A 69,681-nucleotide genomic window follows, 5' to 3' on the forward strand; every position below is an offset into this window, starting at 1 on the left:
AGAAGAAAAACACAGACTGTAGGGTCGACATCTGGCAGGGTAGTGTGCTAGATTGGACGTGTTGTTAGTAGGTCAAGTCTCGACAGTTGTCTGGAAAACGTCTCTTTTTTTGGGCACCTTTGTGGCCTGCTTTAATATTTTTTTTCCTCTAACATGATTTGTAAGCTATAGCAGCAAGAATAATGATCTAAGTCTAAGCCGTCACAACGACAGGAAACTGTTGCATTCATGTTTTTTACTGACGTCACCTACTGTACGTTCTGTTTTTGTCCAATGATCTCGTATGCGGATAACACTGTGTCTTCTTTTGTACAGTACAGTGATCTTTGCCATGGGAGCATGTTTCTTAAAAATCCTGCCCATGAACCCACATGAATTGCCTTTTAAGGGAAAGTTAAGCACAAAGACGTCCCAAGCTGAATAAGATGCCTTTCCAATGAGGGATTCACCACAAGCAAGCAATACTGCTAAAATAAAGACAAAGCTTTTTTGTGCACATCCTGTATTTTCATAACTTGGAATTTCAAAGCAAACCCATTCTGTAACACACAAAGTCTGGTTTGATTGTGTATAAAGTTAACCACAGAGCCTTTAGGCATTTTATTATGTCTATCTCGATTAAACAGGATGGAACAAACCTGGCTCAAAATTAATAATCAAGTGCGCAAGCATGTAAAGCCCAAGTGAATAATTATGTGGAACTGATTATATTTACTTTACACAATGTTTCGAAAATATAGTCAGATTGTGTGTGAAAGTTGTATCCATCCAATCTTTCAACTTATGCCATGACCACGTAAAGCCAGTAAACCCGCTAACTTTCATATAATACAAAACCGAAAAGGGACATGATGTAACTATCTGCAAAAAAAGTGCTATTTACATGGAATCATGTTGTTGTTGGTTCAGTACAGTACGATTGATTTAAACATCATCGCCTTTCACACACTTAAAGGATTAGTTCACTTTCAAATAAAATGATCCTGATAATTTACTCAACACCATGTCATCCAAGTCAAGATGTTCATGTCTTTCTTTCTTCAGTCGAAAAGAAATTAAGGTTTTTGATCAAAACATTCCAGGATTATTCTCCTTATAGTGGACTTCAATGGCCTTCAAACAGTTGAAGGTCAAAATTACAGTTTCAGTGCTGCTTCAAAGGGCTTTAAACGATACCAGATAAGGAATAAGAGAAACAATCTGTCATTTTCGGAAAAAAAATACAACTGAATATGCTTTATAAACACAAATGATCGCCGTGTTTCCGCTTTCCGTATTCTTCAAAAAGCTTACGCTGTATGTCCTACGCCTTCCTTATTCTACTTATGGAAAAAAACGGAACTGACGCCACGTTCGTTCCGTAAGTTGACACATCCATAAGACTTTCGTTTATCTTCATATCTAACGCAACTACCATTCCAAAATCCAAAAAGGTAGGAAAGACATCACTAAAGTACTCCATGTGACTCCAGTGTCTTAAACTCAGTTTTATGAAGCGACATGAATGCTTTGTTTGTGCAAAAAACATAACTTACCACTTTATTTACAAAATAATATTATCCAAAGTGTGTTCACACAACAATGCCAGCTCTCACGTAAACACAAAACGCATGCGTCGTGATGCTCTCGTGAATGTGCATTGCAGATGAATATTTTTGTAAGTGAAGTGGTGTTTTTTTGCACAAACAAAACACTCACGTTGCTTCATAAAATTGAGTTTAAGCCACTGGAGTCACATGGATTACTTTAATTATGTATTTTTCCTACCTTTCTTGACCTTGGAGTGGTAGTTGCATTGGATCTCTATGGAGAGACAGAAACCTCTCAGACTTCATCAAAAAGATTTTAATTTATGTTCTGAAGATGAGCGAAGGCCTTACAGATGTGGAATGACACGAGGGTGAGTAATAAATGACTACATATAAAAAAGAAAGAAAAAGAAAAAGCCAACAAATGTTTAAAAATAGACACGTTTTGGGGAGATATTGGGGTGGTTTGTTTTATAAAAATTATATTTTTACTTTATAAAAAAATAACAACTACTAAAAAAAAAAAACATTATTTTCTGGGACCATATTTAAAGGTGCCCAAGAATGCTTTTTCACAAGATGTAATATAAGTCTAAGGTGTCTCCTGAATGTGTCTGTGAAGTTTCAGCTCAAAATACCCCATAGATTTTTTTTTATTAATTTTTAATTAATTTTGGGGCATCATTAACTATACACTGATTTTTTCAGCGCGCCACCCCTTTAATTCGCCTGCTCCCTGCCACACGAGCTCATGACTATATTACAATGCATTTACAAAGTTCACACAGCTAATATAACCCTCAAATGGATCTTTACAAGATGTTCGTCATGCATGCTGTATGCATGCTTCGAATTATGTTAGTAAAGTATTTATTTTGATGTTTATGTTTGAGGCTGTATGAGTTTGAGGCTGTGCTCTGTGGCTAACGGCTAATGCTACTCGGTTGGAGAAATTTATAAAGAATTAAGTTGTGTTTATGAATTATACAGACTGCAAGTGTTTAAAAATGAAAATAGCGACGGCTCTTGTCTCCGTGAATACAGTAAGAAACGATGGTAACTTTAACTAATGAATTAAGTGAAACATTTAGAAAGACAATTTACAAATATCACTAAAAATATCATGCTATCATGGATCATGTCAGTTATTATGGCTCCATCTGCCATTTTTCGCTGTTGTTCTTGCTTGCTTACCTTGTCTGTGCACAGATCCAGAAGTTAATACTGCCTTTCCTTGTCTAATGCCTTGAACATGGGCTGACATATATGTAAATATTGGGGTCAAACGTATTAATGATCCCGACTGTTACGTAACAGTCGATGTTATGTTGAGATCCGCGTGTTTTCCGGAAGTCTTTTAAACAAATGAGATTTATATAAGAAGGAGGAAGCAATGGGGTTTGAAACTCAATGTATGTCTTTTCCATGTACTGAACTCTTGTTATTTAACTATGCCGAGGTAAATTCAAATTTTGATTCTAGGGCACCTTTAAATAAAAAATGTGACCAACATCAGGCACAAGCTTTGCTTTGGGACTTTTTTTTACATTTGAGTGTGGCTTAACATGTATGTTTAAATGAAAATGTTAAACATATTAGCATTTAGCATGTGTGGATAGACATTAACTTGTGCTGAACCCAGAACATTCCTTTACACAAACTAATGAATGATGCAGTTGAGCCATGAATCATCAGAAAAAGACAGGGCCCGGGTGTTGACCGGCAGGGCGTAACGCATTCAAGCGGTCATGTTTGTGAGGATTAGTAAGCGAGGGCACAGTAGCGGACAGTAAGCTAGCAGTGATAGATTCCTCACCGAATGAGCAGACACTTTCACTCTTTCCTAACCTCACCTCTGCACTGCTCTGACTCATAACATGTCTGTTATTCAAACTTTCTACTGGATAATGAGTAGGAAAATACTGGAAAACACTCCTCATCCTCATCCATGTTACCGTTACCTGTATAACTGTGCTGTTTTGCTAATCTCCTTTTTGGGCAAAGAGACTTTAAAAGACAACAAATGTGTGTGTTTGTATATGCTGTGTTCAACAGGGTGTGATACTGTATGTTGCTAACTTAGCTGTTTTGCATGTTCTTTTTGGATGAGGTGGTGTTATTCCATGGTGTTGACCTTCATTGTTTGTTGTTTTAAATGTCAGGTACGGATGCATCAGACCTGAGATTGTGGTGGAGAGCTGTGTGTTTTTGTGTGTGTTGTGTGTCACCAGTCTGCTATTTTCGCCCTGTTTTTGGGTAACATTCCTGTACTGCTTGTGTTGGCACTAGCTCTGTCCTGTACTGGTCACATGAATCAGAGCTTTTCATGGCCGCTGCCGCAGACATCCACCCTTCGCTCTCTGAACGCACTCTACAAGGCCAACGTTACACATCTAAGTGAAGATCCACAAAGAGCAATTATATAACAGCTAAGAGAGAGAAATGGAAGCCATATACTGTATATACTGTACTTTAATCAAATTTAAATGACTTACCAGTATCACTGCACAAAATACAAAACATCAAAATAGCATTAAGCATTTTTTTAAAAGAAATGAATCCTTTCATTAATTTATTCAGCATTATATTTCAATTCAAATAAATGCTGTTCTTCTGAACTTTCTATCCATCAAAGAATCCTGAAAAAATGTGTCATGCTTTACTAAAGAATTTTAAACTGTTTTCAACATTAATAATAATAAGAAATATTTCTGAGTACTGCTTTCTGAAGGATCAGAAAGTAAGTCTGAAGTAATGTCTGCTGGAAATTCTTTGCCATCACAGGAATAAATTACATTTTAAAATATATTCAAATAGCTGAAATTTAAAATTGTAATACAATTTCTACATTTAAAGGGACAGTTCACCCAAAAATGAAAATTATCCCATGATTTACTCACCCTCAAGCCTTAGGTGTATATGACTATCTTCTTTTAGACAAACACAATCAGAGATATTTTAAAGGTGCCATCGAATTGAAAATTGAATTTTCCTAGGCATAGTTGAATAACAAGAGTTCAGTACATGGAAATGACATACAGTGAGTCTCAAACACCATTGTTTCCTCCTTCTTATATAAATCTCATTTGTTTAAAAGACCTCAGAAGAACAGGCGAATCTCAACATAACACTGACTGTTACGTACCAGTCGGGATCATTAATATATATGCCCCCAATGTTTGCATATGCCAGCCCATGTTCCCAACATTATGAAAGGAATTACACAAAGGCAGCCAGTATTAACGTCTGGATGTGCACAGCTGAATCATCAGACTAGGTAAGCAAGCAAGGACAACAGCGAAAAATGGCAGATGGAGCGATAATAACTGACATGATCCATGATATCATGATATTTTTAGTGATATTTGTAAATTGTCTTTCTAAATGTTTCATTAGCATGTTGCTAATGTACTGTTAAATGTGGTTAAAGTTACCATCGTTTATTACTGTATTCACGGAGACAAGACTGACGTTATTTTCATTTTTAAACACTTGCAGTCTGTATAATGCATAAACACAGCTTCATTCTTTATAAATCTCTCCAACAGTGAAGCATTAGCCGTTAGCCATGGAGCACAGCCTCAAACTCATTCAGAATCAAATGTAAACATCAAAATAAACACTGTACTTACGCGATTAGACATGCTGCATGACGAACACTTTGTAAAGATCCATTTTGAGGGTTATATTAGCTGTTTGAACTTTGTTTATGCACTGTTTAAGGCAAGCGCGAGCTCCGTGGGTGGAGAGCACGAGATTTAAAGGGGCAGCAGCCCTGAATTGGCGCATTTCTAATTATGCCCCAAAATAGGCAGTTAAAAAAATTATTTAAAAAAAATCTATGGGGTATTTTGAGCTGAAACTTCACAGACACATTCAGGGGACACCTTAGACTTATATTACATCTTGTAAAAAAAAAATTTTCAATGGCACCTTTAAAAATGTCCTTAGTCCTCTGAGGTTTATAATGGTTGTGAATGGGGGGGGGCTGCATTTTGAAGTCAAAAGTAATGCATCCATCCATAAAAAAAGTAAGGGGGGTTAATAAAGGCCTTCTGAAGCGAAGCGATGCGTTTTTGTAAGAAAAATATCCATATTTAAAACTTTTTAAAAATTCACATAACTAGCTTCGGTGGACGACTGTACACAGAATGCGTAAGTCGATTTGAAGTAGAAGGGTATTCTTTGACCTGATGCACAACGTAATGACGAAGGCGGAGGTGCAGAGGATAAAGCAAAACAAAACCCCGGTCACAGATTAGTCTAAAAGTCTAAGTCTAAAGCGATAAATTTTAAAGATAAATTTCAGAGGATTTCAATATGAGGAGCTTAAATTTGTTGCACAGCCCTATTTGTTTGAACCACAGGAGGCATCTAAGCTTACAATACTCCTAAATCCTGCGTCATACATCGCGTCAGAGTATTTACTCATTTTATGCATTCTGCATATGGTTGCCCGCTGGAAGCTAATTATTTGAATTTATAAAGTTTTAAATATGCATATTTTTATTACAAAAACATATGTCATATGGATTACTTATTTTTATGGATGGATGCATTATTTTTGACTTCAAAATGCGGCCCCCCATTCACAACAATTATAAACCTTGGAGGAAGGATATTTTTAAATATATCTCTGATTGTGTTCATCTGAAAGAAGATAGTGAGTGAACTATCCCTTCAAGTGTGGGTACACATTTTTGGGGCCACTATATTTAAATCAAGAACACTAAAGTCTGAAGTTTTACATACAAATGAATTATTTTACGTTTATTTTGCCTGTTTATACAGTGAGTCTTTAAAGGGGACCTATTCTTGCAAAATTCCCTTTTGCATGGTGTTTGGACATAAATGTGTATTGGCAGTGTGTGTACACAACCACATTATAGTGATAAAAATCCAACCACTCCTTTTTTAATCCCCATAAATCATAAGCAGTGTCTCAGAACAAGCCATTTCCAGATCCCTGGCAGTGTGACGTCACATTAGCCACAGGCCCCGCCCACGAATGTTGACAGACACTGCCGTTTTAACATTAACACCCTAAGCGAGTTCACAGCGAGTTTACATAGTCCGCCATTGCTGCATTGACGAGAATGTCTCCCGAGCGTTTTAGGTGTTCTGTGGCAACTCTACCGAAATTCGTTTATGTCTGCGTGAATCATTTCACACCGGACTTTGTGAATGAATGTCAATACAAAGGGACAATATAAAACAGAGGTTGTGCTAAAAATGTGTTACTCAAGGATAGATCAGTAAACTGTTCGTGATCCAGCTTACAGCCTCCAGAGTGATACTGGATATGGCAGTAATGAAGGTGAGAGCACTTTATCACAGTTCATCGGAGTTGATTTAAGGATATAAAGTTGACCAATTTATTAAGCACCACCCGAAAATGCATAAAGTTCTTTATATATTTGTTCTTTATATATTCTTTATAATATATTTTATATATAAGTTCTTTATATATTACAACCAACTACTGTTTCTTTGTACTTCGCTGTGTATGTTGATGATAATGCAAGGGAGAGAGAGAGTTTATGGATAATATTTTAATGCACACTTGCACTGTTTTATTAAGCTTTTACAAAGATTTTCTAGAGTGAAAACAGATGCTTCATATTTTGTGTGAAGTACAATAAATGTTATAAAACTCATCTGTAAATTGGCTTGTATTTATATAGTGCATGAAAACAAGAAGACAATATAAGTTATAACTGTAATTGAACTGAACTACTGTTCCATCTCCATGCAGCATGTATTTGCAGTTTCTTACATTATATTGCATCCTGACTGACTCCTGACACCGGAGAATGAGCTCTTGGCGCTCCGCCCTCTTAGGCCAAGCGCAGCAGCTCATTTGCATTTAAAGGGCATACACTGAAACTGCACGTTTTGCTCAACCCCAAAAAGTGGCAATTTTAACATAGTATAAAATATTATCTATAGGTTATTTTGAGCTAATACTTCACATACACACTCTGGGGACATCAGAGACTTATTTCACATCTTGTAAAAGGGGCCATAATAGGTCCCCTTTAAGTCTTACTTTCCATAAACAGTCCATCTTTGCTCTCAGGTCCAATTTAGAAGACCGAAGACCGGGAAATAGCCTATAAATGTACAGAGTTTACTGGTACAAATTCCTCTTGTTGTCAGAGCATCTGTCACTCACAGATCTCAGTCTGTTATGACCTTTTTAGTCTCATTACGGGTGTCTAAATACACACGGCTTCAGACGCCACAAAGCTATCTTATTTGTGTGAGGTTTGGCGAGGCTTCTGCAAACAGCCGATCTCTCGGAGAGATTGAAAATATGGAGCCACATCTATAGAAGGTTCTAGTAACTGCTCTGTGGGGGCAGGAGGAGATGCATACCTTGGCGTTGTCTGGTAAAACAGTAATGTTGGTGTATGTCTAGGGGAATGGGCTGTTCAGGGGCCTATATTTGGATCTTTGTTCTTTGTCGTGACAGCGTTCAAACCACAATCTGAATTCCAGGAGAAGAGAGGACTCAATAAATTGAGTAAAGTCAGTCAGGCGGCCATATGGAATATCACTCAGTGTGATTGGTGAACAGAACAAAATTGCACTGGTTTAGTATTGTTACTGTTGAGACGTTCTCTCTGTTGTAAATCGTACAACGAGACACATAAGACCACAGCGCTTTCCTTGATTTTCTGTTCTAGTCTGAAGAATACCTTAAATATTTACTGACCATCGTGCTATTTCTTCCAAGAACTCACATTTTATCACCATACAAAAAGTTAAAGTGTTTTGACATCAGTGTTTGCCAAGATACATTTTAAGCTACAGTCAAGAGACCCTTTGAAAATAGAAGTTGGCTACATGATACTAACAGTTATTAATGAAAACTAACTACACAGAAGCTATATAAGCAGTTACTGTCTTATTAAGCATAAATATCAAATCATTTAATCAGCCTATTTTTGGCACAAAAACAATTACATAAACAAAATAATTAACAAAAACACTTAACATTCTACTATAAAAACATAAAATGATGCACAGGTCTGTTTTTTAATCTGTTTGTTTAAAACAAATCATCCAAACAAACTGAATCACTAGAATGAATTTGACTTTCCAACAAGAGAGAACCATTTAGGATGAACCGATTGACTAAAATGAATCGGACTGTCCAGCACTTCATGAAGTATTCCAAAGGGGACCGTTTGGATGAATAAATTCACTTTCCAATGCTAGATATATATTCAATGTAGCATTGACTTACTGCAAAAAATGGCTTGTTACTGGAAAAGTTACAACATTTTGAAAACAGCTGAACCACTCATGATGCTGACAAATGTAGTTAAGTTCACAGTGATCTAGTGTCCCTACTTTTAGTGAGTTATTCTCTACACTGCTCAGCAACAGTTTCTAAATACAAACAGATGGTTACTATAGTCCATTAGAAACAAGAGCTTATTGGCCAGTGTTAAGTGTATTGGTTACTGTCAACAAGGCTAGAAAACAAAACAAAACAAACAAACAAAACAAATCTCAGAGAATCCAAGTTTTTCTCAGAGAATCTCAGAATTTTTGTCTTCATTTAGTTGCTGGTAACATTAGACACCTTCAATAGTGAGCTTGTGGCACAGATGAAACTTAACTGGTCTGCACATACCCCAGCTTCCTCTCAGATCAAACCTTTCAACAAATCAACCACTGTTTCCCACCACATTCCATCCTTTACATTTCAAACAAAACAACACTCAATCCTTGATAGCCTTTTCCACAAACTCGCTCAACCCACCCACCCCATCATGCCCCTTTTCTTGTCTCATAAATCAACCAAACCTTTCTGAGGGACCCAATTTCCACATTTTTTGCTCTCAGACTACCCTAAATGATCTAATGAGTGGTGTGGTTTTTTGTTTCGAGACATGTGATGTTGTACGGTGGGCTTGGGCCAGTCTGCACTTTGAATCAGTACAGTCTGACCTAGCCGCACCATTTCAAAGGGCCAAAACTACAGCCCGTAACCACCATTAACTCCATTTGCCGTGTCTGCCACATGTGGTATTTAAACTGAGGCTGAGGGAGGGTCAGTTTGAAGTTTCAAAGTGCGGAACATTCTTTTAACGGCCAGCCAGAAGCCAATTATAGAGGCAGCAGCTTTAGATGAGGTGGCGGATTGAAGGGTAAATAATCTTTCTTAGAGTTTATTTTATGGTTCAGCACTTATTGCTGCTTGAGCTTTTTGATGATGAGGCTTTATACACTGAAATATATGATGCAGCCACTCTAATTTATGTCATTACATTAAACTCTCAGCAGTATAGCTTGATCAAGCAGAAGTGAAGACGAAAACCATGTAATAATCATTAATCCTAATTTATGATGCTTGATTATGTCTTCTGCTGATATTTGCAATATTCAAATCATACAGTCACCCCTCTCTGTTGACAAAAATATGCTTGTCCTCTGAATTATGATTAATACGCTGGAAAATGTTTGTGCAGCAGAGGTGTTAAGTGTGGATTTTATGCCTTCCATATGGCCAATTCCACACAAGCATTTGTGAATCGAGGTGGTTCACATACCGTAAGGCAGGGTGGAAAAATATGGATAATTTTTGGCGTTTCTATCAACACAATGTTAGCATACGTCACTGAGGCCTGAATCTTCAACACATGTGAACCTGTTGAACCTGTAATAGTCACACATAAAATGGGTATATTTTATAAAGTCCCATTAAATATAATTTAAAAAATACTCAACTTACCATCGTATTTGCTGACTGACCACAAGGCATCAACTATGGCATCATCACAAATAGGATGGGAACTCATGATGTAACTAGAGGAGAAGTGAGAGATGCATGGGCGTAAGGAACGTCAGGCAAATCCCATGAGGAATGCTCCACTGAATCCCACAGGAATGTGGCCGCAAAAACCTCTGCTGAACAACAACCAAGCAAATGAGGGCATCCCTCTACCACAACCACCACCTCACCAGCCAGACAGAGGAAACCCTGTGCAGGAAGTGACTTAAAAAACCATAACACAGGATTTCCAACTGCTTCATTTCAAGTGTTTACAAACCCATACAAACAGCATTACGTCTTTTTTCACTGATCCTTGCTTAAAATTCCAAAGCCACAAACCGAGGACATCTACGACCAAATTGGGATTGAAGCACTTGAGTATAGAAGCTGTTTATTTGGTAGTCTTCTTATCCATGGCAAAAGCAGATTTACCAGACAGACAAAATTGAGAAATGAATTGAGAATGTCTTTGAAGTTACAATTCAATTTCTGCATTTGAGGTAGAAAACAGGATGCGGAATTGTAATTAGAATGCAAGTCAATTAAAATGAATTGAAATTCAAAGAAATTCATATAATTGTAAAGGTGTGGTCACAATAGTGATATTTCAGCTAAATTTCTTGGACTAAAAAGGTCCATTGTCAATTGCATAGGTCGAGACTGGCAAACTTACAGTACATGACCAACTTGAACATGAGTGAAATCTGCGTGGGAAATATTTTCACCCTCATGTGAAACTTTGAAAAGCCAAGATTCCTATGACTATAATGACTGGATTTTTTCCACCAAATTTCACAGAGCAATGGTAAATGTTGCTGCACCTTAATTTTTTTCACCTAGAAATACAATATTTGTCAAAATAGATGATAGATAGATAGATAGATAGATAGATAGATAGATAGATAGATAGATAGATAGATAGATAGATAGATAGATAGATAGATAGATAGATAGATAGATAGATAGATAGATAGATAGATAGATAGATAGATAGATAGATAGATAGATCAAAACTTATTAATTTGTGAAGTACTACAGACAGCAGTCATAGCAGGCCTGTTTTCCATCATGTCAGCCTCCTGCTCAATTATCTGATAAATGATCTCTATTCATGTATATTCAAGCATCCTTGTTTGTTCTTTGGGCAAGTCCAATCACTTTTCACCAATCATATTAAACTAGACAAAGAGCCAGTCCAAAAAAAAAAACTTGGTTTGGGTAAAAAAAAAAATACCAATACGATACAGACAGCATATTTTGGTTGAACATTGGTAACCTGAGCGCTCAAATTAACTGGTCTGGGAGCTGTCCAGACAGAATGAAAATGGGATGCTGGAATTGTGCAGCTATGGAAAATTGCTTCTGGCAGCCAGAACATGGCTCCAAAGTATTCAAGCTTTGTTCACGTTTGTCTAGAGAACAATAAACAGCCTCCAAATTATGCGCAGAACACCCACCTGCCTAACCATGACCCTACCCCTCTTGGGAAAGAAAGTAAAATGCAGTCATGTGACCACATACCCCAATGACTTCTGTCAACAGGTTTTCATTTCCCTAATGCCTGGAGTCTTTTCCATTACATCATTAGACAGTGACCTTTGACCTCTCTCAGCAACTGATACATGAATACTGTCTTAGCTCACCAAATTTAGTCCTGTTTGCAGTCCACGTCACTCCCACCAGTTTTAGAATCGGGTCATCATTTACAACCACCTTTTTAAAGTCAGTTATTAAACATTTGCCTTTTTGCCTTTTACGACATCGTCAGCTTTTCCATCATCCTCTTTTAGAGCAGTGTGCCAGCTTGAATAAACTCTATGATGGGGGTTACAGAAATGCTTCTGTTCAAAGACCTGGCAGAAAGTTGTTTCTGAAATATTCTGTTGGTGGTAAAGTTTCAGACCTTCTTCATCCTCCTAGGGAGGTAGTATGCATGACATTAAAGTTTAGCAGAGCTGAAAGTATTTATCTTTGCTTCATTGAGGCAGGAATGTAGCTGCAGGCACTAAAAGAGCTTAGCACAGAGTACAAAGGTAAGAACACGATTTTTACACACACCTGAATTGCGCCACACACAGTTATGTTTATTTAGCCGCCAGACTGTGGGCACGGTCCATCCTGCTTGGCCACAGAAAAACTTGCACGGACTAACACACGCACAACACATTGTTAATGACTGACAGGTAAATTATTTAAAAAAAACTTTTTCGAGTTATCAGCATTTTGTTGTACTCAGCATCATGATGAGCCTAATCTTGTAAAAGCGGGGTGGGTGGGGGGGCAGATTTCAGCTCAGCTGGAATGAGAGGTTGTTGACAGACAGGCACATTACAATCCTCGACACCAGCAACACTGTTTTCAGACCAGAGTAAAAGAGTGTGGACAAGAGAATGAGGTGGGGGGTGGCAACAAGAGAGCCTAGACTAGAGTGAAGATTCCCATATAAGGCAAGTCTTCCTCTGAGACTGTGTGCATGTAGTAACAGTACGTCTGCTGGCAGGGGGATAACATTCCTTCACCTCCCGTTTCTTCTCTGGGAGTTTTTCATTTCCGATTCGCCGGCTGGTAAGAGGCAGTGCTCCCTTTCATAAGAGTGAGGAGGGGAGTCTGGGGATCCTTCTTTTTTTGTTTTAAAAAAAATATAGAAACGCTAAAGTCTAGCCACTTTCCTGCTGCCCTTCTGTCTGCTGTCTGAAGGAGTAAAATAGAATCGTACTGCACCTGCACTGTAAAACACACAGCTGACTAATGTTATTAGCCAGGTGAAAGTATACAATTACAGAAAAACATCAAGATTAAAGCAATCAGTCAGAATCCAGTTGCAGTGTCACAAGAAAACTTATGTAAGACGTGCAAAAAGTACATAATGCAAGTCTAAAAATAGGAATACACCACGCATTATGAATAAATATTTTCAAGATGCCTGTATAGTTGTTTTAAAAGGCTATGACAAGCTATGTCCACTCAGAAATTGAAATATATTAAAAGCTATGTCCACTTAGAAATTAAAATTCTGTCATTATTTACTTTCCTTTAGATATTCTGAAGAATGTTTTAACTATTGTTGCCCATATAATGAATGTCAGTGAGGTTTAAATAAAACAATGTATTCTACTGACTTTCAATGTATGCACAACATTTCCAAATGTCTTCATTTTATAAATAATGACAGAATTTTAATTTATAGATGAACTGTCCTTTAACTGATGCTTATTGGCCACTGAAAATCTAACACCATCATCCTGAACTGTCAATAAATCAGAAAAACATGCACCCATCTATCTCTGAGACAAATTGCTTAAACTACAACCAAGCACTGCAAGGTAATACCAAGACTGCACTTTTATTTTGCTATGTGACAGCCCAGGAATGTAGGATGGCAGCGGGTGCAGGTCCAGTGGAGGGGGAGAGGGGAGTGGAGAGCGGAGGGGGGCAGGAAACTTGGAAAGAATGCCAGGAATGCCCATGTTTATCCAGCGTTCCATTGAGGTGGAGGCAGTCCACCGCAGCGCAGCGTGTATAAAGGTAGCTCAGCTGCTGCTGGAGAATCAGAACACTCCAAGTCCTCCAGAGAGAAGCAACAGTAGCTCATCTCGGCTCTGCCTAAACTTCGTACCGAAGCTAAACTCTAGCTTTCACTCGACAAGATCAGGAGGAACTGGATTCAAAGACTGCGCAACGAGATCGGCTTGATCAAATCTGAAGAGTAGACTGCAGTACACCGGCAAGATATTGAAGGATCACAAAAGAAGATTTTCTTGATACAGATTGTAAAGAAGAGGTCATCATGTTTTCTGGAATGAATCTGATTGCTCTGCTTTGCCTGACTTTCTTAAGATGGGTAAGTCCTTTTAATGCACCATTATGAGAACAAGACATGCATGTGGAGTCTAGAAAATTATGAATTAGGGTGATCAGACTATATCTTTACATTTTTGCCAGTATGAAATTCCTCAAAATGTATATTTCTTGAACAACCCATCAGAGATTTCCTTTAAGGTCAATGTTGAGCAAATGTTCAAACTCTCACTAGAACACTGTGTCTTATTCCTCAGGCAGTGGCTCAGGAGTGCAGTGGACAATGCCTATGCCCTGAAGTTCCACCCCAGTGTTCGCCCGGCGTAAGCCTGGTGCCGGACACCTGTGGGTGTTGCCGAGTGTGTGCCAAGCAACTGGGCGAGCTGTGCACAGAGCGAGATGTTTGCGACCCCCACAAAGGCCTTTACTGTGACTACGGCTCCCCAAGCAACCGTCGTATCGGAGTCTGCACAGGTGAGGATCTTGGCTTTTGACATACAGATGCTGAGTCAATTCTTGTTGAGTTGAGTCCGAGTTGTAAACCACCTTTCATCTGCGTCCCATAGCCAGAGATGGTGCCACTTGCGTGTTTGGTGGGATGGTATACCGCAGCGGAGAGTCCTTCCAGAGCAGTTGTAAATACCAGTGCACGTGTCTGGACGGCGCCGTAGGTTGCGTGCCCCTCTGTGGAATGGACATCAGGCTTCCCAGCCCCGACTGCCCAATGCCCCGCAGGGTGAAAGTGCCAGGGAAATGCTGCGAGGAGTGGGTGTGTGACTCCCCTCACCAGACCACCTTTGTGGGATCAGCTTTGGCAGGTGAGCATTCCTTGATCTTGACTGTCCACTGAGTCAAAACTGACACAGTAATAGTCTCCATTAAGTAGGTTGGAATGAATACCGACGCAATGATGTAATGGCATGAACAGTAGGATGACATCATGCTGAATGATGGAATGTGTTGAGTAACATCTTGTCTTGTTTTGTAGCTTACAGAGAGGAGGAGACATACGGGCCAGATCCCTCCATGATGAGAGAAAACTGCCTAGTTCAAACCACAGAATGGAGCGCATGCTCAAAGACCTGCGGATTGGGAATCTCTACCCGTGTCACCAATGACAACCTTGAGTGCCGTCTGGAGAAGCAGTCCCGCCTCTGCATGGTCCGTCCTTGTGAGTCACACCTGGAGGAGAAAATCAGGGTAAGCAGCAACCAATCACACAGCTTACTCTTGGGCACTGACACATAATGATGATGACGGCATCACAAAACTTGATGGCTAATTTTTCATTCTGTCTTTACAGAAAGGGAAGAAGTGCATCCGCACACCACGTGTCTCCAAACCCATGAAGTTTGAGATTTCTGGCTGCACCACTACCAAGTCTTACCGGCCCAAGTTCTGCGGCGTGTGCACGGACGGTCGCTGCTGCACCCCTCACAGAACCGCTACCTTGCCCATGGAGTTCAAGTGCCCCGACGGCCAAGTCATGAAGAAGCAGATGATGTTTATCAAGACCTGCGCATGCCACTACAACTGCCCCGGTGAGAACGACATCTTTGAGTCCATGTACTACAAGAAAATGGTCGGTGACATGGCGTGAGGAGACGACTGCAACAAGGAGTTCCATGCAGCGACTGTCCACTTGAACTGAACAGATATCCATCTCATATCTCAGCACAAAGTACTTGTTTGTTTTTTATGGTTCGTTGCTTTCATTTTACGTCTTTTTGCGTGTATGTGTTTGTATCTTGTACATGGGCTCTGGATTTATATGCTGTATGTGTATATTCATTTGTCATGGTGGATGTCTGAAGCTAGGGGGTGGGGATTGTAAAATGACCGGGCTCAGTTCGGACGCCCCCTAAAAAACAATACTGCACTATAGTCCGACTCTGTGACGCCCAATGTCACTGATTGGCAGATGACGCCAAGCCCCTCCCCTAAACTGTGGTGGGCAGATTCAGATTCTGAGAGCAAAAATAGTAAGAAACAGATGGCAGCTTTTAACCCCAGAAGCTAATCGCCTCATCAAGCTGAGAGAAGGTGGAAGAAAGAGACAGAAAAAAATGTGCTCTTACGTTTAGTTGAATTTGTTGGCTCAGAGTTTGATTGAGCTGAACTAAGACATGAAGTTAGGCTAAGAACTATGAAGGGTAATATAGCACTGAGTGTTTGACTTCGACTATCTGGCTCCTCCTGCTGGGAGAGAGTCAGTACCCCTGTCAAAAAGACTGGATGAATTGTAGCTTCATTCTTTTTTAATTACAGTATCTATTTTTTGAAAGCTGTAAATAATGTACATATTTTGTACAGCTTAAGTTAATTTAAATTCAAAGCATTTGTCTTTTTTTTTTTCTCTTGCTTCACCATGTTTAATGATGGTTTCATGTGCTGACTTGACTGTTCTTGGTACAGCTTGTCCAATATTTTATTGAGAAGTGTGACCAAAAAGTTACATGTTTTCACTTTGGTAGTTTTAAATAAAATGTTATATTTTTTATATAAATTGCCAACTTTTGAGTCATTTTTACCCTCATATAACTATAGTATACAGATCAACTTCATACAGTACACCTAATGTTAACCACACGAGCAACACAGTGTTTTCACAAAAGTCTCTCATGTTCACACTTACTTCACTGCCATACTGCGGACCACGCAGCTGCATTGTGTGCGGTCCATCAAGCTCAAGACCACACATGTACACATGTACATACACATACATAGATAATGTATAAAGACACTAGTTAATAGACACTCTCATTTGCACTCTCAAAACATAAACATTTACAACTGATATACACTACCGCTCAAAGTTTGGGGTAAGATTTTTTTTAAAGTCTCTTATGCTCACTAATGCAGCAGTTACTTGATCAAAAATATAACAGCAATATGAACACTGTCAAACAATGTTGTCTCTGTTGGCCACGAGTGCTGGATATGCCCCATTGAATATACACATATTTTGTCATTTTCAGAATAATAAATAAATAAACAAACTTAAAAGAAGATATTTTGAAGAATGTCAGTAACTAAGGGCCCTACTGCTTGGTTACCCATTCATCAAAATATCTTTAACCTCTATGTATCTATGTGTTCAGAAGAAGAAATTCATAACTTGAGGGTCAGTAAACGATGACAGAATTGTCATTTTTGGATGAACTATCCCTTTAAGTTAGATCAGATACTGGATTTGATGAAGTTATGTCAAATGAGCGCCATCTGTCGACTGTCTGTGGTAGTGATTTTTTTTTCACATCCATGAAATTAAATATACTCAGTACTTAAAGTTAAGAGCAATTAACATGTATGAGTACTCAAAACTGGATAGTTCTGCTTACTTAAAATTGGGAACATCTTTACTCAAAAAAAATTATGTAACTACCTCAGATCTTTTGAGTTAGCCCCACTTATTCAGGTTTACAAAGTTCTTATACATTTTTAAAAATTTTATTTTTCGTTGTAAAATGTGGATGTGGATTATAATGCCATATGGAACAACTTTTTTTTTTTTTAAATAAGCACTGTTTAACGAGGCTGAGTTGAAAAATATTCTCTAGGCTTGTAATCAAGAATAGGACATCTTTACATTTTTTGTTGCACATTTACAGACAATGCAATTGAGATGTTTAAATTTGCTTTTTGGGATAATATTGACTGAAAACAAAGTTTTAGCTAAATAGTTTTACAGTTCATAAAATCTTTTAAAAAATAATAAAAAATTACATTAATTATACACTGATTTCCCTTATTAAAAAGTAAATAGATTAAGACAAGTCAGCATCATAAATGTATGTGTGTAGATTAGTTTAATAGTGTAATTTATTATAGTACATTCTGGTATATTATACCTTTAGAGCCAAAATAATTTGTAAATTATTGTCCTCCATCTACCTCTGTATTGTCTGGTTCAATGACGTTACTTTTTGTCCAAAGGTCTTAATAATAATAATAAAAACAAAGATATGACATCCAAAGTATGCAAGGAACTAGATCTACTTTATTGAATCCAAAAGGTTTTAATTATATTTTGCTACAAATATTTATATCAAGGTATTTTAAAGATTTTGAAGTGTCAAAAGTTCATTCAGTTTGACTGTCCAAAGTCCAATACAGCCATTTCATTTGTGATTAAAATATCTTAAAATGTAATAAATGTATTTATTGTTTTATTCTGGCATTATAACATCACTGCATCCATCCTCATTCATGGATAAGTTAAATATCTGGTTTACAGATCGTGGATATTATTAATTATATTGTTAACGCTATAAATGCACATACCTGTGATTTCATAAAATAAAATAAATCTACAAATCACCCTGTGTGTACAAAATTTGGTTTGCATACTTCATTTGGCTGTTGAAATGTTGATTACAAGAAGACAATAAACAACATTTTGAAAAAATGTAATTATACATGCTTTATTGTTCATGCAAGACTGAATAAAGCATCAGCACAAAATTACATTATAAAATTATATATAGTATTCTACTGTAGGTGCAATACATCAGCACATATCTACACTACAATTCTACAAAAGATTCAAGCATGCTGTCAGATTGTATGTTTCTCTGTCAATAATCTCTGCTGCTTGGTATTAAACAAAGGAGACATATTTCTGTACAAATCATCTCTGTCTGCCCATACAGCTAGATATGACACTGTTTCATTGAATGTTCTGTATACTGTCTTTGGGGAAACATGAGAGATAAGTGTTGTGCAGCAGATCAAATCACATCAGCTCTGAGATTGAGATTTTTGCGAGAGATTGAGACAGTCCTGATCAGTGCCCTAACTACCGAACTAGTGAGCTGACAGAGACACACCCAGTGTTTAATGCTGATGTGATTGATCACAACTCAGTCGATGTGTTTCTTTTGAAAGCCAAAGGAATGATTAAAAGGAACAGCTCCATAGCATCCTTCTTCAGCTACTCCGAATTGCACTGGTAAAACGATAAAGTCAAACGTTAAGACAGTCATTCTGTTTATTCCATAATTTAAAGAAATATTTTAAAAATATTCAATGAAAAATTTTAATAATAAAATGTGAAAATATGGGCTTGAGGAAAGTATGGAAACTTAACTATTGCACACATAGAGTGAAATGGTAAATAAACATACCATTCTGTGTTCTAACATAGCCAGCAAAATGGATAATGAAGTCTCCATTAAAGTCCAGGTTAAAATCCTCATAGGATGGCTCCTCATTATCATAGAAAACCCATCGATCAAAGAGGTTTAAACCAACAATCATGTGAGTTGAGAAGGATGTCCTTGACATCAGTAAAAACTGGAGTTCATAGGTCCTTAAAAAAAAAAAAAAAAAAATCAATTAAAAAGTTTCAATGGAGGTACAACACAACTTTGGAAATGTACAGTAAAAAATATGAAGCCAGTACATTTGTGATGCAACCTTAAAGGGTTTGTTCACCCATAAATAATGTAATTTATTACTCACCCTCTTGTCGTTCTACACCCGTAAGACCTTTGTTCATCTTCAGAACACAAATTAAGATATTTTTGATGAAATCCAATGGCTCAGAGAGGCCTCTATTGCCAGCAATGCAAATGAACCTCTCAAGATCCAGAAAAGTACTAAAGACATATTTAAAACAGTTCATGTGAGTAGTGGTTCTACCTTAATATAAAGTGACAAGAATACTTTTTGTGCGCAGAAAAAAAAAAAATAATAATAATAATAATAATATTAATAATATTAAAAAAATATATTATATTATATATATATATATACGGGGTTGGGAAGGTTACTTTTAGAATGTATTTCACTACAGATTACAAAATACATGCTTTAAAAAGTAATCTGTAATGTATTTCGTTACATTACTCAAGTTTAGTAACTTAATCTAAATACTTTGGAATACTTTGAAATACTTCACACAAAGGACCGTATTAACTTGATGTTCTGTTTTAAGTTTAAAACCTGTAAATAAAAATGACCTCTACCCACCAGGATTTGGTTTTCCACTAAATTGTATTTTTAACATCAGTTACAAAATATATATCTGCAATTTATTAGACATAACCAATATCTTGATAAACAAATTATGAAAATATTTGTTTCTTTTAACATCACATCCATATATAATTACTAGTGATCTATCATTCCTAAATTCTATTTTTATATTTGTAAAGATGTGCATCAGAGGGATAACAAAACATTAAATAACAACAATAAAATATTGTTAATAATATAGGTTGTTTTATAGGTGTATAGAGTCGAATTGACACAGTGGTTTATACTGTTTTATTAACAAAGTTTGTTTGTAACATTTAGAATGTATATAAAGAAAATGAAATGAAATGATCTACCCAATAATCTCGAGAGAAGGCCTATATTCAAAGCTGACTCCTACAGTTTTTTTGCATCTCTCCACCACCACATTTTACAGGTTTGGAAAAAACATATGATCACTTGTGTGAACTATCCCTAGTATAAATATGTTTATACTAATATTTAACCTTAGTGCACTGATAGCTGCATTAATATTAACTATATAAACAACAAACAGCAAAGGGAAAAAAAAATTAGATTTTTTAAATAATCCTTTATTTATTTATTTATTTTGTTATTATTAGTGATGCACCCATTTTGATTTTTCATGGCCAATAGAAGCAAATTGGCTGCTGTGTTCACACCAAACGCGAATAGAGCGTCTGGCGCGAATGATTTCAATGTTAAGTCAATAGGCTTGTTTGAGATGCGCCTAGCCTCGCCTTAAGTTCAGCCGAGAGTAGGCGGCTGCAGTGAGGGGAGGAGTGAAAAAAAGTGCAGGCAAGATGGACAATTCTCCGTTCTCGGAGTGCATCAGACACCTGCGAGATCAAAGGCGGATATCGCGGGATTCACACTCGTGCGCTGTGTTGCTGATAAACTGGATGTAATTAACGTTCTGTTGCTTTTAAATTAAAATAAACATAATGAACAATACACACAAAGTACTTGATATTTATTTCCATTCGAAGGATGTGTGTATCAATCATTTTTATTTTAATTACAGACATGTTTTTATATATTTTTATAAATATGATAACAATCACATAACCCACAGAGAGATCGCACTCTCAGAGACTTTTGGAATATTCACACATAATTTATACGCATAAAATCATGGTATTAGTGTTTCAAAATCAAACATTTTAAAAGAGATCAATACATCACGGTTGTTTAAACCAATAAGCTTTAAGCTGTGTCGTCATCAAGTCGTTTCCCATCGTGCTTTTGGTCAGCGCAGTCGGTGGAGAGCAACTGCGCTCGACTGCAGAATCCGATGAGGCCGCCTCGCCCTCGCGAGAGGTTTTTAACATACGTCAGCATGACATCAGAGCAAGGCGGACCACCCTCGGACACATTTCTAACCGGCATGCATCTCGCGGTTATCACCGGTGATCGGTTCTGCGCAGAATTTGCTCATCTCAAACAAGCCTAATGTAAAGACGCGTTTACGTGCATCTGGAGGTCTCGCGGTGCAAATAGGCGTTTAGCGCGGCGCGGAAGACGCAAATTGAGCGTTTCGCGCGAATGGTGCTTTTTGTGCATTTACGCGTTTGGCGCGAATTCGCGTCTGATGCCCGAGTTGAAAAATTTTAACTTTAGCGTAAATTCGCGCCGCGTTAACCAATCAGGAGCCTGCTGCTGTGGCGGCAGGCCCGCCCGGAGCATAGACAGTAAAAGAAATGGACACAGCGACCCCGGAACTCAATTGAGACAAGTGAAGCCCATTTTTAGCGATTTTTAGCACTTCCGTTTGCACAGACTCAAACTAAGCTTGATGACGTCAGCAACCTGTCTGACAGATGTAAATCTTCTAGTAGTTGTGCGTGCAAACTGCCATCGTTAATCTTGCAGAGATGGCGAGCTTGAGCGGGGAGTTCTTTGGCGTGAGTGAGCAGGAGTAAGTATTCTGATTAATTATTTTATTTATATATATATATATATATATATATATATATTGTATATTTCTCATATCTGAACTGTCTGCGCGCGCGTTTTTTTAAAACAGACAGAGTCGGAAAATCATCAACAATTGGCTCGTTGGTTAAAAATCCTCAAACAGCAATTAAGTTAATAGTCTATTAAATGAAATAAATGACATAAAAATAAGTTCGGAACATGTAAACAAAGACTTTGGCGCTCCGAACCACTGATTCGAAACAAAAGATTTGTAAAGCTTCAAAGCGGTGTTTTGAAATTGCAATAGAGGCCTCACTGAGGGTGAGTAATTAATGACATAATTTTCATTTTTGGCTGAACTAACCCTTTAAATACAAGCCAATTTATATTTTTCAGAGCAAGCAAGGCCACAATAAAAAGTGCAGTTCCCGCTTTCACACCTGCCCAAACGAACCACACCAAAGGGGGAAACGAACTCTAGTACGATTCAACCGAACTAAATGAGGCAGGTGTGAAAGCACCCTAAAATTGCTAGCCTGCTCATTAGCAGCTAAAGCAGTTGGGCCCAAAGAAAATAGCAAAACAGCTTGACCTTGAAACTTGACCAAATCACTGATAATTGCAATACTTGAGGTGGCAATGGTACTATGTCCAAAAAAATTTTTTACCTGTAATAATCATCTTCAATATGTAGGAGTGGTGCTGTATTCATTCCCCAATGTATGTCCACTAGAATGAGCAAAGGATGCAGATCCTCAAGTCCCAGGGCATGCACATAGCCAAGATGTTGAAATTTGCTGGGGTAGAGAAAATAATAATGTTAAACAATGTGAGTTTGGACATGTCTGGGCCTGTCAACACGGGTATGATGCAATTGACAGGCAACTCCTCACACGTCCCGGAGCCTTGGTTAAAATTGCAATTTTCTCACGATTTACAAAAAGTTGGAAACATTTGGGATATTGTAAGTACTCAAGTGAACAAATTATATAACACTGGACTTGTGGTTTTTGGATATTTTACTGTTAATTTTGGTTTGGAAGACGAACGAAGGTCTTGCAGGTGCGGAGCGACATGAGGGTGAGTAATTAATGACAAGTCCCCCATCCCCAATAATTAAGAAATGGTCAAAACGTACGATAATTTAAATTCTTGCACACTGTTGCTGAGGTTCTTGAAGAATCTCGGAACTTAACAATATTGTATTATGGAACTATCACATTAAGCACCTCTAATGTACTATTGAAATTGATTGAAATTATTTTTTTTTCCCCACTGATATCATTGTATTAGCAACAATTCCCTTCACAGCTTTATCTTAAAAAAAAAAAAAAAATGGTCCCACCAGTGTTCAAGACATGGTTACGGCCTTGCTTAAAAATATATAGATATTCCTCAACTAATTCTAATATTTTTTCTTTCTTTCAAACAATGAAAAGCCACCGAAATACAAATCATATGTACATCCAGACGCTGATTTCATTTCTAGTTTAGAAAGGACAAAGTAGGAAATGCATTTACCTCAGCTTGTCGCTGCTCACTAGAAGGTCATTAAACATGTGTAAATGGTCTTCTGGCTCACTCCAAGCATCTGTTACATACTTGTCTTTTTCAGATGCACCTTTGGTGATGTTGAATTGAGACCAAAATAACCAAGACGCTTTGGCCTCATTATACATTTCAGCTCGTAAAAAGACCATAGGTGCCCTCAGCTTTTCAAAAAAGTTGAAAAGAGATGCAATATAGTCATATTTAATATAGCAATTATATAAGGCAACCAAATATGAGTCAGGGACACACGTGTTAATAAACTTGATTGGGCCAAATTGACCACCAGCTTTTAAACTGAGGGTGTAGATAGAGTCCATGTGCCAATCATTAGGCCTAGAAGAAAAAAAAGAAGGTATTTTAGCATAATGAGGTAAGAATCTTTACTAACAGAAGGATAACTCTTTATAACTCTAACCTTGACAGAATGTTCCTTGTCAATTCTTCAGCTGTGTTAGAAATAAAGCATAAGTTAATATTTAATGTAGTGTTTATTGACTAGTTCAAATACTTGTTTGATGTGACTGGTGTCATTTCATACCTCTTCTCAAGAGTTTGTTGTATTCTTTTGGTAGCCACAAATACAAATCAAAGCTTTAAAAAAGGAGGGACAATGTTTAGAGGCACATTTTGAAAGAATCAAATAAAAGTCTTCAAGATGAATCACTGAGCTAACTTATTTAGGTAGAAATTACATTTGTTTTACACACAAACTTTCCCGTTTAATCAGGAATCGATGCTCTCTGAACGATAAGCATGCTGAACACACATTGTTTAGTAGGCTCTAAGCAAATGTGTAAACTTTCTAAGAATACAGTTCTAGCATAATGATATAGGATATATTATAAGGATCTATTATTACTTTGACTTTTCAGAAATGTAATGTTCATTTACCTCAGTAGCTGGGTTTCCATCGCTTTGCAGAGGTTTGTAAAATGGCAAACCACAGACAAGGAAGTTGCTCTTGAGGATTCCCTTTAATGACGTGGCAGATATGACGCTTGGTATGACGCATACCAGTAACATCACAATAGCCAACAGTTTAGAGTAAAGTTTTACTCTAATAATCTATTTTTTATATTTTCATATTGTGTGTGCTCAGCTGTTCATTGTCCTGTTAGGTCGCTCGGTTGTTAGGTTTTTGTTTCCGTATTGAAGCTATGCAGATTGCAGGAAGCTACAGATATAGACATTTCCTTTGCGCATTACAAGTTCATAGGGGGCCTCAGCTAACCACTCTTAGAGGGCTTGACATAATTCACCAATAAAGTCACAGATTTATTTGTTTTTCATTATGTTTTGCATTTTACAATATATTATAAGCACCTGAAATAATATAATTCATTTTACATTTTGAATTGAGGAACCTCTTTTATCTGTTTTTTAACATCCACCATAATGAGGCATGCCTCACCCACTATCTGGATTGTGTAAATATATACACTCATTAGGCATAACATTATGACCGCCTTCCTAATACTGTGTTGGTCTCCCTTTTGCTGTTAAAACAGCCCTGACCCATCAAGGCATGGACTCCACTAGACCTCTGAAGGTGTGCTGTGGTTTCTGGCACCAAGATGTTAGCAGCAGATCTTTTATGTCCTTTAAGTTGCAGATGGGGCCTCCACGGATCAGACTTGTTTGTTCAGCACATCCCACAGATGTTCGATTGGACTGAGATCTGGGAAATTTGGAGGCCAAGTCAACACCTTAAACCATCCCTGAAACATTTTTGCTTTTTGGCAGGGAGCATTATCCTGCTGAAAAAGGCCACAGCCACCTTGGAATACCGTTTCCATGAAAGGGTGTACATGGTCTGCAACAATGCTTAGGTAGGTAGTATGTGTCAAAGTAACATCCACATAGATGGCAGGACCCAAGATTTCCCAGCAGAACATTGCCCAAATCATCACACTGCCTCTGCCGGCTTGCCTTCTTCCCATAGTGCATCCTGGTGCCATGTGTTCCCCAGGTAAGCGACGCACACACACCCGGCCATCCACGTGATGTAAAATAAATGTTGGTGCTTTTGGTGGTGGATGGGGGTCAGCATAGGCACCCTGACTGGTCTGTGGCTATGCAGCTCCATACGCAACAAACTGCAATGCACTGTGTATTCTGACACCTTTAGAACCAGCCTTCACTCCCCATGTGCATCAATGAGACTTAACCGCCCATAACCCTGTCGCCAGTTCAGCACTGTTCCTTCCTTGGACCACTTTTGATAGATACTGACCACTGCAGACCGGGAACACCCCATAATCAGTGTTATTCACTTCACCTGTCAGTGGTCATAATGTTATGCCTGATCAGTGTACATACTTTTATAGTTTGCCTAAGTTTAAATATACAGTGGTCAAATATAGGCCTAGATGTATAAATACCACTTCTATACATATATATATATTTCACTGTGCCTCAGCTTTCTGTGCCATGATGGATAACCCCTTTAAATCATTTTTGCCTGTATGAAGTAGAGTTCTGCAGTTATCAATACAACAATGTTAAACAAATTGATTCTTATTCTTAGAAACCGAAAGCAGAATTATCAAATAAATTGTGCAAATTAATATGAAAACTATGGGTGTGTAGTAGACTATGAGACAAAATATATAAAATATAAAATATGCAACTACAAAAAAGGTCATTTACATATATTGTAGGCTAATCCATCAACAATCAAATGAAGAGTAACCTATGAATTCTTATTATTTGGATTTTTTCTTTATTTTTATTGTAATGAAATGAATAACAAAGGCTCGGGGCACAATTTTGATTCGAAAACTGACTGAGGATAAACCTTAAATGGTTTGAAAGACACGCTTTAAACAATAAACATCAGGGCTCTCAAGTTTTGAACTGAGTTCAGAGTGAGATTTCAGCGGCGATGGGGGTTTGGGTGGGGACGGGGGTCTGATATGAAAAATGACACATTCTTACAAATAAAAAAATATTTATTTAATTCAGCATTTTTGTGTGTATGTGAGTGAGTGAGTGAGTGTGAGAGATAGATAATGGTAATATAATCATACACATTATATTGTTGTTTTTCCTCAACAATGTGAAACAATATAAACATGGTAACCATATTCCGACTCTAGTTTACCTTATATGTACGTTACGTTCGGCACGATAACTGGCGCGCTCTGCTTTACTAGTGTTTTTCCCGCTCGCTTGAGCCTATAATGCTTTGTTCTTTAGGCCTATATTTTTGTTTACACATATTGTTTAATGTTTCCAAATAAATGAAAACCTTAAGATAAAACACAAACTTGTTGTGTATATTACCTAATCATAAGTTTGTTCAGAAATGGTGACGACAACTTGAATAAAAAATAAAAATAAAAAACGTCTCTCATTTTCTCAAAATAATCGTAATTTAAAGCTGCTGTCCGCGATTTTGGGCCCTCTAGCGGTTAATAAACAGAACTGCACGCGTCTTGCGGATGAACATTCTAGCCGGAGCTACTTTTCTCCGTGTATGTCCATGTCTATGGCGAGTCACGAAGTTACATACTCTGCGGCGAGTCCTACCAGTCCGGTCTGAAATAGTCAGAATATAAACACTTATTATAATGATTCAGGATAAGACAAAAACACGGTTTGGAAAATGGATTCATGTTGTATATTCTCATTATATATTTTTTGTACATTTTTAACACAAAAAAAGTTGCGGACTGCAGCTTTAAATACACGAATATTCGTTTTTTACTAGCCCAAATATTCGAATACAATATTTTGGAAAAATGCCCATCACTACTAGCCAGGCAAGTTCACGTAAAAGTACTCTGGACAAACTGTTAACTAACCTACAGCTGCCTGGACACAAATATTCCCCAGCAATTTGATGAGATGACTTACTGTACTCATAGGATATGGTCCCACATCGATCACGATCAGTCTGTAGCCAGATGTGAATCAATGTGACTGACAGATGTCCTCCTCTGTAGCTAACTACTTCAGCGAGCATCTGAATCAGTGCGCGAGCCCGTGAATCACAGAATGTGTAGTTGGAATCAGAACATAAATATTTTTGTGGCGGGAATATCTAAATCTTACCCGGATACAGTAATTTTATTTTCTGATTGGCTGTTCGGTAGCTATATTTTTTTATTAGATTAACTGGTGCGTGGCAGGGCCTTCTACTCTATGGAGAACTCGCTTGATTCCTATAATAGCGGCGCAACTTGTTGTGCATTATCCTGGAGATTTCTCTGCGTGAGAAATACAAGGTGTGGCGTGTGAACGGGTTGAAATGCGTGTGTCTCACGCCCAATGCGTGAGACTTGAGAGCCCTGAAACATGTCTGTCTGCACATGTCTGAAGGAGCGCGCTCACGATTATTTTGGGTATGAGAGACGTCACCATAGCAACACAAGGGGGCGCGCACGCCGCGCAGAATAGCAAACAGAGTCGCTGCTTGTCTGACTGCTGCCGTTTCCCGCATAATTTCGACAACGCCGTGAGTGTAAACTTTACATATGTTCCGATTCATGTTTCAGTTCAATTACTTGATGGACTAATAGGGTGAGTTTCACAAATTACCTTGCTTGCATAGTTTTCATATTTCTGTCAATTTTATTATATTTACTGCATATACTGTATATTTTGAGAGAAAACAGATGTAAGTTACATAAAAACGTTTCAATACAGTTGGAACTTGGAAGCCATATTAAACCTTCTTGAAGCTACTTGTTTTCACATTGATCACAATTTTTAACTCTTTTTGAATCACATTTTTATCTCAACTGATTGATCTAACGTTAAGTCAGTATCTACCAGCATTGGTGTATTTAATTCTTACTGAATGCACTCCAGAGCTTTGAAGTCATGAAACTGCTTCAGTTCTTACTAATTATTTATCATTCTTCAGCTCAACTTCTGCCAAAGTTATTACAAGTTTCTTTTTATGGTGTTGAACATTCCTTACTTTGCCCAGTCTTAGGAATATGTACAGGCATTTTTGCATGAAATTACACTGGAATGTTGTTTGTTTTTCAGCTGCCATCCAGCTGCCAGGTGAAGTCTTTCAGCACTGTACAGTTCAGGACTTCATGCATGGATACCTTTTCTTTCTTCCCTGCATGTACAGAGTGGTGTCAGAGTCTTCTGTGTTGAAAAACCTGGGGAATTAGATGCTGCGCTTCAGGTTACAGACTGGACTGCAGTAAGACTCGTCCTGTGATGTCACAGCCATATTATATTTCAGAGTATAAAAAGACAATGCTGACAATACAGTTCATCGAACCTTTAGACAATGTATTTAAAGACATACTCCACAGTTTTTTCATATTAAACTATGTTATTCCATTAACTAAGACGAGTTGATACATACCTCTCTCGTCTCAGTGCGTGCACTAAATCACTCTGTCTTGCGGCGAAACTTTATTAGCACTTAGCTTAGCCCAGTTCATTCAATAAGGGCCAAGCAGAGAAGCTACCAAACACCTCCACGTTTTCCCTATTTAAATACAGTTACTCGAGTAGTGTAACTCGACCTAGGACGGTGACACAAAACAAAACGTTGCGCTTTTATAAGCGTGTAAAATGGATAACTAGATTGTATGGCGGAATACCATAGCAAGTGCTCGGGAGCACTTTGACTTGGCGCAGTAATCTTCCACCCATCCTGCCGCTCCCTCTCCTCCTCTCTCTCATTTCCGTCAATAGAACCAACGAGACTTTTACAGGAGAGGGAGCGGGGGCCGGTGAGAGGACTTTTCACGAGTGAAGATATTACTGCGCCAAGTCAAAGTGCTCCCGAGCACTTGCTATGGTATTCCGCCATACAATATAGTTATCCATTTTACACGCTTAGAAAAGCGCAACGTTTTGTTTTGTGTCACCGTCCTAGGTCGAGTTATACTACTCGAGTAACTGTATTTAAATAGGGAAAACGTGGAGGTGTTTGGTAGCTTCTCTGCTTGGCCCCTATTGAATGAACTGGGCTAAGCTAAGTGCTAACCAAGTTTCGCCGCAAGACAGAGCGATTTAGTGCACGCACTGAGACGAGAGAGGTATGTATCAACTCATCTTAGTTAAGGGAATAACATAGTTTAATATGAAAAAACGGTGGAGTATCCCTTTAAAATTGAAAAAAAAAAAAAAAAACATTTGAGTATTTCATACATCAGGCTTTTATGGCTCATATGATACAGTGAAAACGTCTCAGGTTACGTATGTAACCATGGTTCCCTGAGAACAGGGAATGAGACTCAGCGCTGATTGCGCTTTGGGGAACGTCACGTGACCCCGGTGTTTGAAAGCAACTATCCAACAACTCCAATCCCTATTGGCCGGCGACAGCCTATGACGTCATACGTCTGGAGAGACAGAAGACATCTATCGTCTTGAGGGACTGTTCTGCAGGCAGGCAGCCCGAAGCATGGCTGGAAAGCACAGAGTCTCGTTCCCTGTTCTCAGGGAACCATGGTTACATACGTAAACTGAGACGTTCCCTTTCGAAAGGGAACTTCAACTCTGCGCTGATTGCGCTTTTGGGAACGATATACCCACGCCGCCATGCTTGAGGAGAGTGCATGCCAAATAATATGGCTGACAAACGTCAAGCAGTTTCGAAGGAAACGCTTAGCAACTCACCCTCGGGTCACACCAGGCTGTCAGTGACAGCATTCCCTATGGCCAACAGCCCAAGCTGAGCCAACAGAGGCCTTCCAGAGATAGAAGGCCTACTAAGGCAGCTAGAGGCATCTGAAACCAACTTTTGGCCAACCCTGTCTCAATACAGAATCTCCATAACGCATTCTTCATAGAAGAGAGCAGGTAAGAGTGACTGCAGAAAGGCAGAAGCAACTCAGACCCACGAGTAGAGATGGGCATCCTGGAGAGCAGAACTCAGCTGAGTGCTATGAACCCTCTTATTGAGGGGAGATAATCCACTCATCCTAGGATCTACTCAGTGCTTAATTAACGCACTGAGGAGGCTGTGCGCTAGAGAACCCTGATACAGTGTGCAGCAGACAGGCAACTTCAACGGCAGCATGGGAGACTGCAAAGCGCCCATATGATAATCTACCCAACACAATCCAATGAGCAGTGTACTCAGTAAAAGCACCTTTTTACTCTTTCAAGCAAGAGTACAACATACGCCGACAAATAGTCGAGGAAGGCCCGTGCGGGCGTATCACCTCAACAGACACATGGGCATCAGCTCGTGGCAGTGTTCTTAGGCACAGAAGAACGATAAAAAACCGACACCAAGGAGGTTATATATCATCTGGGCACCTGACCAACCTGAAGTGTATATAAAGGTTCTCAGAGAGAAATACACATCAACATATACCACTATGTTGAAAAAGGGCGGCCCATAGGGCCTAGCAACCTTTAGACATATGGCATAAGTCCAGTGGCCATCTCTAGGAGCATGAATAGATCCACCTTAGACCTCTAGATTGCTATTAGCTCAACTAGCGTAAGATCAGGGAGACGGATGCAGTTCAAACCAAACCTCAGTAAAAAAGTGGTTCTATACTACCCTGAGTATGCAATCCAACAGGTGATGCACTCACTAACACCAACAAACCTACTAATGGGGAATATAGGTCACCAGTGTCTCCCATAGCGGCTACATAAAAAAGCCTGCTATTATGGAAACAGGTGCTAACCTGTGGCAGCATAAGTAAGCTCACATACGATGTAGGGCAAAAGTCTAGAACTTCAAAGCAAATGCTGCGCTTTGATGTATATGCTGTTTTCAAAGAGGAAAATAATTCTCTCCATACAGATTCTCAAATCTGTACTGAGCCATAGAGGACGAATGCTAAACCCTAGCAACGTCAACTCAAACTTGACTAGAGAAACAAGTGGCTCAGAGGAAAAAACCCATTTTCCCTAGCATAAAAGTTCTAGAAAGTGGGGCCTTGCACACACAGCATGACTTATCTATGCAAAGATAAGGGCCTACCACCTGAGATAACAGCATCAGGGAGTCTAAAAAACAGTCTACAACCTAGCTGTTTAAACTCAACAATTGCACCTACATAGTAAGGGGATAATGGGCATACGGCCTGACAACTCCCTCGGGAGGAGACCAGAACTAGGAACTATACAACCTGACAAGGGATAGTATACATAGGGTTATACGCAAATAACACACATAACCTAGCTCTAGCCTGGCCGCTAAGCTACAGGCCTTCTTACAGGGCCACAAGCCTAGTGAAGCCTGGGCTTCACCTTCAAATCTCATGGAGAGAGAAAGAAAGTGAAGCTCACAAGCAAACAATGTCAGGCGGCCAATTAAGGCTGACCTAACATGCATAATAACTGAAGTGACGAGTGCCAACTCAAACTACCCTAGAACACAGCAGATGAGAAGCTACTTCTAAACAACAGGCGGCTAGGAGGCGGCCATTTTGTGGCCTGCACACTAGCCAGCCTATCAACTTCAGTTTGCCCAAAAAAACCCTACTTTTTCCTGACTGCATGCTCAGAAAACTATACAGGAAAATAAGGTCTTATTTTAAACACATAAAATATAGACCCCCCCCCCCCCCCCCCCTGCGGCTCAAAGACCAAAGACTCCTAATGCTCCTTTTTTACATAAAAAGGATGGAATCCAAGGCTCTTTTAAGCCTAAAAGATCCTCTTACTATCAAACAGAAACAGCGGGCTGACACTAATAATCACTATGGGCCCAGCCATCAGTCTGACCATTAAGAAGCATCTGAGCATGAATATGTCCATATACACATACATATGCATATGCAATAAACATATATATATATATATATATATATATATATACACACACATATATATACATACAGGAGGTGGAAGAGGAGAGGGTAGATATAAATCGCCCTATGTAGCTGGGAAATCGATACAAACACAACAGTGTTTACAATCGATCACCAACCTCACTCTTGCCTCTTCCTCCTCCCGCCTGTCTGGGTTCAGATACAAATCTGGAAGGCTAGGGGTTTTTCCATGCCCTCCCGATCTCAAACGAGGAGATCAGAAGAGAATGGAAAGTCATGGAAGCCGCTGCATTAATGGACAGAAAGGCCGCGCGCGGCCCCTTTCTTAACGCGCTCTCACGGCAGCTGCAGCCCACCGAGAAGCGCATCCCAAACACAGCAGCTCCACACACACACAACAGCCAGAGGAGCGCTCGCGCCGGACACGATGACATCAAACAGAAACAAACTCATCTGCGAGCCCTATGATCGCATCCACCGTATTGCCTCAGCAAACGGGGCCAGTACCATAAGGCACAGATGCAGACACTTCTTCCCTCGGGAAGAGTGTCAAATGAGAACGGAGCGTCCCGAAAAGGGAGACGCTCACAGTAAACAACAGACAAACACAGACAGCGCCGTCAAGCTCTGTGTATGCTCGCTCCTCTCCAGACAGAAAAACGCCCAGAAAATGTGAATATAAGTGTCAAACCCGGGGACACGAATAAACACATCCTCTTGAACGTTAGTAAGGCATATAAAAAACCCTACCGGAGTTGGAATAGTCATAATCAGACAGAACAGGACCGAAAGACGAAAAGATGTCTTCTGTCTCTCCAGACACTCCCTTTATACTTCCGGGTCGCGCCGTATGACGTCATAGGCTGTCGCCGGCCAATAGGGATCGGAGTTGTTGGATAGTTGCTTTCAGACACCTGGGTCACGTGACGTTCCCCAAAGCGCAATCAGCGCAGAGTTGAAGTTCCCTTTCGAAAGGGAAATGCCATAGACCTGTGCATATATCTGTCTGTGATGTTGTTCTTGTGCCCGTAGTGTCTTCACACATCTTTCATCAGTGATCTTGTCAGACAAGAAATTAATTTACAAAGCAAATGAAGCTCTGACCAACCAGCACAATGACACATACAAAGACTGCAGATGACATGCAACACACCCTCTCTCTCAGCTCCAGAAAACAACTACTGGTACACCCACATTTGCATACAAACACACTCCATACTGTTTTATAAAATGGTGCACAGTCATCCACCTACACTGTCTGTTCACCAGCAGGAACAATTCAACTCTGAACAGCAAGAAGTTAATGCCATTACGCAGCCACTGCTGGAGACTGAGGCTGTATTCATAAAGGTAATATTTTAAGTGACCTTTCAACCTTGATTCTTTCCATTTACTTCAGAATCATTTGTGTTTGTGTGTGTCGGTACAGAATCTGGATCACTACCTCACTCACAGAGACACACTGGAATTGAGGAAAAGTAAATTGCTCTATAAGCGCTGGACACAGAATGTGTGGCTGCCGATACAGAGGAGTATGGAGCAACACTTTACACACCATGGCTACAGTGAGACACAGAAGATGAGGAGCATGCATGCACACTACATCAACTACTGTAATGCTAAGGTATACTTGTTTCCACGATACAGTTCGGTATGCAGTTAATTCTGTTTTCATTGTCAGAAGTTGTGAATGGTACCAAAATACCATATAGTACCACTTTTTTGGGACCCTTTTGTTGGGATACCTTGCACAATCATACTAATAGTTCCGGTACCAAAAGGGTGGAGCTACACTTACTGCAGCATGTTGATTGGTTGACAGACAATTGTCACTTGCACATGCTTAGGGCAACGGCGTTGCCAAATCTGCGGTTTTCATGTAGAATCGGGCTACTTGTAAACTGTTGCCGTGTGTTGTTTTTCATGTTCGCAGCCCCAAATAACATGATATATAGCCCCTGGAATACAAATTTTATCATTGGAGCCCCACCAAAAACATGGATTTTACCCCCGGAACGTGATTTTAATGTGGGACTGCTGTATATCTTCAATTGTTGTTTACTGTCACTTTCTTCTTTATGTGAGAATGACATTGATTGCTACTTTCTGCCATACACCACGCCTATCAAGTAAGGGTACTGTTGGCAGTGGAAACCATCCCGAATCATACTGTACTGTACTGAACTGAACTGTACCGCTCAGTGGAAACGAGCCATTAAACAGTTACAGAATAAAAGTATATGCTTTTACATAAATTAGCATAACAATGCACTTTAAGATGCACTCTGTAAGTTATAATAGCCATTTCAGCAGTCATTACAGCACCCTTTCATAGTAAACCCAAATCAATGGAATTTAAAATTTTACCTTTTTAAAGGTTAAACAGAAATGCAGTTAACAAAATGAATCAATGATGTCAATGATGCTACTGTTTTTTCTGTCTATTTTATCGTTGCAGGCCAGATATGTTATGCTAATTCAAAAAAACTTATAAAAAAAAGTATTTTAATACTTAATAAAAGATTTAAAACCTAAATTATGACACTTTCTCTTTGTTGTCTTTTAAAATTACAGTTTTTAAAATTACAACAAAAAAAAAACATGAAAATTATGAGAGAAAAAACGCAATAATGATTTCCAAAAACACCCTAAAAACTAAAATGTGTACTGTGTTTTAGGGTTTTGTGTTTCTAGAGAGTTACGATCCGCTAGAGTACAACCCTTTCCTGCACCATTTCAACACACGTTATCGCAAAGTGAGTTGTATCATCTTCTTTTTTGTTAACAGTTACACAACTAAACAAAATGCATTAATGATGAAATTAAATGATTTGGTGAAGAATTAAATTAATGTTTTGTCAACTTAGCAGATTTTCACCCCAACATTGGAGGATCCTCTGTCTCTTCAGTCACGAGCCAGGATTAAGGAAAAGACGGCAATACTTCGCTGCCAAACAGGTGCTGTTAATTAATAATTGGTTTTACAAATATATATACACTGTTAATCATGACTAGATTATTGGACTAATTCATTAAAGGGATCTACAGAGCATTAAAACACAGAGGTAAACATAAAGTAAACAAAATGGCTTCTGTATGACCTTTGAACCCTGCATGCTAGGTCACGTCTATCGCCGTCAGCAGGTGGAGGAAATTCTCCGGAGTCCACCTACTTCCCAACAGAGCCTTAAACAGTCACAGGCCAAACTCTCCAGAGATACTACCTCACAGAGATTTTGGGAGGATCACAGTCTGTTTAGATCAAGATATTAGCTCCAAGCTCATTAAGATACTTTTATGCCAGTAATACTGAGGTCATTTGTTGCTGTTCAGAAGTAGAAGATCTATAAATACAGCTGTGGCAGAGGGATGCTGCTTCCACACTAAGTGCTGGTCCTCCAGTGGTTGATGACAACATTCGATTTCAATATGGCCTTTTTGACATCAGGTTGTATGGACACACGTGTTCCCTTACTGTGGATGGTGCCGTTTGTTATACCATTTAAGTGCAACACATAATGAGTTGACAGTATGTAATGTGTGTAGTGCTTATTATGTTCTGCAATATCCAGAAACAGTTAAGTGAGCAGATTTTCTCAATTGAATGTAGTTTGAGCCATATTAAAAGGCACATGTAACTTTTTTGTTCAAAATGTGACTTTTTTTGTTCATTCTTTCATCCAAATGTTTAATTACTCATCAGCTGAGTATTTTATTGAACAGATGAAATGCCATTTTGTATCACCCTAACATTTTAGGGTACACCAACAGGTACAGTATGCAGTTGATTACAACGTTACAACTCGTAAAACTTCCCTGGAGAATTAGAACAAATCTAGCTCTCTGCTGCTTGCACGCTGTTAGCTTTTGTAATGTATGCCCTCATACTAATCGCCTCATGTGTATATGACTTGTTCTCCATAAATGAATATACTGTATGCAGAATGAAGGTTCCGGTTTGACAGAAAAACACAGTGGTGTGTGTGTTATGATTCTGTCATACTGTCATATAAACAGTTTAAAAACAATAAAATAACAGCATCATTTACTTGTCACGAACAACTCAGTAAGTATTATTAAAGCGATTGTTTTTGTTGTTACATTTAAATTATTGCCACGGTTTAGTATGTGAATTATATTATCAGAAAACTAAACACATTTAGCACTGTCAGGCTTTTATTTGTGAATGAAACAGCAGAGCTGCGCACTCAGGTTTATGGCTGCTTTAAATTTTACCTGCCACAAGATGGCACTAGTGACAGCAATTTAATTACTGATTTCGACACACTTGATGCTTTGAAACTTTTAGAGAACATTTAGAGAAAAGCTTCAAAGATTTAAGAGGCTTCATTTCTTCATCCCTGCTCAATAGTTTTAGACGGTTTTGCAAATGTTTCAATCGAATTTAGTTGTTTTAGAGACCATCTACTCATTTTAAACCTGTTTTTAAACATTAACTGTTTGTAATGTCATTTTGCATGTGTGGAAAAAAAAGAGACGAAACTAAACCAGCCAATCAGATTTCTGTTCACCCATATCCCCTACGATCACCCTTGCACGCACACATACATACATTTGACTTTACAACACACAAATGCACACCTTTATTTATTCTCATTTTCTCTTGCTTTCTCCTGCCATGCCATGAGTGTATGCAGCTAAAATTTTAATAATCAATTTTAAAAATTATGTAAAAAATAAAAACGTTATTAATTAGCGCCCTCTCATGCGTACGGCTGCAGGCGCCAATCTCTGTGTGTGTGTGTGTGTTTTCTGTCCATAAAATGTAATAAAAGTTAAAGTTACCGCAGAGCCATAGAGATGGCTATGCGTTGCCGGTTATCATTCATGCAAATGGATTCGCCAACAACCAATAACATCGCGAGCTAGATCATCTTTGTGTCCCGAACGTTCTAAATTCCACGTCATGGCGTCATAAGCAGAAGTTCTGTATAAAAGTGTCAGAGATTCGCTCTCCTGCTCAGAGGTCTCTGTGTTCTACTTTCTCACCGGATAGCTGTTTTGGACGGTGTTGGGTGTTGGTGGGATCTGTCCTTCCACACCATATCTATGAGAATGACCAACAGCGTCAGGTGGTGCGGCACTTTCACTCCCTCAGCAACTTTGACCAGGTGAAGCACTCTTGCAAACCCTGCTTTATATCTCTCACAGCAGTGAAGAAGATCAGCTTCGCGAGGGTGTCAGATGGGGTCCACTTCTGCTTCTCGTGACTTGTAGACGCGAGTCCAGGCCAAGATCCTCCCTGGCTGTGGTGAGTTGGGTTAGGCAGGAGTGAATCAATAAAATATGGTAAAGTGTGGGGGGGTAGGGGGGTTGGTAGGCAGGAGTGAATCAATAAAATTTGGTGAGGGGTGGGGGGCATAGGCAGGAGTGAATCAATAAAGTTTGGTGCTGTGTGGGGGGTGGGGGGTTTGGTAGGCAGGAGTGAATCAATAAAGTTTGGTGCTGTGGGGGGTTTGGTAGGCAGGAGTGAATCAATAAAGTTTGGTGCTGTGGGGGGGTAGGCAGGAATGAATCAATAAAGTTTGGTGCTGTGGGGGGAAGGCAGGAGTGAACCAATAAAGTTTGGTGCTGTGGGGGGATGGGGTGGTAGGCAGAAGTGAATCAAAGTTAGGTGCTGTGGGGGGGTGGGGGGTAGGCAGGAGTGAATCGATAAAGTTTGGTGCAGTGTGGGGATGGGGTGGTAGGCAGAAGTGAATCAAAGTTTGGTGCTGTGGGGGGTAGGCAGGAGTGAATTGATAAAGTTTGGTGCTGTGGGGGTGGGGAGGTAAGCAGGAGTGAATCAATAAAGTTTGGTGCAGTGTGGGGGGTAGGCAGGAGTGAATCAATAAAGTTTGGTGCAGTGTGGGGGGTGGGGGGGTAGGCAGGAGTGAATCAATAAAGTTTGGTGCTGTGGGGGGGTAGGCAGAAGTGAATCAATAATGTTTGGTGCTGTGGGGGTGGGGGGGGGTAGGCAGGAGTGAATCAAAGTTTGGTGCTGTGGGGGTGGGGGGGTAGGCAGGAGTGAATCAATAAAGTTTGGTGCTGTGGGGGGGGGGGGGTAGGCAGGAGTGAATCAATAAAGTTTGGTGCAGTGGGGGTGGGGGGGAGTAGGCAGGAATGAATCAATAAAGTTTGGTGCTGTGGGGGGGGGGGGTAGGCAGGAGTGAATCAATAATGTTTGGTGCTGTGGTGGTGGGGGGGGTAGGCAGGAGTGAAACAATAAATTTTTGTGCTGTGGGGGGTAGGCAGGAGTGAATCAATAATGTTTGGTGCTGTGGGGGTGGGGGGTAGGCAGGAGTGAATCAATAAAGTTTGGTGCTGTGGGGGGGGGGTAGGCAGGAGTGAATCAATAAAGTTAGGTGCAGTGTGGGGGGTAGGCAGGAGTGAATCAATAAAGTTTGGTGCATTGTGGGGGGTGGGGGCGTAGGCAGGAGTGAATCAATAAAGTTTGGTGCTGTGGGGGGTGGGGGGGTAGGCAGGAGTGAATCAATAAAGTTTGGTGCATTGTGGGGGGTGGGGGGGTAGGCAGGAGTGAATCAATAAAGTTTGGTACTGGGGGGGGTAGGCAGGAATGAATCAATAAAGTTTGGTGCTGTGTGGGGGTGGGGGGGGGTAGGCAGGAGTGAATCAATAAAGTTTGGTGCAGAGGGGGGGGTAGGCAGGAGTGAATCAATAAAGTTTGGTGCTGTGTGGGGGTGGGGGGGTAGGCAGGAGTGAATCAATAAAGTTTGGTGCTGTGGGGGGTAGGCAGGAGTGAATCAATAAAGTTTGGTGCTGTGGGGGGGTAGGCAGGAGTGAATCAATAAAGTTTGGTGCAGTGGGGGGGTAGGCAGGAGTGAATCAATAAAGTTTGGTGCAGTGGGGGTGGGGGGGTAGGCAGGAGTGAATCAATAAAGTTTGGTGCTGTGGGGGTGGGGGGGTAGGTAGGAGTGAATCAATAAAGTTTGGTGCATTGTGGGGGATGGGGGGGTAGGCAGGAGTGAATCAATAAAGTTAGGTGCAGTGTGGGGGGGTGGGGGGTAGGCAGGAGTGAATCAATAAAGTTTGGTGCTGTGGGGGGGATAGGCCGGAGTGAATCAATAAAGTTTGGTGCTGTGGGGGGGTGGGGGGGTAGGCAGGAGTGAATCAATAAAGTTTGGTGCTGTGGGGGGGGGGTAGGCAGGAGTGAATCAATAAAGTTTGGTGGTGTGGGGGGTGGGGGTTTAGCCAGGAGTGAATCAATAAAGTTTGGTGCTGTGGGGGGTGGGGGGGTAGGCAGGAGTGAATCAATAAAGTTTGGTGCTGTGTGGGGGTGGGGGGGGTAGGCAGGAATGAATCAATAAAGTTTGGTGCTGTGTGGGGGTGGGGGGGGTAGGCAGGAGTGAATCAATAAAGTTTGGTGCAGTGGGGGGGTAGGCAGGAGTGAATCAATAATGTTTGGTGCTGTGGGGGTGGGGGGGTAGGCAGGAGTGAATCAATAAAGTTTGGTGCTGTGTGGGGGTGGGGGGGGGTAGGCAGGAGTGAATCAATAAAGTTTGGTGCTGTGGGGGGGGGGTAGGCAGGAGTGAATCAATAAAGTTTGGTGCTGTGGGGGGGTAGGCAGGAGTGAATCAATAAAGTTTGGTGCAGTGGGGGGGTAGGCAGGAGTGAATCAATAAAGTTTCGTGCAGTGGGGGTGGGGGGGTAGGCAGGAGTGAATCAATAAAGTTTGGTGCTGTGGGGGGGTGGGGGGGTAGGCAGGAGTGAATCAATAAAGTTTGGTGCAGTGGGGGGGTGGGGGGGATCGGCAGGAGTGAATCAATAAAGTTTGGTGCTGTGGGGGGGTGGGGGGGGTAGGCAGGAGTGAATCAATAATGTTTGGTGCAGTGGGGGTGGGGGGGGTAGGCAGGAGTGAATCAATAATGTTTGGTGCTGTGGGGGGGGTAGGCAGGAGTGAATCAATAAAGTTTGGTGCTGTGGGGGTGGGGGGTAGGCAGGAGTGAATCAATAAAGTTTGGTGCTGTGGGGGGGGTAGGCAGGAGTGAATCAATAAAGTTTGGTGCTGTGGGGGTGGGGGGTAGGCAGGATTGAATCAATAAAGTTTGGTGCAGTGGGGGTGGGGGGGTAGGCAGGAGTGAATCAATAAAGTTTGGTGCAGTGGGGGGGGTAGGCAGGAGTGAATCAAAAAAGTATGGTGCTGTGGGGGTAGGCAGGAGTGAATCAATAAAGTTTGGTGCTGTGGGGGTGGGGGGGTAGGCAGGAGTGAATCAATAAAGTTTGGTGCAGTGGGGGTGGGGGGGTAGGCAGGAGTGAATCAATAAAGTTTGGTGCAGTGGGGGGGGGTAGGCAGGAGTGAATCAATAAAGTTTGGTGCAGTGTGGGGGTAGGCAGGAGTGAATCAATAATGTTTGGTGCTGTGGGGGTGGGGGGTAGGCAGGAGTGAATCAATAAAGTTTGGTGCAGTGGGGGTGGGGGGTAGGCAGGAGTGAATCAATAAAGTTTGGTGCTGTGGGGGTGGGGGGGGGGTAGGCAGGAGTGAATCAATAAAGTTTGGTGCAGTGGGGGTGGGGGGTAGGCAGGAGTGAATCAATAAAGTTTGGTGCTGTGGGGGTGGGGGGGGTAGGCAGGAGTGAATCAATAAATTTTGGTGCATTGTGGGGGATGGGGGGGTAGGCAGGAGTGAATCAATAAAGTTTGGTGCTGTGGGGGGGGGGTAGGCAGGAGTGAATCAATAAAGTTTGGTGCATTGTGGGGGGTGGGGGTAGGCAGGAGTGAATCAATAAAGTTTGGTGCTGTGGGGGGTAGGCAGGAATGAATCAATAAAGTTTGGTGCTGTGGGGGGGGGGGGGGTAGGCAGGAGTGAATCAATAAAGTTTGGTGCAGTGGGGGGGTAGGCAGGAGTGAATCAATAAAGTTTGGTGCTGTGGGGGGGTAGGCAGGAGTGAATCAATAAAGTTTGGTGCTGTGGGGGTGGGGGGGTAGGCAGGATTGAATCAATAAAGTTTGGTGCAGTGGGGGTGGGGGGATCGGCAGGAGTGAATCAATAAAGTTTGGTGCTGTGGGGGGGGTAGGCAGGAGTGAATCAATAAAGTTTGGTGCTGTGGGGGGTAGGCAGGAGTGAATCAATAAAGTTAGGTGCAGTGTGGGGGGTGGGGGGTAGGCAGGAGTGAATCAATAAAGTTTGGTGCTGTGGGGGGTGGGGGGATAGGCAGGAGTGAATCAATAAAGTTTGGTGCTGTGGGGGTGGGGGGTAGGCAGGAGTGAATCAAAGTTTGGTGCTGTGGGGGGGTGGGGGGGTAGGCAGGAGTGAATCAATAAAGTTTGGTGCTGTGGGGGTGGGGGGGTAGGCAGGAGTGAATCAATAAAGTTTGGTGCTGTGGGGGGGTGGGGGGGTAGGCAGGAGTGAATCAATAAAGTTTGTTGCTGTGGGGGTGGTGGGCAGGAGATAAGCAATAACGTTTGGTGCTTTGGGGGTGGGTGGGGGTAGGCAGGAGTGAATCAATAAAGTTTGGTGCTGTGGGGGGGGTAGGCAGGAGTGAATCAATAAAGTTTGGTGCAGTGGGGGGGTAGGCAGGAGTGAATCAATAAAGTTTGGTGCTGTGGGGGGGTAGGCAGGAGTGAATCAATAAAGTTTGTTGAAGTGGGGGTTGGGGGGGTAGGCAGGAGTGAATCAAAAAAGTTAGGTGCAGTGTGGGGGTGGGGGGGGTAGGCAGGAGTGAATCAATAAAGTTTGGTGCTGTGTGGGGGGTGGGGGTTTTGGTAGGCAGGAGTGAATCAAAGTTTGGTGCAGTGTGGGGGGGAGGGGTAGGCAGGAGTGAATCAATAAAGTTTGGTGCTGTGGGGGGTGGGGGGGTAGGCAGGAGTGAATCAATAAAGTTTGGTGCTGTGGGGGTGGGGGGGTAGGCAGGAGTGAATCAATAAAGTTTGGTGCTGTGGTGGGGTGGGGGGGGTAGGCAGGAGTGAATCAATAAAGTTAGGTGCAGTGTGGGGGGGTGGGGGGTAGGCAGGAGTGAATCAATAAAGTTTGGTGCTGTGGGGGGTGGGGGGGATAGGCAGGAGTGAATCAATAAAGTTTGGTGCTGTGGGGGTGGGGGGGTAGGCAGGAGTGAATCAATAAAGTTTGGTGGGGGGGGGGGGGGGTAGGCAGGAATGAATCAATAAAGTTTGGTGCTGTGGGGGGGTGGGGGGGTAGGCAGGAATGAATCAATAAAGTTTGTTGCTGTGGGGGGGTGGGGGGATCGGCAGGAGTGAATCAATAAAGTATGGTGCTGTGGGGGGGTGGGGGCGAGGCAGGAGTGAATCAATAAAGTTTGGTGCAGTGGGGGGTGGGGGGGTAGGCAGGAGTGAATCAATAAAGTTTGGTGCAGTGGGGGGGTGGGGGGGGTAGGCAGGAGTGAATCAATAAAGTTTGGTGCTGTGGGGGTGTGGGGGGTAGGCAGGAGTGAATCAATAAAGTTTGGTGCAGTGGGGGGGTGGGGGGGGGTAGGCAGGAGTGAATCAATAAAGTTTGGTGCTGTGGGGGTGGGGGGGTAGGCAGGAGTGAATCAATAAAGTTTGGTGCAGTGGGGGGTGGGGGGGGGGGTAGGCAGGAGTGAATCAATAAAGTTTGGTGCTGTGGGGGTGGGGGGGTAGGCAGGAGTGAATCAATAAAGTTTGGTGCTGTGGGGGGGGGGGGGTAGGCAGGAGTGAAAAAAAAAAGTTTGGTGCTGTGGGGGGTAGGCAGGAGTGAATCAAAAAACATAGGTGCAGTGTGGGGGTGGGGGGGGGTAGGCAGGAGTGAATCAATAAAGTTTGGTGCTGTGGGGGGGTAGGCAGGAGTGAATCAATAAAGTTTGGTGCAGTGGGGGTTAGGCAGGAGTGAATCAATAAAGTTTGGTGCAGTGGGGGGTAGGCAGGAGTGAATCAATAAAGTTTGGTGCAGTGGGGGTGGGGGGTAGGCAGGAGTGAATCAATAAAGTTTGGTGCTGTGTGGGGGTGGGGGGTAGGCAGGAGTGAATCAATAAAGTTTGGTGCAGTGGGGGGTGGGGGGAAAGGCAGGAGTGAATCAATAAAGTTTGGTGCTGTGGGGGGGTGGGGGGGTAGGCAGGAGTGAATCAATAATGTTTGGTGCAGTGGGGGTGGGGGGTAGGCAGGAGTGAATCAATAATGTTTGGTGCTGTGGGGGGGTAGGCAGGAGTGAATCAATAAAGTTTGGTGCTGTGGGGGTGGGGGGTAGGCAGGAGTGAATCAATAAAGTTTGGTGCTGTGGGGGGGGTAGGCAGGAGTGAATCAATAAAGTTTGGTGCTGTGGGGGTGGGGGGGTAGGCAGGATTGAATCAATAAAGTTTGGTGCAGTGGGGGTGGGGGGGTAGGCAGGAGTGAATCAATAAAGTTTGTTGCAGTGGGGGGGGTAGGCAGGAGTGAATCAATAAAGTTTGGTGATGTGGGGGGTAGGCAGGAGTGAATCAATAATGTTTGGTGCTGTGGGGGTGGGGGGTAGGCAGGAGTGAATCAATAAAGTTTGGTGCAGTGGGGGTGGGGGGTAGGCAGGAGTGAATCAATAAAGTTTGGTGCTGTGGGGGTGGGGGGGGTAGGCAGGAGTGAATCAATAAAGTTTGGTGCAGTGGGGGTGGGGGGTAGGCAGGAGTGAATCAATAAAGTTTGGTGCTGTGGGGGTGGGGGGGTTAGGCAGTAGTGAATCAATAAATTTTGGTGCATTGTGGGGGATGGGGGGGTAGGCAGGAGTGAATCAATAAAGTTTGGTGCTGTGGGGGGGGTAGGCAGGAGTGAATCAATAAAGTTTGGTGCATTGTGGGGGGTGGGGGGTAGGCAGGAGTGAATCAATAAAGTTTGGTGCTGTGGGGGTAGGCAGGAATGAATCAATAAAGTTTGGTGCTGTGTGGGGGTGGGGGGGGTAGGCAGGAGTGAATCAATAAAGTTTGGTGCAGTGGGGGGGTAGGCAGGAGTGAATCAATAAAGTTTGGTGCAGTGGGGGGGTAGGCAGGAGTGAATCAATAAAGTTTGGTGCTGTGGGGGGGGTAGGCAGGAGTGAATCAATAAAGTTTGGTGCTGTGGGGGTGGGGGGGTAGGCAGGAATGAATCAATAAAGTTTGGTGCTGTGGGGGGGTAGGCAGGAGTGAATCAATAAAGTTTGGTGCTGTGGGGGGTAGGCAGGAGTGAATCAATAAAGTTAGGTGCAGTGTGGGGGGGTGGGGGGTAGGCAGGAGTGAATCAAAAAAGTTTGGTGCTGTGGGGGGGTGGGGGGGATAGGCAGGAGTGAATCAATAAAGTTTGGTGCTGTGGGGGTGGGGGGGGTAGGCAGGAGTGAATCAATAAAGTTTGGTGCTGTGGGGGTGGGGGGGGTAGGCAGGAGTGAATCAATAAAGTTTGGTGCTGTGGGGGGGTGGGGGGGGTAGGCAGGAGTGAATCAATAAAGTTTGGTGCTGTGGGGGGGTGGGGGGGGTAGGCAGGAGTGAATCAATAAAGTTTGTTGCTGTGGGGGTGGTGGGCAGGAGTGAATCAATAAAGTATGGTGCTGTGTGTGTGGGTGGGGGTAGGCAGGAATGAATGAATAAAGTTTGGTGCTGTGGGGGGGGGGTAGGCAGGAGTGAATCAATAAAGTTTGGTGCAGTGGGGGGGTAGGCAGGAGTGAATCAATAAAGTTTGGTGCTGTGGGGGGGGGGTAGGCAGGAGTGAATCAATAAAGTTTGGTGCAGTGGGGGTTGGGGGGGGGTAGGCAGGAGTGAATTAATAAAGTTTGGTGCAGTGTGGGGGTGGGGGGGGGGTAGGCAGGAGTGAATCAATAAAGTTTGGTGCTGTGTGGGGGGTGGGGGTTTTGGTAGGCAGGAGTGAATCAAAGTTTGGTGCAGTGTGGGGGGGAGGGGTAGGCAGGAGTGAATCAATAAAGTTTGGTGCGGTGGGGGGGTGGGGGGGTAGGCAGGAGTGAATCAATAAAGTTTGGTGCTGTGGGGGTGGGGTGGGGGTAGGTAGGAGTGAATCAATAAAGTTTGGTGCTGTGGGGGTGGGGGGGTAGGCAGGAGTGAATCAATAAAGTTAGGTGCAGTGTGGGGGGGTGGGGGGTACGCAGGATAAAAACAATAATGTTTTGTGCTGTGGGGGGTGGGGGGGATAGGCAGGAGTGAATCAATAAAGTTTGGTGCTGTGGGGGTGGGGGGGTAGGCAGGAGTGAATCAATAAAGTTTGGTGCTGTGGGGGGGTGGGGGGGGGTAGGCAGGAATGAATCAATAAAGTTTGGTGCTGTGGGGGGGTGGGGGGGTAGGCAGGAATGAATCAATAAAGTTTGGTGCTGTGGGGGGGTGGGGGGATAGGCAGGAGTGAATCAATAAAGTTTGGTGCTGTGGGGGGGTGGGGGGGTAGGCAGGAGTGAATCAATAAAGTTTGGTGCAGTGGGGGTGGGGGGGTAGGCAGGAGTGAATCAATAAAGTTTGGTGCTGTGGGGGTGGGGGGGGTAGGCAGGAGTGAATCAATAAAGTTTGGTGCAGTGGGGGTGGGGGGTAGGCAGGAGTGAATCAATAAAGTTTGGTGCTGTGGGGGTGGGGGGGGGGTAGGCAGGAGTGAATCAATAAATTTTGGTGCATTGTGGGGGATGGGGGGGTAGGCAGGAGTGAATCAATAAAGTTTGGTGCTGTGGGGGGGGGTAGGCAGGAGTGAATCAATAAAGTTTGGTGCATTGTGGGGGGTGGGGGGGTAGGCAGGAGTGAATCAATAAAGTTTGGTGCTGTGGGGGGGTAGGCAGGAATGAATCAATAAAGTTTGGTGCTGTGTGGGGGTGGGGGGGGTAGGCAGGAGTGAATCAATAAAGTTTGGTGCAGTGGGGGGGTAGGCAGGAGTGAATCAATAAAGTTTGGTGCTGTGGGGGGGGTAGGCAGGAGTGAATCAATAAAGTTTGGTGCTGTGGGGGTGGGGGGTAGGCAGGATTGAATCAATAAAGTTTGGTGCAGTGGGGGTGGGGGGTAGGCAGGAGTGAATCAATAAAGTTTGGTGCTGTGGGGGGGGTAGGCAGGAGTGAATCAATAAAGTTTGGTGCTGTGGGGGGGTAGGCAGGAGTGAATCAATAAAGTTAGGTGCAGTGTGGGGGGGTGGGGGGTAGGCAGGAGTGAATCAATAAAGTTTGGTGCTGTGGGGGTGGGGGGGATAGGCAGGAGTGAATCAATAAAGTTTGGTGCTGTGGGGGTGGGGGGGTAGGCAGGAGTGAATCAATAAAGTTTGGTGCTGTGGGGGGGGGGTAGGCAGGAGTGAATCAATAAAGTTTGGTGCTGTGGGGGGTGGGGGGGTAGGCAGGAGTGAATCAATAAAGTTTGGTGCTGTGGGGGGTGGGGGGTAGGCAGGAGTGAATCAATAAAGTTTGTTGCTGTGGGGGTGGTGGGCAGGAGTGAATCAATAAAGTTTGGTGCTGTGGGGGTGGGGGGGTAGGCAGGAATGAATGAATAAAGTTTGGTGCTGTGGGGGGGGTAGGCAGGAGTGAATCAATAAAGTTTGGTGCAGTGGGGGGTAGGCAGGAGTGAATCAATAAAGTTTGGTGCTGTGGGGGGGGTAGGCAGGAGTGAATCAATAAAGTTTGGTGCAGTGGGGGTGGGGGGGGTAGGCAGGAGTGAATTAATAAAGTTTGGTGCAGTGTGGGGGTGGGGGGGTAGGCAGGAGTGAATCAATAAAGTTTGGTGCTGTGTGGGGGGTGGGGGTTTTGGTAGGCAGGAGTGAATCAAAGTTTGGTGCAGTGTGGGGGGGAGGGGTAGGCAGGAGTGAATCAATAAAGTTTGGTGCTGTGGGGGGGTGGGGGGGGGGTAGGCAGGAGTGAATCAATAAAGTTTGGTCATGTGGGGGTTGGGGGGTAGCCAGGAGTGAATCAATAAAGTTTGGTGCTGTGGGGGTGGGGGGGGTAGGCAGGAGTGAATCAATAAAGTTAGGTGCAGTGTGGGGGGGTGGGGGGTAGGCAGGAGTGAATCAATAAAGTTTGGTGCTGTGGGGGGGTGGGGGGGATAGGCAGGAGTGAATCAATAAAGTTTGGTGCTGTGGGGGTGGGGGGGGTAGGCAGGAGTGAATCAATAAAGTTTGGTGCTGTGGGGGGGTGGGGGGGGGTAGGCAGGAATGAATAAATAAAGTTTGGTGCTGTGGGGGGGTGGGGGGGTAGGCAGGAATGAATCAATAAAGTTTGGTGCTGTGGGGGGGTGGGGGGATAGGCAGGAGTGAATCAATAAAGTTTGGTGCTGGGGGGGGGGGGGGGTAGGCAGGAGTGAATCAATAAAGTTTGGTGCAGTGGGGGGTGGGGGGGTAGGCAGGAGTGAATCAATAAAGTTTGGTGCAGTGGGGGGTGGGGGGATAGGCAGGAGTGAATCAATAAAGTTTGGTGCTGTGGGGGTGGGGGGGGGGTAGGCAGGAGTGAATCAATAAAGTTTGGTGCAGTGGGGGATGGGGGGGTAGGCAGGAGTGAATCAATAAAGTTTGGTGCTGTGGGGGTGGGGGGGTAGGCAGGAGTGAATCAATAAAGTTTGGTGCAGTGGGGGGGTGGGGGGGGGGTAGGCAGGAGTGAATCAATAAAGTTTGGTGCTGTGGGGGGGTGGGGGGGGTAGGCAGGAGTGAATCAATAAAGTTTGGTGCTGTGGGGGTGGGGGGGGGTAGGCAGGAGTGAATCAATAAAGTTTGGTGCTGTGGGGGGTAGGCAGGAGTGAATCAATAAAGTTAGGTGCAGTGTGGGGGTGGGGGGGGGTAGGCAGGAGTGAATCAATAAAGTTTGGTGCTGTGGGGGGGTAGGCAGGAGTGAATCAATAAAGTTTGGTGCAGTGGGGGGGTAGGCAGGAGTGAATCAATAAAGTTTGGTGCAGTGGGGGGGTAGGCAGGAGTGAATCAATAAAGTTTGGTGCAGTGGGGGTGGGGGGGTAGGCAGGAGTGAATCAATAAAGTTTGGTGCTGTGTGGGGGTGGGGGGGTAGGCAGGAGTGAATCAATAAAGTTTGGTGCAGTGGGGGGGTGGGGGGATAGGCAGGAGTGAATCAATAAAGTTTGGTGCTGTGGGGGGGTGGGGGGGGTAGGCAGGAGTGAATCAATAATGTTTGGTGCAGTGGGGGTGGGGGGGGTAGGCAGGAGTGAATCAATAATGTTTGGTGCTGTGGGGGGGGTAGGCAGGAGTGAATCAATAAAGTTTTGTGCTGTGGGGGTGGGGGGGTAGGCAGGAGTGAATCAATAAAGTTTGGTGCTGTGGGGGGGGAAGGCAGGAGTGAATCAATAAAGATTTGTGCTGAGCGGTGGGGGGGGTAGGCAGGATTGAATCAATAAAGTTTGGTGAAGTGGGGGTGGGGGGGTAGGCAGGAGTGAATCAATAAAGTTTGGTGCAGTGGGGGGGGGTAGGCAGGAGTGAATCAATAAAGTTTGGTGCTGTGGGGGGGTAGGCAGGAGTGAATCAATAATGTTTGGTGCTGTGGGGGTGGGGGGGTAGGCAGGAGTGAATCAATAAAGTTTGGTGCAGTGGGGGGGGGGGGGTGGGAAGGAGTGAATCAATAAAGTTTGGTGCTGTGGGGGGGGGTAGGCAGGAGTGAATCAATAAAGTTTGGTGCAGTGGGGGTGGGGGGGTAGGCAGGAGTGAAACAATAAAGTTAGGTTCAGGGTGGGGGGGTGGGGGGGTAGGCAGGAGTGAATCAATAAATTTTGGTGCATTGTGGGGGATGGGGGGGTAGGCAGGAGTGAATCAATAAAGTTTGGTGCTGTGGGGGGGGTAGGCAGGAGTGAATCAATAAAGTTTGGTGCATTGTGGGGGGTGGGGGGTAGGCAGGAGTGAATCAATAAAGTTTGGTGCTGTGGGGGGGTAGGCAGGAATGAATCAATAAAGTTTGGTGCTGTGTGGGGGGGGGGGGGTAGGCAGGAGTGAATCAATAAAGTTTGGTGCAGTGGGGGGTAGGCAGGAGTGAATCAATAAAGTTTGGTGCTGTGGGGGGGGTAGGCAGGAGTGAATCAATAAAGTTTGGTGCTGTGGGGGTGGGGGGGTAGGCAGGAGTGAATCAATAAAGTTTGGTGCTGTGGGGGTGGGGGGGTAGGCAGGAGTGAATCAATAAAGTTTGGTGCTGTGGGGGGGTAGGCAGGAGTGAATCAATAAAGTTTGGTGCTGTGGGGGGGTAGGCAGGAGTGAATCAATAAAGTTAGGTGCAGTGTGGGGGGGTGGGGGGTAGGCAGGAGTGAATCAATAAAGTTTGGTGCTGTGGGGGTGGGGGGGATAGGCAGGAGTGAATCAATAAAGTTTGGTGCTGTGGGGGTGGGGGGGTATGCAGGAGTGAATCAATAAAGTTTGGTGCTGTGGGGGGTGGGGGGGTAGGCAGGAGAGAATCAAAAAAGTTTGGTGCTGTGGGGGGGTGGGGGGGATAGCCCGGATTGAATCAATAAAGTTTGGTGCTGTGGGGGGTGGGGGGGTAGGCAGGAGTGAATCAATAAAGTTTGTTGCTGTGGGGGTGGTGGGCAGGAGTGAATCAATAAAGTTTGGTGCTGTGGGGGTGGGGGGGGGTAGGCAGGAATGAATGAATAAAGTTTGGTGCTGTGGGGGGGGGGTAGGCAGGAGTGAAAAAAAAAATTTAGGTGCAGTGGGGGGGTAGGCAGGAGTGAATCAATAAAGATTGGTGCTGTGGGGGGGTAGGCAGGAGTGAATCAATAAAGTTTGGTGCAGTGGGGGTTGGGGGGTAGGCAGGAGTGAATTAATAAAGTTTGGTGCAGTGTGGGGGTGGGGGGGGTAGGCAGGAGTGAATCAATAAAGTTTGGTGCTGTGTGGGGGGTGGGGGTTTTGGTAGGCAGGAGTGAATCAAAGTTTGGTGCAGTGTGGGGGGAGGGGTAGGCAGGAGTGAATCAATAAAGTTTGGTGCTGTGGGGGTGGGGGGTAGGCAGGAGTGAATCAATAAAGTTTGGTGCTGTGGGGGTGGGGGGGTAGGCAGGAGTGAATCAATAAAGTTTGGTGCTGTGGGGGGGTGGGGGGGTAGGCAGGAGTGAATCAATAAAGTTAGGTGCAGTGTGGGGGGGTGGGGGGTAGGCAGGAGTGAATCAAAGTTTGGTGCTGTGGGGGGGTGGGGGGGATAGGCAGGAGTGAATCAATAAAGTTTGGTGCTGTGGGGGTGGGGGGGTAGGCAGGAGTGAATCAATAAAGTTTGGTGCTGTGGGGGATGGGGGGGTAGGCAGGAATGAATCAATAAAGTTTGGTGCTGTGGGGGGGTGGGGGGTAGGCAGGAATGAATCAATAAAGTTTGGTGCGGTGGGGGTGGGGGGATAGGCAGGAGTGAATCAATAAAGTTTGGTGCTGTGGGGGGTGGGGGGTAGGCAGGAGTGAATCAATAAAGTTTGGTGCAGTGGGGGGGGTGGGGGTAGGCAGGAGTGAATCAATAAAGTTTGGTGCAGTGGGGGGGTGGGGGGGGGGGTAGGCAGGAGTGAATCAATAAAGTTTGGTGCTGTGGGGGTGGGGGGGGGGGGAAGGCAGGAGTGAATCAATAAAGTTTGGTGCAGTGGGGGGTTGTGGGGGGTGAGGCATGACTGAATCAATAAAGTTTGGTGGTGTGGGGGTGGGGGGTAGGCAGGAGTGAATCAATAAAGTTTGGTGCAGTGGGGGGTGGGGGGGGGGTAGGCAGGAGTGAATCAAAAAAGTTTGGTGCTGTGGGGGTGGGGGGGTAGGCAGGAGTGAATCAATAAAGTTTGGTGCTGTGGGGGTGGGGGGGGGTAGGCAGGAGTGAATCAATAAAGTTTGGTGCTGTGGGGGGTAGGCAGGAGTGAATCAATAAAGTTAGGTGCAGTGTGGGGGTGGGGGGGGGTATGCAGGAGTGAATCAATAAAGTTTGGTGCTGTGGGGGGGGTAGGCAGGAGTGAATCAATAAAGTTATGTGCAGTGCGGTCGTAGGCAGGACAGACACCATAAAGTTTGGTGCAGTGGGGGGGTAGGCAGGAGTGAATCAATAAAGTTTGGTGCAGTGGGGGTGGGGGGTAGGCAGGAGTGAATCAATAAAGTTTGGTGCTGTGTGGGGGTGGGGGGTAGGCAGGAGTGAATCAATAAAGTTTGGTGCAGTGGGGGGGTGGGGGGATAGGCAGGAGTGAATCAATAAAGTTTGGTGCTGTGGGGGTGGGGGGGTAGGCAGGAGTGAATCAATAATGTTTGGTGCAGTGGGGGTGGGGGGGGTAGGCAGGAGTGAATCAATAATGTTTGGTGCTGTGGGGGGGGTAGGCAGGAGTGAATCAATAAAGTTTGGTGCTGTGGGGGTGGGGGGGGTAGGCAGGAGAGAAACAATAAAGTTTGGTGCTGTGGGGGGTAGGCAGGAGTGAATCAATAAAGTTTGGTGCTGTGGGGGTGGGGGGGTAGGCAGGATTGAATCAATAAAGTTTGGTGCAGTGGGGGTGGGGGGGTAGGCAGGAGTGAATCAATAAAGTTTGGTGCTGTGGGGGGGGGGAGGCAGGAGTGAATCAATAAAGTTTGGTGCTGTGGGGGGGTAGGCAGGAGTGAATCAATAATGTTTGGTGCTGTGGGGGTGGGGGGGTAGGCAGGAGTGAATCAATAAAGTTTGGTGCAGTGGGGGGGTAGGCAGGAGTGAATCAATAAAGTTTGGTGCTGTGGGGGGGGTAGGCAGGAGTGAATCAATAAAGTTTGGTGCTGTGGGGGGGTGGGGGGGGTAGGCAGGAGTGAATAAATAAAGTTTGGTGCTGTGGGGGTGGGGGGGATAGGCAGGAGTGAATCAATAAAGTTTGGTGCTGTGGGGGTGGGGGGGATAGGCAGGAGTGAATCAATAAAGTTTGGTGCTGTGGGGGTGGGGGGGTAGGCAGGAGTGAATCAATAAATTTTGGTGCTGTGGGGTGGGGGGGGGTAGGCAGGACTGAATCAATAAAGTTTGGTGCAGTGTAGGGGTGGGGGGGTAGGCAGGAGTGAATCAATAAAGTTTGGTGCTGTGGGGGGGGGGTAGGCAGGAGTGAATCAATAAAGTTAGGTGCAGTGTGGGGGGTAGGCAGGAGTGAATCAATAAAGTTTGGTGCATTGTGGGGGGGGGGGGTAGGCAGGAGTGAATCAATAAAGTTTGGTGCTGTGGGGGTGGGGGTAGGCAGGAGTGAATCAATAAAGTTTGGTGCAGTGGGGGTGGGGGGGGGTAGGCAGGAGTGAAGAAATACAGTTTGGTGCTGTGGGGGGTGGGGGGTAGGCAGGAGTGAATCAATAAAGTTTGGTGCAGTGTAGGGGTGGGGGGGTAGGCAGGAGTGAATCAATAAAGTTTGGTGCTGTGGGGGTGGGGGGGTAGGCAGGAGTGAATCAATAAAGTTTGGTGCAGTGGGGGTGGGGGGGTAGGCAGGAGTGAATCAATAAAGTTTGGTGCTGTGGGGGTGGGGGGGGTAGGCAGGAGTGAATCAATAAAGTTTGGTGCATTGTGGGGGATGGGGGGGTAGGCAGGAGTGAATCAATAAAGTTTGGTGCTGTGTGGGGGTGGGGGGGTCGGCAGGAGTGAATCAATAAAGTTTGGTGCATTGTGGGGGATGGGGGGGTAGGCAGGAGTGAATCAATAAAGTTTGGTGCTGTGGGGGGGGGGGGAAGGCAGGAGTGAATCAATAAAGTTTGGTGCAGTGGGGGTGGGGGGGGTAGGCAGGAGTGAATCAATAAAGTTTGGTGCTGTGGGGGGGTGGGGGGTAGGCAGGAGTGAATCAATAAAGTTTGGTGCTGTGGGGGTGGGGGGGGGTAGGCAGGAGTGAATCAATAAAGTTTGGTGCAGTGGGGGGGTGGGGCGGGTATCAAGGAGTGAATCAATAAAGTTTGGTGCAGGTGGGGGGGTAGGCAGGAGTGAATCAATAAAGTTTGGTGCTGTGGGGGGGGGGTAGGCAGGAGTGAAACAATAAATTTTGGTGCAGGGGGGGGGGGGTGGGGGGTAGGCAGGAGTGAATCAATAAAGTTTGGTGCTGTGGGGGTGGGGGGGTAGGCAGGAGTGAATCAATAAAGTTTGGTGCTGTGGGGGTGGGGGGGTAGGCAGGAGTGAATCAATAAAGTTTGGTGCTGTGGGGGTGGGGGGTAGGCAGGAGTGAATCAATAAAGTTTGGTGCAGTGGGGGTGGGGGGTAGGCAGGAGTGAATAAATAAAGTTTGGTGCATTGTGGGGGGTGGGGGGGTAGGCAGGAGTGAATCAATAAAGTTTGGTGCTGTGGGGGGTGGGGGGGTAGGCAGGAGTGAATCAATAAAGTTTGGTGCAGTGGGGGTGGGGGTAGGCAGGAGTGAATCAATAAAGTTTGGTGCTGTGGGGGTGGGGGGGTAGGCAGGAGTGAATCAATAAAGTTTGGTGCTGTGGGGGTGGGGGGGTAGGCAGGAGTGAATCAATAAAGTTTGGTGCAGTGTGGGGGTGGGGGGTAGGCAGGAGTGAATCAATAAAGTTTGGTGCTGTGGGGATGGGGGGGGTAGGCAGGAGTGAATCAATAAAGTTTGGTGCATTGTGGGGGATGGGGGGGTAGGCAGGAGTGAATCAATAAAGTTTGGTGCTGTGGGGGGGGGGGGGGTAGGCAGGAGTGAATCAATAAAGTTTGGTGCAGTGGGGTGGTAGGCAGGAGTGAAACAAAAAAAATTGTTGCTGGGGGGGGGGTAGGCAGGAATGAATCAATAAAGTTTGGTGCTGTGTGGGGGTGGGGGGGGTCGGCAGGAGTGAAACAATAAAGTTTGGTGCAGGGGGGTGGGTAGGCAGGAGTGAATCAATAAAGTTTGGTGCTGTGGGGGTGGGGGGGTAGGCAGGAGTGAATCAATAAAGTTTGGTGCTGTGGGGGTGGGGGGGTAGGCAGGAGTGAATCAATAAAGTTTGGTGCAGTGGGGGTGGGGGGGTAGGCAGGAGTGAATCAATAAAGTTTGGTGCTGTGGGGGGGGGGTAGGCAGGAGTGAATCAATAAAGTTTGGTGCAGTGTGGGGGGGTGGGGGGTAGGCAGGAGTGAATCAATAAAGTTTGGTGCTGTGGGGGGGGGGGGTAGGCAGGAGTGAATCAAAAAAGTTTGGTGCAGTGGGGGGGGGTAGGCAGGAGTGAATCAATAAAGTTTGGTGCAGTGGGGGTGGGGGGGAGTAGGCAGGAATGAATCAATAAAGTTTGGTGCTGTGGGGGGGGGGGTAGGCAGGAGTGAATCAATAAAGTTTGGTGCTGTGGGGGTGGGGGGGGGTAGGCAGGAGTGAATCAATAAAGTTTGGTGCTGTGGGGGTGGGGGGGTAGGCAGGAGTGAATCAATAAAGTTTGGTGCTGTGGGGGTGGGGGGGTAGGCAGGAGTCAATCAATAAAGTTTGGTGCTGTGGGGGTGGGGGGGGGGTAGGAAGGACTGAATCAATAAAGTTTGGTGCTGTGGGGGTGGGGGGTAGGCAGGAGTGAATCAATAAAGTTTGGTGCTGTGGGGGTGGGGGGGGGTAGGCAGGAGTGAATCAATAAAGTTTGGTGCTGTGGGGGGGGGGGGGTAGGCAGGAGTGAATCAATAAAGTTTGGTGCATTGTGGGGGGTGGGGGGGTAGGCAGGAGTGAATCAATAAAGTTTGGTGCTGTGGGGGGGTAGGCAGGAATGAATCAATAAAGTTTGGTGCTGTGTGGGGGTGGGGGGGGGTAGGCAGGAGTGAATCAATAAAGTTTGGTGCAGTGGGGGGGGTAGGCAGGAGTGAATCAATAAAGTTTGGTGCTGTGGGGGGGGTAGGCAGGAGTGAATCAATAAAGTTTGGTGCTGTGGGGGTGGGGGGGTAGGCAGGATTGAATCAATAAAGTTTGGTGCAGTGGGGGTGGGGGGGTAGGCAGGAGTGAATCAATAAAGTTTGGTGCAGTGGGGGGGGTAGGCAGGAGTGAATCAATAAAGTTTGGTGCTGTGGGGGTGGGGGGGTAGGCAGGAGTGAATCAATAAAGTTAGGTGCAGTGTGGGGGGGTGGGGGGTAGGCAGGAGTGAATCAAAGTTTGGTGCTGTGGGGGTGGGGGGGGTAGGCAGGAGTGAATCAATAAAGTTTGGTGCAGTGGGGGTGGGGGGTAGGCAGGAGTGAATCAATAAAGTTTGGTGCTGTGGGGGTGGGGGGGATAGGCAGGAGTGAATCAATAAAGTTTGGTGCTGTGGGGGTGGGGGGGTAGGCAGGAGTGAATGAATAATGTTTGGTGCAGTGGGGGTGGGGGGGGGGGGTAGGCAGGAGTGAATAAAAAAAATTTGGTGCTGTGGGGTTGGGGGGTAAGCCAGGAGTGAATCAATAATGTTTGGTGCAGTGGGGGTGGGGGGGTAGGCAGGAGTGAATCAATAAAGTTTGGTGCTGTGGGGGTGGGGGGGTACGCATGAGAGAAAAAATATAGTTTGGTGCTGTGGGGGTGGGGGGGTAGGCAGGAGTGAATCAATAAGGTTTGGTGCTGTGGGGGTGGGGGGGTATGAAGGAGTGAATCAATAAAGTTTGGTGCAGTGGGTGGGGGGGGGTAGGCAGGAGTGAATCAATAAAGTTTGGTGCTGTGGGGGGGGTAGGCAGGAGTGAATCAATAAAGTTTGGTGCAGTGGGGGTGGGGGGGTAGGCAGGAGTGAATCAATAAAGTTTGGTGCTGTGGGGGTGGGGGGGGTAGGCAGGAGTGAATCAATAAAGTTTGGTGCAGTGGGGGTGGGGGGGTAGGCAGGAGTGAATCAATAAAGTTTTGTGCTGTGGGGGGGGGTGGGCAGGAGTGAATCAATAAAGTTTGGTGCATTGTGGGGGATGGGGGGGTAGGCAGGAGTGAATCAATAAAGTTTGGTGCTGTGGGGGGGTGGGGGGGTAGGCAGGAGTGAATCAATAAAGTTTGGTGCTGTGGGGGTGTGGGGATAGGCAGGAGTGAATCAATAAAGTTTGGTGCTGTGGGGGGTGGGGGGGTAGGCAGGAGTGAATCAATAAAGTTTGGTGCTGTGGGGGTGGGGGGGTAGGCAGGAGTGAATCAATAAAGTTTGGTGCATTGTGGGGGGGGGGGGGGTAGGCAGGAGTGAATCAATAAAGTTTGGTGCTGTGGGGGGTGGGGGGGTAGGCAGGAGTGAATCAATAAAGTTTGGTGCTGTGGGGGGGGGTAGGCAGGAGTGAATCAATAAAGTTTGGTGCAGTGTGGGGGTGGTGGGGGGTAGGCAGGAGTGAATCAATAAAGTTAGGTGCAGTGTGGGGGGGTGGGGGTTAAGCAGGAGTCAATCAATAAAGTTTGGTGCTGTGGGGGGTGGGGGGGTAGGCAGGAGTGAATCAATAAAGTTTGGTGCTGTGGGGGGGGGGGGTAGGCAGGAGTGAATCAATAAAGTTTGGTGCTGTGGGGGTGGTGGGCAGGAGTGAATCAATAAAGTTTGGTGCTGTGGGGGTGGGGGGGGGTAGGCAGGAATGAATCAATAAAGTTTGGTGCTGTGGGGGGGGTAGGCAGGAGTGAATCAATAAAGTTTGGTGCAGTGGGGGGGGTAGGCAGGAGTGAATCAATAAAGTTTGGTGCTGTGGGGGTGGGGGGGTAGGCAGGAGTGAATCAATAAAGTTTGGTGCAGTGGGGGTGGGGGGGGTAGGCAGGAGTGAATCAATAAAGTTTGGTGCAGTGGGGGTGGGGGGGGTAGGCAGGAATGAATCAATAAAGTTTGGTGCTGTGGGGGGGGTAGGCAGGAGTGAATCAAAGTTTGGTGCTGTGTGGGTGGGGGGGTAGGCAGGAGTGAATCAATAATGTTTGGTGCAGTGGGGGTGGGGGGGGGGGTAGGCAGGAGTGAATCAATAATGTTTGGTGCAGTGGGGGTGGGGGGGGTAGGCAGGAGTGAATCAATAAAGTTTGGTGCTGTGGGGGTGGGGGGGTAGGCAGGAGTGAATCAATAATGTTTGGTGCAGTGGGGGTGGGGGGGGGTAGGCAGGAGTGAATCAATAATGTTTGGTGCTGTGGGGGGGGTAGGCAGGAGTGAATCAATAATGTTTGGTGCTGTGGGGGTGGGGGGGTAGGCAGGAGTGAATCAATAAAGTTTGGTGCAGTGGGGGTGGGGTCCCGTTATGCATCATTGAATAAAAAAACTTTGGTGCTGTTGGTGTGGGGGGGTAGGCAGGAGTGAATCAATAATGTTTGGTGCTGTGGGGGTGGGGGGGTAGGCAGGAGTGAATCAATAAAGTTTGGTGCAGTGGGGGTGGGGGGTAGGCAGGAGTGAATCAATAAAGTTTGGTGCTGTGGGGGTGGGGGGGGGTAGGCAGGAGTGAATCAATAAAGTTAGGTGCAGTGTGGGGGGGTGGGGGGGTAGGCAGGAGTGAATCAATAAAGTTTGGTGCAGTGGGGGTGGGGGGGTAGGCAGGAGTGAATCAATAAAGTTTGGTGCTGAGGGGAGGCGGGGTGTAGGCAGGAGTGAATCAAAAAAGATTGGTGCATAGTGGGGGATGCGGGGGTAGGCAGGAGTGAATCAATAAAGTTTGGTGCTGTGGGGGGGGGTAGGCAGGAGTGAATCAATAAAGTTTGGTGCATTGTGGGGGGTGGGGGGGTAGGCAGGAGTGAATCAATAAAGTTTGGTGCTGTGGGGGGGTAGGCAGGAATGAATCAATAAAGTTTGGTGCTGTGTGGGGGTGGGGGGGGGGGTAGGCAGGAGTGAAACAATAAAGTTTGGTGCAGTGGGGGGGGTAGGCAGGAGTGAATCAATAAAGTTTGGTGCTGTGGGGGGGGGTAGGCAGGAGTGAATCAATAAAGTTTGGTGCTGTGGGGGTGGGGGGGTAGGCAGGATTGAATCAATAAAGTTTGGTGCAGTGGGGGTGGGGGGGTAGGCAGGAGTGAACCAATAACGTTTGGTGCAGTGGGGGGGGTAGGCAGGAGTGAATCAATAAAGTTTGGTGCTGTGGGGGGGGGGGTAGGCAGGAGTGAATCAATAAAGTTAGGTGCAGTGTGGGGGGGTGGGGGGTAGGCAGGAGTGAATCAAAGTTTGGTGCTGTGGGGGTGGGGGGGATAGGCAGGAGTGAATCAATAAAGTTTGGTGCTGTGGGGGTGGGGGGTAGGCAGGAGTGAATCAATAAAGTTTGGTGCTGTGGGGGTGGGGGGTAGGCAGGAGTGAATCAATAAAGTTTGGTGCTGTGGGGGGGTGGGGGGGGGTAGGCAGGAATGAATCAATAAAGTTTGGTGCTGTGGGGGTGGGGGGGATAGGCAGGAGTGAATCAATAAAGTTTGGTGCTGTGGGGGTGGGGGGGTAGGCAGGAGTGAATGAATAATGTTTGGTGCAGTGGGGGTGGGGGGGGGGTAGGCAGGAGTGAATCAATAAAGTTTGGTGCTGTGGGGGTGGGGGGGTAGGCAGGAGTGAATCAATAATGTTTGGTGCAGTGGGGGGGGGGGGGCGGTAGGCAGGAGTGAATCAATAATGTTTGGTGCTGTGGGGGGGGTAGGCAGGAGTGAATCAATAATGTTTGGTGCTGTGGGGGTGGGGGGGTAGGCAGGAGTGAATCAATAAAGTTTGGTGCTGTGGGCGTGGGGGGTTAGGCAGGAGTGAATCAATAAAGTTTGGTGCAGTGGGGGTGGGGGGGTAGGCAGGAGTGAATCAATAAAGTTTGGTTCAGTGGGGGGGGGGGAGGTAGGCTGCATTGAATCAATAAAGTTTGGTGCAGTGGGGGTGGGGGGGTAGGCAGGAGTGAATCAATAAAGTTTGGTGCTGTGGGGGTGGGGGGTAGGCAGGAGTGAATCAATAAAGTTTGGTGCATTGTGGGGGATGGGGGGGTAGGCAGGAGTGAATCAATAAAGTTTGGTGCTGTGGGGGTGGGGGGGGTAGGCAGGAGTGAATCAATAAAGTTTGGTGCATTGTGGGGGATGGGGGGGTAGGCAGGAGTGAATCAATAAAGTTTGGTGCTGTGGGGGTGGGGGGGGTAGGCAGGAGTGAATCAATAAAGTTTGGTGCATTGTGGGGGATGGGGGGGTAGGCAGGAGTGAATCAATAAAGTTTGGTGCATTGTGGGGGGTGGGGGGGTAGGCAGGAGTGAATCAATAAAGTTTGGTGCTGTGGGGGGGTAGGCAGGAATGAATCAATAAAGTTTGGTGCTGTGTGGGGGTGGGGGGGGGTAGGCAGGAGTGAATCAATAAAGTTTGGTGCAGTGGGGCGGTAGGCAGGAGAGAATCAATAAAGTTTGGTGCAGTGGGGGTGGGGGGGTAGGCAGGAGTGAATCAATAAAGTTTGGTGCTGTGGGGGTGGGGGGTAGGCAGGAGTGAATCAATAAAGTTTGGTGCAGTGGGGGTGGGGGGTAGGCAGGAGTGAATCAATAAAGTTTGGTGCTGTGGGGGTGGGGGGGGTAGGCAGGAGTGAATCAATAAAGTTTGGTGCATTGTGGGGGATGGGGGGGTAGGCAGGAGTGAATCAATAAAGTTAGGTGCAGTGTGGGGGTGGGGGGTATGAAGGAGTGAATCAATAAAGTTTGGTGCTGTGGGGGGGGTAGGCCGGAGTGAATCAATAAAGTTTGGTGCTGTGGGGGTGGGGGGTAGGCAGGAGTGAATCAATAAAGTTTGGGGCTGTGGGGGGGGGGGGGTAGGCAGGAGTGAATCAATAAAGTTTGGTGCTGTGGGGGTGGGGGGGTAGGCAGGAGTGAATCAAAAAAGTTTGGTGCAGTGGGGGTGGGGGGTAGGCAGGAGTGAATCAATAAAGTTTGGTGCTGTGGGGGTGGGGGGGTAGGCAGGAGTGAATCAATAAAGTTTGGTGCAGAGTGGGGGGGGGGGAAGGAAGGAGTGAATCAATAAAGTTTGGTGCTGTGGGGGTGGGGGGGGGGGTAGGCAGGAGTGAATCAATAAAGTTTGGTGCTGTGGGGGTGGGGGGTAGGCAGGAGTGAATCAATAAAGTTTGGTGCAGTGGGGGGGTGGGGGGGGGTAGGCAGGAGTGAATCAATAAAGTTTGGTGCTGTGGGGGTGGGGGGGGGTAGGCAGGAGTGAATCAATAAAGTTTGGTGCAGTGGGGGGGTGGGGGGGGTAGGCAGGAGTGAATCAATAAAGTTTGGTGCTGTGGGGGTGGGGGGGGGTAGGCACGAGTGAATCAATAAAGTTTGGTGCTGTGGGGGGGGTGGGGTAGGAAGGAGTGAATAAAAAAAGTTTGGTGGTGTGGGGGTGGGGGGTGTAGGCAGGTGTTAATCAATAAAGTTTGGTGCTGTGGGGGTGGGGGGGTAGGCAGGAGTGAATCAATAAAGTTTGGTGCTGTGGGGGTGGGGGGGTAGGCAGGAGTGAATCAATAAAGTTTGGTGCTGTGGGGGTGGGGGGATAGGCAGGAGTGAATCAATAAAGTTTGGTGCTGTGGGGGTGGGGGGGTATGCAGGAGTGAATCAATAAAGTTTGGTGCTGTGGGGGTGGGGGGTAGGCAGGAGTGAATCAATAAAGTTTGGTGCTGTGGGGGGGTGGGGGGTAGGCAGGAGTGAATCAATAAAGTTTGGTGCTGTGGGGGGTGGGGGTAGGCAGGAGTGAATCAATAAAGTTTGGTGCAGTGGGGGGTGGGGGGGTAGGCAGGAGTGAATCAATAAAGTTTGGTGCTGTGGGGGTGGGGGGGAAGGCAGGAGTGAATCAATAAAGTTTGGTGCTGTGGGGGTGGGGGGGTAGGCAGGAGTGAATCAATAAAGTTTGGTGCTGTGGGGGTGGGGGGGGTAGGCAGGAGTGAATCAATAAAGTTTGGTGCTGTGGGGGTGGGGGGGTAGGCAGGAGTGAATCAATAAAGTTTGGTGCTGTGGGGGTGGGGGGGGTAGGCAGGAGTGAATCAATAAAGTTTGGTGCTGTGGGGGGGTGGGGGGGGTAGGCAGGAGTGAATCAATAAAGTTTGTTGCTGTGTGGGGGGGGGGGGGGTAGGCAGGAGTGAATCAATAAAGTTTTGTGCTGTGGGGGTGGGGGGGTAGGCAGGAGTGAATCAATAATGTTTGGTGCAGTGGGGGTGGGGGGGGTAGGCAGGAGTGAATCAATAAAGTTTGGTGCAGTGGGGGGTGGGGGGTAGGCAGGAGTGAATCAATAAAGTTTGGTGCTGTGGGGGTGGGGGGTAGGCAGGAGTGAATCAATAAAGTTTGGTGCAGTGGGGGTGGGGGGTAGGCAGGAGTGAATCAATAAAGTTTGGTGCTGTGGGGGGTGGGGGGTAGGCAGGAGTGAATCAATAAAGTTTGGTGCTGTGGGGGTGGGGGGGTAGGCAGGAGTGAATCAATAAAGTTTGGTGCTGTGGGGTGGGGGGGTAGGCAGGAGTGAATCAATAAAGTTTGGTGCTGTGGGGGGGTGGGGGGGGTAGGCAGGAGTGAATCAATAAAGGTAGGTGCTGTGTGGGGGTGGGGGGGGTAGGCAGGAGTGAATAAATAAAGTTTGGTGCTGTGGGGGGGGGGGGGTGGGCGGGAGTGAATCAATAAAGTTTGGTGCTGTGGGGGGTGGGGGTAGGCAGGAGTGAATCAATAAAGTTTGGTGCAGTGGGGGGTGGGGGGGGTAGGCAGGAGTGAATCAATAAAGTTTGGTGCTGTGGGGGTGGGGGGGTAGGCAGGAGTGAATCAATAAAGTTTGGTGCTGTGGGGGTGGGGGGGTAGGCAGGAGTGAATCAATAAAGTTTGGTGCTGTGGGGGTGGGGGGTAGGCAGGAGTGAATCAATAAAGTTTGGTGCTGTGGGGGTGGGGGGGGTAGGCAGGAGTGAATCAATAAAGTTTGGTGCTGTGGGGGTGGGGGGGTAGGCAGGAGTGAATCAATAAAGTTTGGTGCTGTGGGGGTGGGGGGGGTAGGCAGGAGTGAATCAATAAAGTTTGGTGCTGTGGGGGTGGGGGGGTAGGCAGGAGTGAATCAATAAAGTTTGGTGGTGTGGGGGGTGGGGGGGTCGGCAGGAGTGAATCAATAAAGTTTGGTGCTGTGGGGGTGGGGGGGGTAGGCAGGAGTGAATCAATAAAGTTTGGTGCAGTGGGGGTGGGGGGGTAGGCAGGAGTTAATCAATAAAGTTTGGTGCTGTGGGGGTGGGGGGGTAGGCAGGAGTGAATCAATAAAGTTTGGTGCTGTGGGGGTGGGGGGGTAGGCAGGAGTGAATCAATAAAGTTTGGTGCTGTGGGGGTGGGGGGGGTAGGCAGGAGTGAATCAATAAAGTTTGGTGCAGTGGGGGTGGGGGGGGTAGGCAGGAGTGAATCAATAAAGTTTGGTGCTGTGGGGGTGGGGGGGTAGGCAGGAATGAATCAATAAAGTTTGGTGCTGTGGGGGTGGGGGGGTAGGCAGGAGTGAATCAATAAAGTTTGGTGCAGTGGGGGGTGGGGGGGTAGGCAGGAGTGAATCAATAATGTTTGGTGCTGTGGGGGTGGGGGGGTAGGCAGGAGTGAATCAATAAAGTTTGGTGCTGTGGGGGTGGGGGGGTAGGCAGGAGTGAATCAATAAAGTTTGGTGCAGTGTGGGGGGGTGGGGGGTAGGCAGGAGTGAATCAATAAAGTTTGGTGCAGTGGGGGTGTGGGGGTAGGCAGGAGTGAATCAATAAAGTTTGGTGCTGTGGGGGGTGGGGGGGTAGGCAGGAGTGAATCAATAAAGTTTGGTGCAGTGGGGGTGGGGGGGTAGGCAGGAGTGAATCAATAAAGTTTGGTGCTGTGGGGGGGGGTAGGCAGGAGTGAATCAATAAAGTTTGGTGCTGTGGGGGTGGGGGGGTAGGCAGGAGTGAATCAATAAAGTTTGGTGCTGTGGGGGTGGGGGGGGTAGGCAGGAGTGAATCAATAAAGTTTGGTGCTGTGGGGGTGGGGGGGTAGGCAGGAGTGTATCAATAAAGTTTGGTGCATGTGGGGGGGTGGGGGGGGTAGGCAGGAGTGAATCAATAAAGTTTGGTGCTGTGGGGGTGGGGGGGTAGGCAGGAGTGAATCAATAAAGTTTGGTGCAGTGGGGGTGGGGGGGAGTAGGCAGGAATGAATCAATAAAGTTTGGTGCTGTGGGGGGGGGGGGTAGGCAGGAGTGAATCAATAAAGTTTGGTGCTGTGGGGGTGGGGGGGTAGGCAGGAGTGAATCAATAAAGTTTGGTGCTGTGGGGGTGGGGGGGGGTAGGCAGGAGTGAATCAATAAAGTTTGGTGCTGTGGGGGTGGGGGGGGGGTAGGCAGGAGTGAATCAATAAAGTTTGGTGCTGTGGGGGGGTAGGCAGGAGTGAATCAATAAAGTTTGGTGCTGTGGGGGTGGGGGGGTAGGCAGGAGTGAATCAATAAAGTTTGGTGCTGTGGGGGGGTGGGGGGTAGGCAGGAGTGAATCAATAAAGTTTGGTGCTGTGGGGGGGTGGGGGGTAGGCAGGAGTGAATCAATAAAGTTTGGTGCTGTGGGGGTGGGGGGGGTAGGCAGGAGTGAATCAAAAAATTTTGGTGCTTTGGGGGTGGGGGGGTAGGCAGGAGTGAATCAATAAAGTTTGGTGCTGTGGGGGTGGGGGGGTAGGCAGGAGTGAATCAATAAAGTTTGGTGCTGTGGGGGTGGGGGGGTAGGCAGGAGTGAATCAATAAAGTTTGGTGCAGTGGGGGTGGGGGGTAGGCAGGAGTGAATCAATAAAGTTTGGTGCTGTGGGGGTGGGGGGGTAGGCAGGAGTGAATCAATAAAGTTTGGTGCTGTGGGGGTGGGGGGGTAGGCAGGAGTGAATCAATAAAGTTTGGTGCTGTGGGGGTGGGGGGTAGGCAGGAGTGAATCAATAAAGTTTGGTGCAGTGGGGGTGGGGGGGTAGGCAGGAGTGAATCAATAAAGTTTGGTGCTGTGGGGGTGGGGGGCTAGGCAGGAGTGAATCAATAAAGTTTGGTGCATTGTGGGGGGTGGGGGGGTAGGCAGGAGTGAATCAATAAAGTTTGGTGCTGTGGGGGGTGGGGGGGTAGGCAGGAGTGAATCAATAAAGTTTGGTGCTGTGGGGGGGGGTAGGCAGGAGTGAATCAATAAAGTTTGGTGCTGTGGGGGTGGGGGGGTAGGCAGGAGTGAATCAATAAAGTTTGGTGCAGTGTGGGGGGGTGGGGGGGTAGGCAGGAGTGAATCAATAATGTTAGGTGCTGTGGGGGTGGGGGGGAAGGCAGGAGTGAGTCAATAAAGTTTGGTGCTGTGGGGGTGGGGGGGTAGGCAGGAGTGAATCAATAAAGTTTGGTGCTGTGGGGGTGGGGGGTAGGCAGGAGTGAATCAATAAAGTTTGGTGCTGTGGGGGTGGGGGGGTAGGCAGGAGTGAATCAATAAAGTTTGGTGCTGTGGGGGTGGGGGGGTAGGCAGGAGTGAATCAATAAAGTTTGGTGCTGTGGGGGTGGGGGGGTAGGCCGGAGTGAATCAATAAAGTTTGGTGCTGTGGGGGTGGGGGGGGTAGGCAGGAGTGAATCAATAAAGTTTGGTGCTGTGGGGGTGGGGGGGGTAGGCAGGAGTGAATCAATAAAGTTTGGTGCAGTGGGGGTGGGGGGGTAGGCAGGAGTGAATCAATAAAGTTTGGTGCTGTGGGGGTGGGGGGGGGTAGGCAGGAGTGAATCAATAAAGTTTGGTGCTGTGGGGGGTGGGGGGGTAGGCAGGAGTGAATCAATAAAGTTTGGTGCAGTGGGGGTGGGGGGGGGTAGGCAGGAGTGAATCAATAAAGTTTGGTGCTGTGGGGGGGGGGGGTAGGCCGGAGTGAATCAATAAAGTTTGGTGCTGTGGGGGTGGGGGGGGTAGGCAGGAGTGAATCAATAAAGTTTGGTGCTGTGGGGGTGGGGGGGGGGGTAGGCAGGAGTGAATCAATAAAGTTTGGTGCTGTGGGGGGGTAGGCAGGAGTGAATCAATAAAGATTGGTGATGTGGGGGGGTGGGGGGGATAGGCAGGAGTGAATCAATAAAGTTTGGTGCTGTGGGGGGGTGGGGGGGTAGGCAGGAGTGAATCAATAAAGTTTGGTGCAGTGGGGGGGGGGGGGGGGTAGTCAGGAGTTAATCAAAAAATTTTGGTGCATTGTGGGGGTGGGGGGGTAGGTAGGAGTGAATCAATAAAGTTTGGTGCAGTGGGGGGTGGGGGGGTAGGCAGGAGTGAATCAATAAAGTTTGGTGCAGTGGGGGTGGGGGGGTAGGCAGGAGTGAATCAATAAAGTTTGGTGCTGTGGGGGGGTGGGGGGGGGTAGGCAGGAGTGAATCAATAAAGTTTGGTGCTGTGGGGGTGGGGGGGTAGGCAGGAGTGAGTCAAGAAAGTTTGGTGCTGTGGGGGTGGGGGGGGGGTAGGCAGGAGTGAATCAATAAAGTTTGGTGCTGTGGGGGGGGTGGGGGGGGGGTAGGCAGGAGTGAATCAATAAAGTTTGGTGCTGTGGGGGTGGGGGGGGTAGGCAGGAGTGAATCAATAAAGTTTGGTGCAGTGGGGGGGTGGGGGGGGGTAGGCAGGAGTGAATCAATAAAGTTTGGTGCTGTGGGGGGGGGGGGGGGTAGGCAGGAGTGAATCAATAAAGTTTGGTGCAGTGGGGGGGTGGGGGGGGGTAGGTATGAGTGAATCAATAAAGTTTGGTGCAGTTGGGGGGTGGGGGGGGTAGGCAGGAGTGAATAAATAAAGTTTGGTGCTTTGCGGGGGTGGGGGGGGGTAGTGAGGAGTGAATCAATAAAGTTTGGTGCAGTGGGGGTGGGGGGGTAGGCAGGAGTGAATCAATAAAGTTTGGTGCAGTGGGGGGTGGGGGGGTAGGCAGGAGTGAATCAATAAAGTTTGGTGCTGTGGGGGGGTGGGGGGTAGGCAGGAGTGAATCAATAAAGTTTGGTGCTGTGGGGGTGGGGGGGGTAGGCAGGAGTGAATCAATAAAGTTTGGTGCAGTGGGGGGTGGGGGGGTAGGCAGGAGTGAATCAATAAAGTTTGGTGCTGTGGGGGGTGGGGGGGTAGGCAGGAGTGAATCAATAAAGTTTGGTGCTGTGGGGGTGGGGGGGTAGGCAGGAGTGAATCAATAAAGTTTGGTGCAGTGGGGGGGGTGGGGGGGGGGTAGGCAGGAGTGAATCAATAAAGTTTGGTGCAGTGTGGGGGGGTGGGGGGGGCAAGGCAGGAGTGAATCAATAAAGTTTGGTGCAGTGGGGGGGTGGGGGGGGTAGGCAGGAGTGAATCAATAAAGTTTGGTGCTGTGGGGGGGTGGGGGGGAGTGGCAGGAGTGAATCAATAAAGTTTGGTGCTGTGGGGGGGTGGGGGGGGGTAGGTAGGAGTGAATCAATAAAGTTTGGTGCAGTGGGGGGTGGGGGGGATAGGCAGGAGTGAATCAATAAAGTTTGGTGCTGTGGGGGTGGGGGGCTTAGGCAGGAGTGAATCAATAAAGTTTGGTGCTGTGGGGGTGGGGGGTAGGTAGGAGTGAATCAATAAAGTTTGGTGCAGTGGGGGGGTGGGGGGGATAGGCAGGAGTGAATCAATAAAGTTTGGTGCTGTGGGGGGGTGGGGGGGGGTAGGTAGGAGTGAATCAATAAAGTTTGGTGCAGTGGGGGGGTGGGGGGGGGTAGGCAGGAGTGAATCAATAAAGTTTGGTGCTGTGGGGGTGGGGGGGGTAGGCAGGAGTGAATCAATAAAGTTTGGTGCTGTGGGGGGGGGTAGGCAGGAGTGAATCAATAAAGTTTGGTGCTGTGGGGGTGGGGGGGGTAGGCAGGAGTGAATCAATAAAGTTTGGTGCAGTGGGGGGGTGGGGGGGGGTAGGCAGGAGTGAATCAATAAAGTTTGGTGCAGTGGGGGTGGGGGGGGGTAGGCAGGAGTGAATCAATAAAGTTAGGTGCAGTGTGGGGGGGTGGGGGGTAGGCAGGAGTGAATCAATAAAGTTTGGTGCTGTGGGGGTGGGGGGGGGGGTTGTAGGCAGGAATGAATCAATAAAGTTTGGATCCTGCAAAAATAAAAAGTTATAATAACAACAAAAACAACTTAACAGCAAAAAATAATAACAGCAATAACGATAACAAAAAACAATGCAAAAATACAAACAAAAGTATTAACAAAAAATAACAATAAAAATAATAAAATGGCAACAACAGCAATAATAGTAATAAGAAAATAACAACTCTTATAAAGAAAAAAAAATGGTGGTGTTGATGATATTTTAAATGATTTAACTGCTATACCAGTTGATCATACTTGTGACAAATTAAGTTTAATTAGTTAAATTAAAAGTAATATTGATTGTTGATATCTAGATTCTATGTAAAATCCAATATAGGCCTACAAATTAGTTAAAAAGCCTATAAACGAGTTTTAAAAAAAATCTGAGTTTAATAATAAAAAAAAAAAAAATTTTAAATATATAAGAAATGCATGGATTGTTTTTTTTTTTTAATCTGTTTAACTTATTAAAGTAATTTTTCATTTGACTACTTTTTTTATTTCTGACTACTGGTAAATTCTTAGAGACAATATCGAAAGTCAAATGACTTAAGTTCAAACAAGTTGGTCTGATCTTTCTACTAATAGATTCAGATTTGCCAACAACTGATGAAATGCTGCCATCTAGTGGTGATTAATAGAATGACGTTTCAGATCTATCTGTCTGTCTGTCTATCTATACAATATTATTATTTTTATTAGTCTTTTGGAATCAGTAAGATTCTTATCAAATAAGATACCATCCATTATGATTGTTTTGAAAGGATTATAGAAATTAATTTTATTATATTCCTTTTATTATAATATATAATAATAAAATGTTATATTTGATAAAATTTGAATGAATGTGTAAAGTGAAATGTTTTTTGGTATAGTAATCAGTTAATATTTATTCCAGTGGTGTGACAGATTAATTTTTAAAAGAATAAGTATTCCATGTAGACTTCAAATTAATACAAGGTCATGAAATCTGTGTGCAATAATTCTGACGTTAGAACCATGGAAGCACTGTTTCTACAACATAAACAGCGTAGGAGGCCCAATTCTGCAAGAAAACCGTGGACTTCACAACACTGCTTGACTTTACTACCCTTCTGGGCCTTGAAAGTAGTAATTAAATTGCTCTCAGATTTCATCAAAAATATCTTAATTTGTGTTCTGAAGATGAACGAAGGACTTACGGGTTTGAAATGACATTAAGGGGTGAGTAATCAATGGCAGAATTTTCATTTTTGGGTGAACTGACCCTTTAATAAGTATAGAGTAAAGTCTTCAGTTAGTCAGCTTTAAGTCCTTTTCTATTTAAACTGGTTACATTTTTTGTTAATAAAAGTAATGATATATGAGCAGTGGGATAACAATATTCATTCACACAATCACGCAGAGCCAAAGCACAACCAATACAATGTTCTTCCGCAAAATACACGGTTTCGTTTTTTAACCTAGAGGGCCAAAAGTTACATTGTGTACCTTTAACAGAAGAAACTGAAGAGCATGTATTAAAATATATACTGAACCACCATTCCACTTTTTTTCTTTTTTTTTGCCTGTAATTTTTTATTTTTTTTCCATTTAATATTTTAAATAATAAATACATTTAGAGAGAGTAAAACAACAACAACAAAAAAGTTCTTTCATGATAAGCACTGTTAACATTTTAGGTTTTTATTTTTGTCTTTGGCGTATATGAATAATTGTACCCAAATCTATAATCTATTCCTATAGATGTTTATACACTTATGCATTCAATGAAAAGAAAACAAACACACAAACTTCTGACATCCAGCATCAACCCAAATGTAAAAACATCCAGATCCAGTCTGTTCATAAAACCTAATGCTGTTTTACAATTAGGCTTAGGCATAATTACTGGAAAATCACAAGAATCATATTATACATTCTTGAAGCATTTATAAATAAATCTCCTAAATTTATACAATTAGGGATTTAAAGTATAATTTGTGTTCCGTCACACATATTCAGATAATATTATAGCATTTTTATATAATTAAATACACTTTTAAATAATGAAGTGATTAAACGTGCACTGGGGTAGCATATGTGTGCTTGCCTTCATGGATTCTACAAATTACTTAATGATTGGCATTTCCTGAGTACAAGCAATTTCAGTTGAACAAACAGTGACATCCTTTTCGGCTCTTTATACATTAGAAGCTGCACTACATGGTGATAAAATCAGTTAAAAGCTGCCAGTGGCTGGTAATGCAGAGCAGTGTATTTCACTCTTTTATCCCAGCTAACATGCAGGGAACATTCTCAGAACTTTGGTTAACGTTCTGGAAAAGCTTCTCTCAAAGTAATTAACAAACATTCTTCCAGTAATGTTAAAAGAAAGTTATCTGGTCTTAAAAGGGATAGTTCACCCAAAAATGAAAATTTTATGTTTATCTGCTTACCCCCAGGGCATCCAAGATGTAGGTGACTTTTTTTCTTCAGTCGAACGCAAATTATGATTTTTAACTGCAACCGCTGCCGTCTGTCAGTCAAATAATAGCAGTAGATGGGAACTTCAACTATAACAGTAAATAAAACTTGCTTAGACAAATCAAAATTAAAACCTGTGGCTCGTGACGACACATTAATGTCCTAAGACACGAAACGATCGGTTTGTGCGAGAAACCGAACATTATTTATATAATTTTTACCTCTAATACACCACTATGTCCAACTTCGTTCAGCTTCCTGTTAGTGAGGTCAAAAAACGTGTTCTGAAGACGGAAGTCATGTCTCGCGCTCATTGAAGTATATGGGCGAGACATCACTTCCGTCATCAGAC

The 69,681-nt window shown here is 45.1% G+C and overlaps 3 protein-coding genes across 4 annotated transcripts; 2 read left to right on the forward strand and 1 right to left on the reverse strand.

The window, feature by feature from the left end:
* The first annotated feature begins 13,855 nt into the window (after positions 1 to 13,855).
* Positions 13,856 to 18,481, forward strand: ccn2a (cellular communication network factor 2a). Its single transcript, XM_067383766.1, has 5 exons — positions 13,856 to 14,158; positions 14,373 to 14,589; positions 14,682 to 14,933; positions 15,104 to 15,315; positions 15,419 to 18,481. Exons 1-5 carry the CDS (start codon positions 14,105 to 14,107, stop codon positions 15,713 to 15,715), a joined length of 1,032 nt encoding a protein of 343 aa, XP_067239867.1. The 5' UTR covers positions 13,856 to 14,104; the 3' UTR covers positions 15,716 to 18,481.
* Positions 18,482 to 18,670: 189 nt separating this feature from the next.
* On the reverse strand, positions 18,671 to 24,493 carry LOC137018366 (uncharacterized). The gene is made up of 7 exons (XM_067382970.1): positions 24,475 to 24,493; positions 24,122 to 24,174; positions 23,999 to 24,029; positions 23,554 to 23,916; positions 22,701 to 22,829; positions 19,242 to 19,426; positions 18,671 to 19,063 (listed from the first exon to the last, which is right to left on the reverse strand). Exons 4-7 carry the CDS (start codon positions 23,898 to 23,900, stop codon positions 18,978 to 18,980), a joined length of 747 nt encoding a protein of 248 aa, XP_067239071.1. The 5' UTR covers positions 23,901 to 23,916; positions 23,999 to 24,029; positions 24,122 to 24,174; positions 24,475 to 24,493; the 3' UTR covers positions 18,671 to 18,977.
* Positions 24,494 to 27,995: 3,502 nt separating this feature from the next.
* Positions 27,996 to 35,923, forward strand: fam228a (family with sequence similarity 228 member A). 2 transcript variants are annotated; one of them, XM_067382971.1, is made up of 8 exons: positions 27,996 to 28,107; positions 28,582 to 28,747; positions 33,330 to 33,481; positions 33,567 to 33,647; positions 33,727 to 33,921; positions 34,976 to 35,053; positions 35,165 to 35,255; positions 35,419 to 35,923. In XM_067382971.1, exons 3-8 carry the CDS (start codon positions 33,413 to 33,415, stop codon positions 35,568 to 35,570), a joined length of 666 nt encoding a protein of 221 aa, XP_067239072.1. In that variant the 5' UTR covers positions 27,996 to 28,107; positions 28,582 to 28,747; positions 33,330 to 33,412; the 3' UTR covers positions 35,571 to 35,923. The 2 variants fall into 2 exon arrangements, with proteins under 2 accessions (XP_067239072.1, XP_067239073.1); XM_067382972.1 differs by having other exon boundaries at positions 35,168 to 35,255.
* The last annotated feature ends 33,758 nt before the right edge of the window (positions 35,924 to 69,681 follow it).

Source organism: Chanodichthys erythropterus, chromosome 4, assembly GCF_024489055.1.
Source record: "Chanodichthys erythropterus isolate Z2021 chromosome 4, ASM2448905v1, whole genome shotgun sequence".
Taxonomy (NCBI): domain Eukaryota; kingdom Metazoa; phylum Chordata; class Actinopteri; order Cypriniformes; family Xenocyprididae; genus Chanodichthys; species Chanodichthys erythropterus.

Bases quoted from the DNA above. Each gene is read 5' to 3' on its own strand.
- LOC137018366 (XM_067382970.1), bottom strand. From the start codon at position 23,900: ATGGACTCTATCTACACCCTCAGTTTAAAAGCTGGTGGTCAATTTGGC. The intron at 22,830-23,553 runs GTAAATGCATTT...TCTCTACCCCAG, and splicing joins GTGAGCAGCGACAAGCTGAG to CAAATTTCAACATCTTGGCT. The intron at 19,064-19,241 runs GTATGTTTATTT...TCGTTTTACCAG, and splicing joins CTATGTTAGAACACAGAATG to TGCAATTCGGAGTAGCTGAA.
- fam228a (XM_067382971.1), top strand. From the start codon at position 33,413: ATGACACATACAAAGACTGCAGATGACATGCAACACACCCTCTCTCTC. The intron at 35,054-35,164 runs GTGAGTTGTATC...TTGTCAACTTAG, and splicing joins TCAACACACGTTATCGCAAA to CAGATTTTCACCCCAACATT. The intron at 35,256-35,418 runs GTGCTGTTAATT...CCTGCATGCTAG, and splicing joins AATACTTCGCTGCCAAACAG to GTCACGTCTATCGCCGTCAG.
- ccn2a (XM_067383766.1), top strand. From the start codon at position 14,105: ATGTTTTCTGGAATGAATCTGATTGCTCTGCTTTGCCTGACTTTCTTA. The intron at 14,159-14,372 runs GTAAGTCCTTTT...CTTATTCCTCAG, and splicing joins GCCTGACTTTCTTAAGATGG to GCAGTGGCTCAGGAGTGCAG. The intron at 14,590-14,681 runs GTGAGGATCTTG...TGCGTCCCATAG, and splicing joins TCGTATCGGAGTCTGCACAG to CCAGAGATGGTGCCACTTGC.